At 43.9% G+C, this 72,089-nt stretch overlaps 3 protein-coding genes across 7 annotated transcripts; 1 reads left to right on the top strand and 2 right to left on the bottom strand.

Moving 5' to 3' along the window:
• Positions 1–26,862: 26,862 nt before the first annotated feature.
• Positions 26,863–42,656, bottom strand: LOC110496710 (transmembrane protein 200A). The gene is made up of 2 exons (XM_036953550.2): positions 42,197–42,656; positions 26,863–30,794 (listed from the first exon to the last, which is right to left on the bottom strand). The coding sequence occupies exon 2, from the start codon at positions 30,760–30,762 to the stop codon at positions 29,407–29,409; it is 1,356 nt and encodes a 451-aa protein (XP_036809445.1). The 5' UTR covers positions 30,763–30,794; positions 42,197–42,656; the 3' UTR covers positions 26,863–29,406.
• Positions 42,657–43,930: 1,274 nt separating this feature from the next.
• LOC110496708 (uncharacterized) lies at positions 43,931–62,344 on the bottom strand. 3 transcript variants are annotated; one of them, XM_036953552.2, is made up of 6 exons: positions 62,209–62,344; positions 49,991–50,193; positions 47,606–47,718; positions 45,979–46,190; positions 45,396–45,467; positions 43,931–44,953 (listed from the first exon to the last, which is right to left on the bottom strand). In XM_036953552.2, exons 4-6 carry the CDS (start codon positions 46,182–46,184, stop codon positions 44,419–44,421), a joined length of 813 nt encoding a protein of 270 aa, XP_036809447.2. In that variant the 5' UTR covers positions 46,185–46,190; positions 47,606–47,718; positions 49,991–50,193; positions 62,209–62,344; the 3' UTR covers positions 43,931–44,418. The 3 variants fall into 3 exon arrangements, with proteins under 3 accessions (XP_036809447.2, XP_036809446.2, XP_090065499.1); XM_036953551.2 differs by lacking the exon at positions 62,209–62,344 and adding an exon at positions 58,505–58,734; XM_090209373.1 differs by lacking the exons at positions 49,991–50,193; positions 62,209–62,344 and adding an exon at positions 48,218–49,562.
• Positions 57,312–71,549, top strand: xkr8.3 (XK related 8, tandem duplicate 3). Of its 3 annotated transcripts, none has more exons than XM_090209372.1 (3): positions 57,312–57,590; positions 63,624–63,811; positions 68,699–71,549. In XM_090209372.1, exons 2-3 carry the CDS (start codon positions 63,715–63,717, stop codon positions 69,445–69,447), a joined length of 846 nt encoding a protein of 281 aa, XP_090065498.1. In that variant the 5' UTR covers positions 57,312–57,590; positions 63,624–63,714; the 3' UTR covers positions 69,448–71,549. The 3 variants fall into 3 exon arrangements, with proteins under 3 accessions (XP_090065498.1, XP_090065497.1, XP_021428419.1); XM_090209371.1 differs by lacking the exon at positions 57,312–57,590 and adding an exon at positions 57,738–58,061; XM_021572744.3 differs by lacking the exon at positions 57,312–57,590 and adding an exon at positions 61,739–62,463.
• The last annotated feature ends 540 nt before the right edge of the window (positions 71,550–72,089 follow it).

Here is a 72,089-nt window from a genome sequence, read left to right as displayed (position 1 = left end):
CCAGATTAATGTGGAGCTATATACAGGGAGTACCAGATGAATGTGGAGCTATATACAGGGAGTACCAGTACAAGATCAATGTGAAGCTATATACAGGGAGTACCAGATGAATGTGGAGCTATATACAGGGAGTACCAGTACCAGATCAATGTGGAGCTATATACAGGGAGTACCAGTACCAGATTAATGTGGAGCTATATACAGGGAGTACCAGATGAATGTGGAGCTATATACAGGGAGTACCAGTACCAGATCAATGTGGAGCTATATACAGGGAGTACCAGATGAATGTGGAGCTATATACAGGGAGTACCAGACCAATGTGGAGCTATATACAGGGAGTACCAGACCAATGTGGAGCTATATACAGGGAGTACCAGTACCAGATTAATGTGGAGCTATATACAGGGAGTACCAGATGAATGTGGAGCTATATACAGGGAGTACCAGTACCAGATCAATGTGGAGCTATATACAGGGAGTACCAGTACCAGATGAATGTGGAGCTATATACAGGAAGTACCAGTACCAGATCAATGTGGAGCTATTTACAGGAAGTACCAGTACCAGACCAATGTGTAGCTATATACAGGGAGTACCAGTACCAGATCAATGTGGAGCTATATACAGGAAGTACCAGTACCAGATCAATGTGGAGCTATATACAGGGAGTACCAGTACCAGATCAATGTGGAGCTATATACAGGAAGTACCAGTAGCATTTCAATGTGGAGCTATATACAGGAAGTACCAGTACCAGATCAATGTGGAGCTATATACAGGAAGTACCAGTACCAGATCAATGTGGAGCTATAAACAGGGAGTACCAGTACCAGATCAATGTGGAGCTATATACAGGAAGTACCAGTACCAGATCAATGTGGAGCTATATACAGGGAGTACCAGTACCAGATCAATGTGGAGCTATATACAGGAAGTACCAGTACCAGATAAATGTGGAGCTATATACAGGGAGTACCAGTACCAGATCAATGTGGAGCTATATACAGGGAGTACCAGTACCAGATCAATGTGGAGCTATATACAGGGAGTACCAGATGAATGTGGAGCTATATACAGGGAGTACCAGTACCAGATCAATGTGGAGCTATATACAGGGAGTACCAGATGAATGTGGAGCTATATACAGGAAGTACCAGTACCAGATAAATGTGGAGCTATATACAGGGAGTACCAGTACCAGATCAATGTGGAGCTATATACAGGGAGTACCAGTACCAGATCAATGTGGAGCTATATACAGGGAGTACCAGTACCAGATCAATGTGGAGCTATATACAGGGAGTACCAGATGAATGTGGAGCTATATACAGGGAGTACCAGTACCAGATCAATGTGGAGCTATATACAGGAAGTACCAGTACCAGATCAATGTGAAGCTATATACAGGGAGTACCAGATGAATGTGGAGCTATATACAGGGAGTACCAGTACCAGATCAATGTGGAGCTATATACAGGGAGTACCAGTACCAGATTAATGTGGAGCTATATACAGGGAGTACCAGATGAATGTGGAGCTATATACAGGGAGTACCAGTACCAGATCAATGTGGAGCTATATACAGGGAGTGCCAGATGAATGTGGAGCTATATACAGGGAGTACCAGTACCAGATTAATGTGGAGCTATATACAGGGAGTACCAGTACCAGATGAATGTGGAGCTATATACAGGGAGTACCAGTACCAGATGAATGTGGAGCTATATACAGGGAGTACCAGATGAATGTGGAGCTATATACAGGGAGTACCAGACCAATGTGGAGCTATATACAGGGAGTACCAGACCAATGTGGAGCTATATACAGGGAGTACCAGTACCAGATTAATGTGGAGCTATATACAGGGAGTACCAGATGAATGTGGAGCTATATACAGGGAGTGCCAGATGAATGTGGAGCCACATACAGGGAGTACCAGATCAATGTGGAGCTATATACAGGGAGTACCAGTACCAGATTAATGTGGAGCTATATACAGGGAGTACCAGATGAATGTGGAGCTATATACAGGGAGTACCAGTACCAGATCAATGTGGAGCTATATACAGGGAGTACCAGTACCAGATGAATGTGGAGCTATATACAGGGAGTACCAGTACCAGATCAATGTGGAGCTATATACAGGGAGTACCAGTACCAGATGAATGTGGAGCTATATACAGGGAGTACCAGACCAATGTGGAGCTAAATACAGGGAGTACCAGTACCAGACCAATGTGGAGCTATATACAGGGAGTACCAGACCAATGTGGAGCTAAATACAGGGAGTACCAGTACCAGACCAATGTGGAGCTATATACAGGGAGTACCAGTACCAGACCAATGTGGAGCTATATACAGGGAGTACCAGACCAATGTGGAGCTATATACAGGGAGTACCAGACCAATGTGGAGCTAAATACAGGGAGTACCAGTACCAGACCAATGTGGAGCTAAATACAGGGAGTACCAGTACCACACCAATGTGGAGCTATATACAGGGAGTACCAGACCAATGTGGAGCTATATACAGGGAGTACCAGACCAATGTGGAGCTAAATACAGGGAGTACCAGTACCAGACCAATGTGGAGCTATATACAGGGAGTACCAGACCAATGTGGAGCTATATACAGGGAGTACCAGATCAATGTGGAGCTATATACAGGAAGTACCAGACCAATGTGGAGCTATATACAGGGAGTACCAGACCAATGTGGAGCTATATACAGGGAGTACCAGACCAATGTGGAGCTATATACAGGGAGTACCAGACCAATGTGGAGCTATATACAGGGAGTACCAGACCAATGTGGAGCTATATACAGGGAGTACCAGATCAATGTGGAGCTAAATACAGGGAGTACCAGTACCAGACCAATGTGGAGCTATATACAGGGAGTACCAGACCAATGTGGAGCTATATACAGGGAGTACCAGACCAATGTGGAGCTATATACAGGGAGTACCAGACCAATGTGGAGCTATATACAGGGAGTACCAGTAACAGATCAATGTGGAGCTATATACAGGGAATACCAGACCAATGTGGAGCTATATACAGGGAGTACCAGATCAATGTGGAGCTATATACAGGGAGTACCAGTACCAGATCAATGTGGAGCTATATACAGGGAGTACCAGTACCAGATCAATGTGGAGCTATATACAGGAAGTACCAGTACCAGATCAATGTGGAGCTATATACAGGGAGTACCAGTACCAGATCAATGTGGAGCTATATACAGGGAGTACCAGTACCAGATCAATGTGGAGCTATATACAGGGAGTACCAGTACCAGATCAATGTGGAGCTATATACAGGGAGTACCAGATGAATGTGGAGCTATATACAGGGAGTACCAGTACCAGATCAATGTGGAGCTATATACAGGGAGTACCAGTACCAGATCAATGTGGAGCTATATACAGGGAGTACCAGTACCAGATCAATGTGGAGCTATATACAGGGAGTACCAGTACCAGATCAATGTGGAGCTATATACAGGGAGTACCAGATCAATGTGGAGCTATATACAGGAAGTACCAGTACCAGATCAATGTGGAGCTATATACAGGGAGTACCAGTACCAGATAAATGTGGAGCTATATACAGGAAGTACCAGTACCAGATCAATGTGGAGCTATATACAGGGAGTACCAGATGAATGTGGAGCTATATACAGGGAGTACCAGTACCAGATCAATGTGGAGCTATATACAGGGAGTACCAGTACCAGATCAATGTGGAGCTATATACAGGGAGTACCAGTACCAGATCAATGTGGAGCTATATACAGGGAGTACCAGATCAATGTGGAGCTATATACAGGAAGTACCAGTACCAGATCAATGTGGAGCTATATACAGGGAGTACCAGTACCAGATAAATGTGGAGCTATATACAGGAAGTACCAGTACCAGATCAATGTGGAGCTATATACAGGGAGTACCAGATGAATGTGGAGCTATATACAGGGAGTACCAGTACCAGATCAATGTGGAGCTATATACAGGGAGTACCAGTACCAGATCAATGTGGAGCTATATACAGGGAGTACCAGTACCAGATCAATGTGGAGCTATATACAGGGAGTACCAGTTCCAGATCAATGTGGAGCTATATACAGGGAGTACCAGTACCAGATCAATGTGGAGCTATCTTCTAACTTCTTTAACTCAGTGACATTTGTAGGTTTTCAAGCATCAACTGCTTGTTTAAACTCCTACCCCACAACATCTCAATTGTGATCTGGACTTTGACATTCCAAAACTTCAAATGTGTTGCTTTTTAACCATTTTCATGTCGACTTGATTGTGGATTTTTCATCATTGTCTTGCTGCGTGACCCAGGTGTTCTTCAGCATCAGCTCACAGACGGATGGCCTGACATACTCCTGTAGAATTCTCTGATACAGAGCAGAATGATGAGGATAATTTAAAAAAAAATCAATTTTAGAACAAGGCTGTAACATCACAAAATGTGGAAAAAGTCAAGGGGTCTGAGTACCCTCCGTGTGTACTGTATATAGTGAGTGTGTATATGGTGTATATAGTCTAGTGCATGTGCCAATGATCAGTGCAAGATAGAGTCAGTGCAGATAGTTCTGGTACCATTAACTGGCTACTTAGCTGTCTTATGGCTTGGGGGGTAGAAGCTGTATCGGAGCCTGTTGGTCCGAGAGACAATTCTCCGGTCCGGCAAAACGGTAGCAGAGTGAACAGTCGATGGCTTGGGTGGCTGGAGTCTTGGAAACATTTTCGGGCCTTCATCTGACACCGCCTGATATAGAGGTCCTGGATGGCGGGGAGCTCGGCCCCAGTGATGTACTGGGCTGTCTGCGTCACCCTCTGTAGCGATTTGTGGTCAAAGCTGGTGCATTTGTCATACCAAGCAGAGATGTAGTCAGTTAAAATGCTCTTGATGGTGCAGCAGTATAACTTTTTGAGGATCCGAGGGCCCGTTCCCAAAAAATGTTCAGCCTCCTGAAGGGTAAGAGGTGCTCTTCACGACTGTGCGGGTGTGTGTGGACCACGTTAAATCCTTAGTGATGTGGACGCAAAGGAACTTGAAGCTCTTGGTCTGCTCCACAGAAAGCCCCGTTGTAATGGAACAACAGAGAACAGAAGAAACCCCCCCCCCCCCCCCACCCGCTTGTGCTATGTCATGATTTACCTAGACCACCTACTGAGATGTGCCTTTTGTTAAGTAAATCAGATGTTAAATGAGGTGAAAAGGAGACTGGAGTGCCACTTTTACAGCTCCCGTGGACGGGAACCTGGACAGAGTCCCGGAGTTTTACAGTCTTTTATGAGCTCATCACTTATTAAGGCACATTATATCTCCAGGACTCTCAAGACTGCTCCTCAAGACTACCCTAAATGCAAGACTGCTTCTCAAGACTACCCTAAATGCAAGACTGCTTCTCAAGACTACCCTAAATGCAAGACTGTCTCACGAGCTTTTTCCTTCTGGATCTTCATTTTGACTAAACTTTTGAGATTTTAGCTTCAGCATTAAACATTCCATTTGGCGTCAGCCTTTCTCCTTGCTGCACAATAGAGAGTCATGATGGGGGCAAAAACTGTCAGTGCTATTTAGCTCAAGGCCTTTGTTGTTGTTGCAGTGTTACTGCAGTTTTGGAATGGGGACCTGACTTCACCTATTGGCATGTTAAAACAGCTGTGTACTAAAAACATTTCTTATGCTGTACGGTGCTTAGTAGCGGTGACTTTCTGACCTCCAGGCTGGGTGTGTGTTGTGGTGTGTGTGGTGTGTGTGGTGTGCGTGGAGTGTGGGTGTGTGTGTGTTGTGTGTGTGGGTTGTGTGTTTGTGTGTGTGCATGCATGTGTGTGTTGTGTGTGTACGCATGTGTGTCTGTGTGTGTGTGTGTGGTGTGTGTGTGGTATGTGTGTGTGTGTGTATGCCTGCTCTTGGCTGTATTCATGTGACATATCATTCATTAAGAAACCAGGTCAGGTCCTGGGAGGGTCATCGGTTCAACGACAACGGGGATCACAAACGGAGAAGGAAGTTAGTTAGCGAGGTCCGTCTGAATGCAAATGGACGTCTTGCAGAAATGAACCTGAGAGAGAGAGAGAATAATAAAGAGAGAGATGTTACAGTAGGAATCTCTCTATAAAGCTGACAACTATTTAATCCCAAGCAGTGAGAACGAGCGCATGTGGGAATTACTGATGATGGCATGGTGTTTTAATTTTTATTTATTTTTTTAACCTTTATTTAACTAGGCAAGTCAGTTAAGAACAAATTCTTATTTTCAATGACGGCCTAGGAACAGTGGGTTAACCACCCCCCCCCCACCCCATTAGGATACAGCCAGTAGTCAGAGAAGGAAGGTCAGAACAGCATTGCAGTCAGGAGTCTGTGGTGGGCTTAGAGGGATTTAAAAAATATTCAACTTCACTTTAGCACCACCAATTAGTAGGAAGTGCCTACTCATAATTGGCTAAAATCACAGGATGCACGCCGAAGATGTCACTGGAAACATTTCTCTCCCTCAATTTTTTTTTACTACAAAACATAGAAAAGTGCAGTGGTGTAAAGTACTTAAGTAAAAATACTTTAAAGTACTAATTACGTTGTTTTCTGAGGTCGCTGTACTTTACTTTACTATTTATATTTTTGGAAACTTTTACTTCACAACATAAAAAAAAAAGGATGTACATTTTAATTCGTACATTTTAATCCGTACATTTTAATCTGTACATTTTAATCCGTACATTTTAATCCGTACATTTTAATCCGTACATTTTAATCTGTACATTTTAATCCGTACATTTTAATCCGTACATTTTAATTTGTACATTTTAATCCATACATTTTAATCCGTACATTTTAATCCGTACATTTTAATTCGTACATTTTAATCCGTACATTTTAATCTGTACATTTTAATCCGTACATTTTAATCTGTACATTTTAATCCGTACATTTTAATCTGTACATTTTAATCCGTACATTTTAATCCATACATTTTAATCCATACATTTTAATCCGTACATTTTAATCCGTACATTTTAATCCGTACATTTTAATCTGTACATTTTAATCCGTACATTTTAATCTGTACATTTTAATCCGTACATTTTAATCCGTACATTTTAATCCGTACATTTTAATCCATACATTTTAATCCGTACATTTTAATTCGTACATTTTAATCCGTACATTTTAATCTGTACATTTTAATCCGTACATTTTAATCTGTACATTTTAATCCGTACATTTTAATCTGTACATTTTAATCCGTACATTTTAATCCGTACATTTTAATCCGTACATTTTAATCCGTACATTTTCCCTGACAGCCAAAAGTAAATGTTACATTTTGACAGAAATGTTTTCAATTTCCAACTGCTTCTGATCTAAACACAAATACTTATTTTGTAAATTGAGTGTTGGAGTGTGACCCTGGCTATCCGTCAATAAAAAATCAAAATTATTGAAGCTTTAACTTTTGATACTTAAATTGAATTGCTAAAATGTACTTAAGTATCAAAGTTAAATTGAATTGCTAAAATGTACTTAAGTATCAAAGTTAAATTGAATTGCTAAAATGTACTTAACTTTGATACTTAAGTATATTTAAAACCAAATACTTTTAGACTTTTACTCAAGTAGTATTTTACTGGGTGACTTTCACTTTTACTTGAGTCATTTTCTATTAAGGTATCTTTACTTTTATTCAAGTATGACAATTTACAAATGAAGCATGTGCGTCTAGTGAGTCTGCCAGATCAGAGGCAGTAGGGATGACCGGGGATGCTCTCTTGATAAGTGTGTGAATTAGACAAGTTTCCTGCTATGCATTTAAAATGTAACGAGTATGTATGGAGTAAAAAGTACATTATTTTCTTTAGGAATGTAAGTGAAGGAAAAGTAAAACTTATCAAAAACATAAATAGTAAAGTACAGATATCCCCAAATGTATTTTTTACATAAATACTTCACACCACTGCCTTTCCTCACATTGCTTTTAAAATCAGAACAGAGGCCTGGTGTCAACTACATCTGCATAAATCACTGATGAAGAGAGTGAAGAAGAAAATACAGAAATGTATTTCAAGGCTCTCGTGCTATCCTCATTCTATATTTCAAGGCTCTCGTGCTATCCTCATTCTATATTTCAAGGCTCTCGTGCTATCCTCATTCTATATTTCAAGGCTCTCGTGCTATCCTCATTCTATATTTCAAGGCTCTCGTGCTATCCTCATTCTATATTTCAAGGCTCTCGTGCTATCCTCATTCTATATTTCAAGGCTCTCGTGCTATCCTCATTCTATATTTCAAGGCTCTCGTGCTATCCTCATTCTATATTTCAAGGCTCTCGTGCTATCCTCATTCTATATTTCAAGGCTCTCGTGCTATCCTCATTCTATATTTCAAGGCTCTCGTGCTATCCTCATTCTATATTTCAAGGCTCTCGTGCTATCCTCATTCTATATTTCAAGGCTCTCGTGCTATCCTCATTCTATATTTCAAGGCTCTCGTGCTATCCTCATTCTATATTTCAAGGCTCTCGTGCTATCCTCATTCTATATTTCAAGGCTCTCGTGCTATCCTCATTCTATATTTCAAGGCTCTCGTGCTATCCTCATTCTATATTTCAAGGCTCTCGTGCTATCCTCATTCTATATTTCAAGGCTCTCGTGCTATCCTCATTCTATATTTCAAGGCTCTCGTGCTATCCTCATTCTATATTTCAAGGCTCTCGTGCTATCCTCATTCTATATTTCAAGGCTCTCGTGCTATCCTCATTCTATATTTCAAGGCTCTCGTGCTATCCTCATTCTATATTTCAAGGCTCTCGTGCTATCCTCATTCTATATTTCAAGGCTCTCGTGCTATCCTCATTCTATATTTCAAGGCTCTCGTGCTATCCTCATTCTATATTTCAAGGCTCTCGTGCTATCCTCATTCTATATTTCAAGGCTCTCGTGCTATCCTCATTCTATATTTCAAGGCTCTCGTGCTATCCTCATTCTATATTTCAAGGCTCTCGTGCTATCCTCATTCTATATTTCAAGGCTCTCGTGCTATCCTCATTCTATATTTCAAGGCTCTCGTGCTATCCTCATTCTATATTTCAAGGCTCTCGTGCTATCCTCATTCTATATTTCAAGGCTCTCGTGCTATCCTCATTCTATATTTCAAGGCTCTCGTGCTATCCTCATTCTATATTTCAAGGCTCTCGTGCTATCCTCATTCTATATTTCAAGGCTCTCGTGCTATCCTCATTCTATATTTCAAGGCTCTCGTGCTATCCTCATTCTATATTTCAAGGCTCTCGTGCTATCCTCATTCTATATTTCAAGGCTCTCGTGCTATCCTCATTCTATATTTCAAGGCTCTCGTGCTATCCTCATTCTATATTTCAAGGCTCTCGTGCTATCCTCATTCTATATTTCAAGGCTCTCGTGCTATCCTCATTCTATATTTCAAGGCTCTCGTGCTATCCTCATTCTATATTTCAAGGCTCTCGTGCTATCCTCATTCTATATTTCAAGGCTCTCGTGCTATCCTCATTCTATATTTCAAGGCTCTCGTGCTATCCTCATTCTATATTTCAAGGCTCTCGTGCTATCCTCATTCTATATTTCAAGGCTCTCGTGCTATCCTCATTCTATATTTCAAGGCTCTCGTGCTATCCTCATTCTATATTTCAAGGCTCTCGTGCTATCCGCATTCTATATTTCAAGGCTCTCGTGCTATCCTCATTCTATATTTCAAGGCTCTCGTGCTATCCTCATTCTATATTTCAAGGCTCTCGTGCTATCCTCATTCTATATTTCAAGGCTCTCGTGCTATCCTCATTCTATATTTCAAGGCTCTCGTGCTATCCTCATTCTATATTTCAAGGCTCTCGTGCTATCCTCATTCTATATTTCAAGGCTCTCGTGCTATTCTCATTCTATATTTCAAGGCTCTCATGCTATCCTCATTCTATATTTCAAGGCTCTCGTGCTATCCTCATTCTATATTCCAAGGCTCTCGTGCTATCCTCATTCTATATTTCAAGGCTCTCGTGCTATCCTCATTCTATATTTCAAGGCTCTCGTGCTATCCTCATTCTATATTTCAAGGCTCTCGTGCTATCCTCATTCTATATTTCAAGGCTCTCGTGCTATCCTCATTCTATATTTCAAGGCTCTCGTGCTATCCTCATTCTATATTTCAAGGCTCTCGTGCTATCCTCATTCTATATTTCAAGGCTCTCGTGCTATCCTCATTCTATATTTCAAGGCTCTCGTGCTATCCTCATTCTATATTTCAAGGCTCTCGTGCTATCCTCATTCTATATTTGGTTAGGTTGGTTGGTTTGCTCTCGTGCTCTCGTGCTATCCTCATTCTATATTTCAAGGCTCTCGTGCTATCCTCATTCTATATTTCAAGGCTCTCGTGCTATCCTCATTCTATATTTCAAGGCTCTCGTGCTATCCTCATTCTATATTTCAAGGCTCTCGTGCTATCCTCATTCTATATTTCAAGGCTCTCGAAATAGGAGGGGTAGGGGTAGAGAGGTAGAGGGGAGAGACTGGAGTGTTGAGTATGGCTGGGAGGACAGACAGGGAAGGGGTGGGTTGGTTAGCCTGGATGATGGGGTTTGATTATTCTGTTTGAATTACGGAGGCGCTCACTTCGCCTCACCTCTCTTCTCTCCTCACGACACACACACACACACACACACACACACACACACACACACACACACACACACACACACACACACACACACACACACACACACACACACACACACACACACACACACACACACACACACACACACACACACACACACACACACACAAACTCCATAAAACGACCCAATATACCCAGATATAAACATAAACTCGAAGTCAATCCTCTGGAACATAAACATGAACAAGCACGGAAAGAAACACACCCATCCATAAAATCGAATGCCAAACACGCATGTTTCAAGAGGAAACCTCCCCACCACCCTGTAATCTGAGAGTGTCTCAGTCTCAGTGGTGGTGGTGATATGTTCATCGGCTCAGCGATGGTATGCTTCTCTAAACCGCCGCATTAGAGGCTCTACTCTAAATTAAATGAACTGTCCCTCAGGCTATGGAGAAGATGGACTCTCAGGCTATGTCACAAATATCACCATTTTCCCCATATGGTGCACTACTTTTGACAGGGATCTGGTCAAAAGTAGTGACGGATATAGAGACTACGGTGCCACTTGGGACGCACCCTCACTGTACTATCCTTGATTCCTTACACAGCTACAGTAGCATCTAAAATAATTGTCTCCCTCACTCCCTCCAACATCCTACTGTACAGCCTAGTCTCATAGACTAGACGTAACATACTAAATGTCATTTCGGGACATTCAAATAAGTATGATATGTTATGTTTGGTATGGTTACATAAGACAGAAGGTTGCTTAAGTTAATGCAAAAAAATGGAGGTGGGTGGATAGACGAAAAACGTGAACGTCTAGCAACCCAAAGGTTGTGTGTTCGAATCTCATCACGGACAACTTTAGCATTTAGCAACTACTTACTACTTTTTAGATACTTTGCCACAACTTAGCATGTTAGCTAACCCTTCCCATAACCCTTTAACCTATCTCCTAACCCTAACCTTAAGCCCTAACCTCTAGCCTAGCTAACGTTAGCCACCTAGCTAGCATTGCTAACTTTAGTGTTAGCCACCTAGCTAACATTAGCCACAACAATTTGGAATTCATAACACATCTTACATTTTGCAAATTCGTAATATATTGTACAAATTGACAATTTGTATAGTGTGCGACAAAGGCTTTGAGTCTTCTGCCGGTTGGGTGTCTTCCATCCTGATTGGACATTGAGGAGTTTCAGAAAATTGCTGAGCGTCAACACCCTCCTCTCTCGCCCCCTCACACACACTCTTATACATACACACAACCCATGGGCCCTCTCCAGTTGCTCTCTGTGGGGGTGTGTGATGCTCTGTGATAATGATGAAAAAAGACACTCGAGCTGTAGAGAGAGGAGAGAGAGGATAGAAAAGAGAGAGGAGAGAGAGAGGATAGAAAGGAGAGAGAAAGAGGAGAGAAAAGAGAGAGGAGAGAGAGAGGATAGAAAAGAGAGAGGAGAGAGAGAGGATAGAAAAGAGAGAGAGAGAAGATAGAAAAGAGAGAGGAGAGAGAGGAGAGAAAAGAGAGAAAGAGAGAGAGGATAGAAAAGAGAGAGAGAGGAGAAAAGAGAGAGAGAGAGAGAAGAGAGCGAGAGAGAAAGAGGAGAGAAGAGAGAGAGAGAAAAGAGAGAGAAAGAGAGAAGAGAGCGAGAGAGAGAGAGAAAGAGGAGAGAAAAGAGAGAGAGGATAGAAAAGAGAGCGAGAGAGAGGGAGCGACATACAGAGAGAGAGAGAGGAACTGAGCTGCACTTCCTAACCTCCTGCCAAATGTATGACCATATTAGAGACACATATTTCATCTCAGATTACACAGATCCACAAAGAATTTGGAAACAAACCCAATTTTTAATAAACTCCCAAATCTATTGGGTGTTATACAATGGGTGGGTCTAATCCTGAATACTGATTGGTTAAAAGCGCATTCCAGCCAGTGTCTATTCCACAAGTTACGGCTAAATTTATATTCAAATTTGATCTCCAACTTTCCCATAGTAGTGAACGTGTAGGGGTCGGGAGTCGGGACGAGTGAAAGAGAGAGGCAGGCAGCGTTTCTCAGCCAATCTAAATCATGAATCAGCTGGCATAATTTTTATGGATATACACAAAGAAATGTCAATTGAAAAAAGGTCAAACGAAACGAAGTGCAGCTAAATTTCAGTCTTTCCAGCTTCAGTTTGAAGTTATTGTGTTGGCTATGTTGTTGGCTAGCTCCTCTGTATCCTAACGAGACAGCACATTTTTTATGCCAGGCAAAATCGTGCCCCATTAGCTCATTTATCCAAATAAATGTCACTAGAAAACAGCTTAAACAAATGCAGCTACTGTTGTTATTCTTGTCACACTCTGATCTGTTTCACCTGTCTTGTGCCTGTCTCCACCCCCCTCTAGGTGTCTTCCATTTTCCCCATTATCCCTTGTGCATTTATACCTGCGATCTCTGTTTGTCTGTTGCCAGTTCGCCTTGTCTCGTCATGCCTACCAGCGTGTGTTTCCGTACACCTATTTCTCTAGTTCCTGTTTTCTAGTCCTCCTAGTTCCGACCATTTCTGCCTGCCCTGACCCCGATCCTGCCTGCCTTCCTGTAACTATCTGACTCTGACCTGGTTACGAATTTCTGCCTGCCCTGACCCCGAGACTGCCTGCCTCCCTATACCTGTCGAACGTGGACCTGGTTACAAACCTCTGCCTGTCCTCAACCTGCCCTTTCCCTGCCTCCTGTGGTTTAATAAACTACTCTGTGTATTGTACCTTCCGTCTCCTGTGTCTGTATATGGGTCATATCCTGAGTCGTGTTAATTCTGTCTGCACTGTTTGTAAGTTAGCCGTAGTTGGCTAGTTAGCAAGCAAGGGAGAAGAACGTTGGCAGCCAGTATGGCAATAGAACATTTAGAACGAACGTCCTTAGATACAGAACAGAAAGACTGAATGACTGGGTCATGTCTCTGCCAATCGAACCAACAGAACGAATGACCAGCCGGCTTGGGTAGCAACCCTATATTTGTGTCGGAGCTATATATTGTGGAAGGATGAAATAGTATGAATAAATTAGTCAAAATTAAGTTTTTAATTAAAATATGTCAATCATTATTTGAATATGTTGGTAACACAATGTATAAAAGTAATAATGCCGCCTACAGCTTCTCGGGCATTATCACTTACAATTCCCAGCATGCACCAAACACTCCCAGCATGCAGAGAGAGAGAGATAGTGAAATAGAGTGGGAAGGGAGTATACTGTAATATATTTCTGCCAAGGAAATCCATCTGTGTAAAACAAATAAAAGAGGTAAAATACTATGATAGAGCCATAATCTCTCCCGTCTCAAAGAACAGGAAAAATACCCCTGCGAGGGAACTTCTTACTATTGATCTTTGACACTAGGTTTTTCTTCAGAGGGTGAATCTCAAACCTCCTGTGTGCTTCAAGTGATGGGATTGACTGTTGACATAACCGAAGTTCTAGTAGGTTCTATTTGTTCTGTTTTTTTTTTGTCATGCCGTTATCTAAGGAGTCAGGAGTCACACTCCTCTCCGTGAGCCAAGTAAACGGCTGACAAGGCTCCCCTGCAACCCTACGCGTGGGCACGCATCATCAAAGAGCGCCAGCAGGCTGTCATACAAGTCAAATCATCAGTCAGAGCAGAGGGGAACAGCTGCATGGTGCATTATACTCATGGAGGATTGTCACTGCTGAAAGGTCACAGAGACTTGAGAAAGACTGCAACAAGAACGCCTAAATAAATTCAGAATGCCAACCAGGACAAAACATGAATAAAACATATATATATATATATATTTAACTAAATGGGAGTTGTGATGATATACGTTTACCAGTGGCTGTTTCATTAATGTCTTGGATAGGGTTAGGAAATCTTGGTTAAGGTTCATAACAGAACAACTACAAACACTGATGAACACAAATGAATACTGGTCATGGCTTTTTACCTTGTTGTAGTGCAGCATAGTAGAAGGGTGGGCGAAGGACATGTGTATAACTAATGGTACTATGACCTCTTAAGTCCTAAAAGCTACCCTTTTACTGAGGCATAATGATTGGTTCTTCCATGAACAGAGTGATCGACAGCTAGGGGAGGAAGGAGAAATGTGTTGTGGACAATCAACAATACCACAACCATTATTAGATAGAATCATTATTATTCCATTATCACCATTATCACATTGAATCATTATTATACCATTATTATCAGTAAACCATGCTCTATTTGTGAGCGTAAAGAATTACTCTGGAATCTACAACTCAATCATATTTAACCAATAAGTCCTTTACCTCAGTTGCATCCCCACATGCTGTTGTATAATTGGAAAATCACATTAAAATCGCATAATAGGAAATAAATAGCAGCATATCACCTAGGCTACCTTATAGACTGGGACAATGGCCCCACTGGGCTATATTAGAGACTGGGATAATGGCCGCACTGGGCAACCTTAGGGAATGGGATAATGGCCCTACTGGGCTACCTTAGAGACAGGGATAATGGCCCTACTGGGATACATTAGGGACTGGGAAAATGGCCTTACTGGGCTATATTAGAGACTGGGATAATGGCCCCACTGGGCTACCTCAGAGACTGGGATAATGGCCCCACTGGGATACATTAGGGACAGGGAAAATGGCCTTACTGGGCTACCTTAGAGACTGGGATAATGGCCCCAATGGGCTACCTCAGAGACTGGGATAATGGCCCCACTGGGCTACCTCAGAGACTGGGATAATGGCCCCACTGGGCTACCTTAGAGACTGGGATAATGGCCCCGCTGGGCTACCTTAGAGACTGGGATAATGGCCCTATTGGGCTACATTAGAGACTGGGATAATGTCTTTACTGGGCTATATTAGAGACTGGGATAATGGCCCCACTGGGCTACGTCAGAGACTGGGATAATGGCCCCACTGGGCTACCTCAGAGACTGGGATAATGGCCCCACTGGGATACATTAGGGACAGGGAAAATGGCCTTACTGGGCTACCTTAGAGACTGGGATAATGGCCCCAATGGGCTACCTCAGAGACTGGGATAATGGCCCCACTGGGCTACCTCAGAGACTGGGATAATGGCCCCACTGGGCTACCTTAGAGACTGGGATAATGGCCCCACTGGGCTACCTTAGAGACTGGGATAATGGACCTATTGGGCTACATTAGAGACTGGGATAATGTCTTTACTGGGCTATATTAGAGACTGGGATAATGGCCCCACTGGGCTACGTCAGAGACTGGGATAATGTCTTTACTGGGCTATATTAGAGACTGGGATAATGGCCCCACTGGGCTACCTCAGAGACTGGGATAATGGCCCCACTGGGCTACCTTAAAGACTGGGATAATGGCCGCACTGGGCTACCTTAGGGACTGGGATAATGGCCCTACTGGGCTACCTTAGAGACAGGGATAATGGCCCTACTGGGATGCATTAGGGACTGGGAAAAGGGCCTTACTGGGCTATATTAGAGACTGGGATAATGGCCCCACTGGGCTACCTCAGAGACTGGGATAATGGCCCCACTGGGCTACCTCAGAGACTGGGATAATGGCCCCACTGGGCTACCTCAGAGACTGGGATAATGGCCGCACTGGGCTACATTAGAGACTGGGATAATGGCCCCATTGGGCTACCTTAGAGACTGGGATAATGGCCCCACTGGGCTACATTAGATACTGGGATAATGGCCCCACTGGGCTACCTCAGAGACTGGGATAATGGCTCCACTGGGCTACCTTAGAGACTGGGATAATGGCCCCACTGGGCTACCTCAGAGACTGGGATAATGGCCCCACTGGGCTACCTTAGAGACTGGGATAATGGCCCTACTGCTCTACATTAGAGACTGGGATAATGTCTTTACTGGGCTATATTAGAGACTGGGATAATGGCCCCACTGGGCTACCTCAGAGACTGGGATAATGGCCCCACTGGGCTACCTTAAAGACTGGGATAATGGCCGCACTGGGCTACATTAGAGACTGGGATAATGGCCACATTGGGATACATGGCCGCACTGGGCTACATTAGAGACTGGGATAATGGCCCCATTGGGCTACCTTAGAGACTGGGATAATGGCCCCACTGGGCTACATTAGATACTGGGATAATGGCCCCACTGGGCTACCTCAGAGACTGGGATAATGGCTCCACTGGGCTACCTTAGAGACTGGGATAATGGCCCCACTGGGCTACCTTAGAGACTGGGATAATGGCCCCACTGGGCTACCTTAGAGACTGGGATAATGGCCCTACTGGGCTACATTAGAGACTGGGATAATGTCTTTACTGGGCTGTATTAGAGACTGGGATAATGGCCCCACTGGGCTACCTCAGAGACTAGGATAATGGCCCCACTGGGCTACCTTAAAGACTGGGATAATGGCCGCACTGGGCTACATTAGAGACTGGGATAATGGCCACATTGGGCTACATTAGAGACTTAGATAATGGCCCCACTGGGCTACCTTAGAGACTGGAATAATGGCCCCACTGGGCTTCATTAGAGACTGGGATAATGGACCCACTGGGCTACTTTAGCGACTGGGATAATGGCCCCAATGGGCTACATTAGAGACTGGGATAATGGCCCCACTGGGCTACCTTAAGAGACTGGGATAATGGCCCCACTGGGCTACTTTAGCGACTGGGATAATGGCCCCAATGGGCTACATTAGAGACTGGAGACAGGGATAATGGCCCTACTGGGATACATTAGGGACTGGGAAAAGGGCCTTACTGGGCTATATTAGAGACTGGGATAATGGCCCCACTGGGCTACCTCAGAGACTGGGATAATGGCCCCACTGGGCTACGTCAGAGACTGGGATAATGGCCCCACTGGGCTACCTCAGAGACTGGGATAATGGCCGCACTGGGCTACATTAGAGACTGGGATAATGGCCCCATTGGGCTACCTTAGAGACTGGGATAATGGCCCCACTGGGCTACCTTAGAGACTGGGATAATGGCCCTACTGGGCTACATTAGAGACTGGGATAATGTCTTTACTGGGCTATATTAGAGACTGGGATAATGGCCCCACTGGGCTACCTCAGAGACTGGGATAATGGCCCCACTGGGCTACCTTAAAGACTGGGATAATGGCCGCACTGGGCTACATTAGAGACTGGGATAATGGCCACATTGGGCTACCTTAGAGACTGGGATAATGGCCCTACTGGGCTACATTAGAGACTGGGATAATGTCTTTACTGGGCTATATTAGAGACTGGGATAATGGCCCCACTGGGCTACCTCAGAGACTGGGATAATGGCCCCACTGGGCTACCTTAAAGACTGGGATAATGGCCGCACTGGGCTACATTAGAGACTGGGATAATGGCCACATTGGGCTACATTAGAGACTTAGATAATGGCCCCACTGGGCTACCTTAGAGACTGGGATAATGGCCCCACTGGGCTACATTAGAGACTGGGATAATGGCCCCACTGGGCTACCTTAAGAGACTGGGATAATGGACCCACTGGGCTACTTTAGCGACTGGGATAATGGCCCCAATGGGCTACATTAGAGACTGGGATAATGGCCCCACTGGGCTACCTTAAGAGACTGGGATAATGGCCCCACTGGGCTACTTTAGCGACTGGGATAATGGCCCCAATGGGCTACATTAGAGACTGGGAAAATGGCCCCACTGGGCTACCTTAGAGACTGGGATAATGGCCCCACTGGGCTACCTTAGAGACTGGGATAATGGCCACACTGGGCTATATTAGAGACTGGGATAATGGCCCCACTGGGCTACTTTAGCGACTGGGATAATGGCCCCAATGGGCTACATTAGAGACTGGGAAAATGGCCCCACTGGGCAACCTTAGAGACTGGGATAATGGCCCTACTGGGCTACATTAGAGACTGGGATAATAACCTTACTGGGCTATATTAGAGACTGGGATAATGGCCCTACTCGGCTACATTAGAGACTGGGATAATGTCTTTACTGGGCTATATTAGAGACTGGGATAATGGCTCCACCGGGCTACCTTAGAGACTGGGATAATGGCCCCACTGGGCTACCTTAGAGACTGGGATAATGGCCCCACTGGGCTACCTTAGAGACTGGGATAATTGCCCCACTGGGCTACCTTAAAAACGGGGATAATGGCCGCACTGGGCTACATTAGAGACTGGGATAATGGCCCCACTGGGCTACCTTAGAGACTGGGATAATGGCCCCACTGGGCTACCTTAAAAACTGGGATAATGGCCGCACTGGGCTACATTAGAGACTGGGATAATGGCCCCATTGGGCTACATTAGAGACTGGGATAATGGCCCCACTGGGCTACCTTAGAGACTGGGATAATGGCCCCACTGGGCAACCTTAGAGACTGGGATAATGGCCCTACTGGGCTACATTAGAGACTGGGATAATAACCTGACTGGGCTATATAAGAGACTGGGATAATGGCCCTACTGGGCTACATTAGAGACTGGGATAATGTCTTTACTGGGCTATATTAGAGACTGGGATAATGGCTCCACTGGGCTACCTTAGAGACTGGGATAATGGCCCTACTGGGCTACATTAGAGACTGGGATCATGTCTTTACTGGGCTACATTAGAGACTGGGATAATGGCCCCACTGGGCTACCTTAAAAACTGGGATAATGGCCGCACTGGGCTACATTAGAGACTGGGATAATGGCCCCACTGGGCTACCTTAGAGACTGGGATAATGGCCCCACTGGGCTACCTTAAAAACTGGGATAATGGCCGCACTGGGCTACATTAGAGACTGGGATAATGACCTTACTAGGCTATATTAGAGACTGGGATAATGGCCCCACTGGGCTACCTTAGAGACTGGGATAATGGCCCCACTGGGCTACATTAGAGACTGGGATAATGGCCCTATTGGGCTACATTAGAGACTGGGATAATGGCCCTACTGGGCTACATTAGAGACTGGGATAATGACCTTACTGGGCTATATTAGAGACTGGGTTAATGGCCCCATTGGGCTACATTAGAGACTTAGATAATGGCCCCACTGGGCTACCTTAGAGACTGGGATAATGGCCCCACTGGGCTACATTAGAGACTGGGATAATGGCCCCACTTGGCTACCTTAAGAGACTGTGATAATGGCCCCACTGGGCTACTTTAGCGACTGGGATAATGGCCCCAATGGGCTACATTAGAGACTGGGATAATGGCCCCACTGGGCTACCTTAGAGACTGGGATAATGGCCCCACTGGGCTACCTTAGAGACTGGGATAATGGCCCTACTGGGCTACATTAGAGACTGGGATAATGACCTTACTGGGCTATATTAAAGACTGGGATAATGGCCCCACTGGGCTACATTAGAGACTGGGATAATGGCCCTACTGGGCTACATTAGAGACTGGGATAATGTCTTTACTGGGCTACATTAGAGACTGGGATAATAGCCCCACTGAGCTACCTTAGAGACTGGGATAATGGCCCTACTGGGCTACATTAGAGACTGGGATAATGACATTACTAGGCTATATTAGAGACTGGGATAATGGCCCCAGTGGGCTACATTAGAGACTGGGATAATGCCCCCACTGGGCTACCTTAGAGACTGGGATAATGGCCCCAATAGGCTACATCAGAGACTGGGATAATGGCCTTACTGGGCTATATTAGAGACTGGGATAATGGCCCCACTGGGCTACATTAGAGACTGGGATAATGGCCCCACTGGGCTACCTTAAGAGAACTGGATAATGGCCCCACTGGGCTACTTTAGCGACTGGGATAATGGCCCCATTGGGCTACATTAGAGACTTAGATAATGGCCCCACTGGGCTACCTTAGAGACTGGGATAATGGCCCCACTGGGCTACATTAGAGACTGGGATAATGGCCCCACTGGGCTACCTTAGAGACTGGGATAATGGCCCTACTGGGCTACATTAGAGACTGGGATAATGACCTTACTGGGCTATATTAGAGACTGGGATAATGGCCCCACTGGGCTATATTAGAGACTGAGATAATGGCCCTACTGGGTACATTAGAGACTGGGATCATGTCTTTACTGGGCTACATTAGAGACTGGGATAATGGCCCCACTGAGCTACCTTAGAGACTGGGATAATGGCCCTACTGGGCTACATTAGAGACTGGGATAATGACCTTACTGGGCTATATTAGAGACTGGGATAATGGCCCCACTGGGCTACATTAGAGACTGAGATAATGGCCCTACTGGGCTACATTAGAGACTGGGATCATGTCTTTACTGGGCTACATTAGAGACTGGGATAATGGCCCCACTGGGCTACCTTAGAGACTGGGATAATGGCCCCACTGGGCTACCTTAAATACTGGGATAATGGCCGCACTGGGCTACATTAGAGACTGGGATAATGGCCCCATTGGGCTACATTAGAGACTGGGATAATGGCCCCATTGGGCTACATTAGAGACTGGGATCATGTCTTTACTGGGCTACATTAGAGACTGGGATAATGGCCCCACTGAGCTACCTTAGAGACTGGGATAATGGCCCTACTGGGCTACATTAGAGACTGGGATAATGACCTTACTGGGCTATATTAGAGACTGGGATAATGGCCCCACTGGGCTACATTAGAGACTGAGATAATGGCCCTACTGGGCTACATTAGAGACTGGGATCATGTCTTTACTGGGCTACATTAGAGACTGGGATAATGGCCCCACTGGGCTACCTTAGAGACTGGGATAATGGCCCCACTGGGCTACCTTAAATACTGGGATAATGGCCGCACTGGGCTACATTAGAGACTGGGATAATGGCCCCATTGGGCTACATTAGAGACTGGGATAATGGCCCTACTGGGCTACATTAGAGACTGGGATAACGGCCCCACTGGGTGAGTAGTGCATTATATAGGGAATAGGGTGAGTAGTGCATTATATTGGGAATAGGGTGAGTAGTGCATTATATTGGGAATAGGGTGAGTAGTGCTTATATTGGGAATAGGGTGAGTAGTGCTTATATTGGGAATAGGGTGAGTAGTGCTTATATTGGGAATAGGGTGAGTAGTGCTTATATAGGGAATAGGGTGAGTAGTGCATTATATTGGGAATAGGGTGAGTAGTGCATTATATTGGGAATAGGGTGAGTAGTGCATTATATTGGTAATAGGGTGAGTAGTGCATTATATTGGTAATAGGGTGAGTAGTGCATTATATAGGGCCTTCAAACTCAACTCCGGATCTCCAAGACAGTTTCACTGCATTATTTCATTGTTCCCCTCTAATCAGGGACTGATTTAGACCTGGGACACTCTACCATGCACTCTGAAAGCTCCTTTTTAAATTAACCTCCCCTGGGACACACCACAGTGTCATTCTCATCCCTGACTGTTGCTTTTCTCCACTCCTTTGGTAAATTAGTATCCCTTGAAACCATTGTGTTGTGTTCACACCTGGATCCCATTGAGTCCTGCATGCAGGCCAACGAGGCTGTGCCTCTGGGAGTGACTGCAGTAAAACACAATTACAACCAGCTTTAAGCCGTTTACTCAGCTCCCTGCCTCCCTTACACACACACACAGACACACACACACACCACACTATACTACACTAATTGCGAGGATCTGTTGGGTTGAGTTGGGCGACATGTCCTCCCCACCCATCAGCATTTAATGTCTTAAAGTTAATACTGAGTTCTAACTGTAAGTTAATACTGAGTTCTAACTAAGTTAATACTGAGTTCTAACTGTAAGTTAATACTGAGTTCTAACTGTAAGTTAATACTGAGTTCTAACTGTAAGTTAATACTGAGTTCTAACTAAGTTAATTCTGAGTTCTAACTAAGTTAATTCTGAGTTCTAACTGTAAGTTAATACTGACTTCAAACTGTAAGTTAATACTGAGTTCTACCTAAGTTAATACTGAGTTCAAACTGTAAGTTAATACTGAGTTCTAACTGTAAGTTAATCCTGAGTTCTACCTAAGTTAATACTGAGTTCAAACTGTAAGTTAATACTGAGTTCTACCTAAGTTAATACTGAGTTCTACCTAAGTTAATACTGAGTTCTAACTGTAAGTTAATACTGAGTTCTACCTAAGTTAATACTGAGTTCTACCTAAGTTAATACTGAGTTCTAACTAAGTTAATACTGAGTTCTAACTGTAAGTTAATACTGAGTTCTAACTAAGTTAATACTGAGTTCTAACTGTAAGTTAATACTGAGTTCTAACTAAGTTAATTCTGAGTTCTAACTAAGTTAATTCTGAGTTCTAACTAAGTTAATTCTGAGTTCTAACTGTAAGTTAATACTGAGTTCTACCTAAGTTAATACTGAATACTGTAAGTTAATACTGAGTTCTAACTGTAAATTAATCCTGAGTTCTACCTAAGTTAATACTGAGTTCAAACTGTAAGTTAATACTGAGTTCTACCTAAGTTAATACTGAGTTCTAACTGTAAGTTAATACTGAGTTCTAACTGTAAGTTAATTCTGAGTTCTAACTGTAAGTTAATACTGAGTTCTAACTGTAACTTAATACTGAGTTCTAACTGTAAGTTAATACTGAGTTCTAACTAAGTTAAAACCTGCTGTGACTACCCATCCCGTGTCTGGGATCGTTGTCATCATCTGACACTAATTAGCATAACACAACGGACATAAATATTACTAGAAAATATTCCTATTTATGAAATCACAAGTGACCACAAATATATTGAAACACAGCTTAGCCTTTTGTTAATCACCCTGTCATCTCAGATGTTGAAAATATGCTTTACAGCCAAAGCAAGACAAGCATTTGTGTAAGTTTATTGATAGCCTAGCATAGCATTATGTCCAGCTAGCAGTAGGCACCTTGGTCACGAAAATCAGAAAAGCAATCAAATGAAATCGTTTACCTTTGATGAGCTTCGGATGTTTTCACTCACGAGAATCCCAGTTAGATATCAAATGTTCCTTTTTTCCAAAAATATTATTTTTGTAGGCGAAATAGCTCCCGTTTGGCTGAGAAATCGACCGGAAATTGGAAATTGCGGTCACGAAAACACCGAAAAATATTCCAAATTAGCTCCATAATACAGACAGAAACATGGCAAACGTTGTTTATAATCAATCCTCAAGGTGTTTTTCAAATATCTATTCGATAATATATCCAGTAGAACCGAGAGGAAAAATGGCTACCTCTGTATTTTACGCAAGAATCCCTCTGAGAGCCATCAGGTGACCACTTACCGCAATATAGTCGCTTACGCTCATTCTTCAACATAAATGCATGAAACTACGTCAAAATGCTGTAGACACCTTGGGGAATACATAGAAAAAGGAATCTGGTTGATAGCCCATTCACTGCTCAATAGGGACGCATCGGAACGCAGAGCTTTCAAAACATGAGTCACTTCCGGATTGGATTTTTCTCAGGCTTTCGCCTGCAATATCAGTTCTGTTATACTCACAGACAATATTCTTTACAGTTTTGAAAACTTTAGAGTGTTTTCTATCCTAAGCGGTCAATTATATGCATATTCTAGCATCTTGTCCTGACAAAATAGCCCGTTTACATTGGGAACTTTATTTTTCCAAAAATGAAAATACTGCCCCCTAGTTACAAGATTAATACTGAGTTCTAACTGTAGGTTAATAAAGTGACAATGCCTGAGAAGCCGGTGTTTGGAGGATATATTGGCACGGGTGTTATTAGGCCCGAGACGAAGTCAAGCCAATCTATCCTCCAAAGACTGGCTTCGCGGGCATTATCACTTGTATACAACGGGTTACCAACATATTCAAATAATGATTTATATATTTTCATTAAAAACGTAATTTTGATTCATTTATTCATACTATTTCATCCTTCCACAAGATCAAATCTAGTGTTTCTGCTCAAGCTGGCAAGTTGTTCGTTCTAGCGATTTGGTTGCCAGAGATGTGACCCAGTCATTAAGTCTTTTTGTTCTGTATCTATGGGCGCGACCATACTGCCATACTGCCTGGCAACGTTCTTATCCCTTGCTTGCTAGCTAGCCAACTACGGCTAATTTAGAAAGTGCAGCCAGAATAACAACAAAGTGGCTGCATTTGCGTTTGTTTAAGCTGTTTTCTAGTGACGTTTATTTGGATACATACATATCAATGAGCTAATGAGGCGCGATTTCACCTGGCATAGAAAATGTGCTCTCTCGTCAGGACACTGTTGTTCAGAGGAGCTAGTCAACAACACAGCTAACACAATCACTTCAAACTGAAGCTGGAAAGACTGCAAACTAGCTGCACTTCGTTTTGTTTGACCTGTTTTCTATTCATATTTCTTTGTGTATATCCATACAAATGATGCTGATTCATGATTTCGACTGGCTGAGAAAAGCTATCTGCCTGTCTGTCTCATCTCGACTGCTGACAATTTCATTACTATGCTACAGCTGGAGATCGAATTTGAATATAGAAACGATGTTGCAAATGTCGGAGAAACAGACAGCAAGGTTTATACAAATCTCCGCTGTTGAAAACTAAATGTTAGTCTAAAAGAAATGTGAGATAATGTCTAGATGCTTTTTATAGTGGAGATCAAGTTTATAAATTGCCTGGCTGGGCTGATGAGATAGTGGATTGTGTAGTCAGACGGAACAGAGTAAATAGGCATTTTAACGTCATAGATTTAGCCGGTGGTACCAAGTGGAATAGACACTGTCTGGAATGCGGTTTTAACCAATCAGCATTCAGGATTAGACCCACCGTTGTATAACACTGAGTTATAACTGTAGTACTTGAGTAACGATCGCTTTATTCTAAAAGACCTTAGAAAGTACTCAACAACACGATCGCATTATTCTAAAAGACCTTAGAAACTCCTACACACATTTCAGTGTTCTTTCTAAAATCACAAAACTCTGATCACCCACAGGGTTACATAAATTGCTGTAGTTTCCTCTAGCATGATAAATGGATAATACTAACGAGAGAAAGACTGAGGACTTTGGAGAGCATCGTCTGTGACTAATCAGCTGGAAAGGTGATAGACCGATGCCTCGGTTTGCTGTTGATCTTTAACCCCTAACATCATGCAGACAGCCAGAGAGACCTGGGTTACATCCAAATGGCACCCTAATCCCTACATAGTGCGCTACTTTTGATATAGGGATTAGGGAGTCATTTGGGACACAGCCTGGATAATCTCTGCTAGCCAGATGCTAATGCATCAGAGGTAGTACTTGGGCAGTACCTTGTGCCAATGGAAGACCATTTATATGCATTTTCACCGAACAAATCATATTATGGACGGTTTGCAATTTTCTCACTGGCATTGAACCGAATGTAAATTCTTCCAACTGGACTGACAGACAGTTTAGCAGATAGAAATGTGGAATGTGGCCTAGCACAATGTGGGCCAGCACAAAGTGGGCCAGCACAATGTGGGCCAGCACAATGTGGGCCAGCACAATGGCTTGTTGGTGGTGTAATCACCGTGCCCCCCTAACCCCTCCCACATTATGTCATCCTCCACCTAGTTGTGATTTTGGCAGGAGAAGGCCCTGGGTCTTGCCCGCTGGCTTTATGAGCTGTTAGAGTCGCAGAAGCCATCTTGTAAACAGCCAATTAAATGAGAAGAGATCACGAGAGACTGCATACCTACCCGGAAGAAACCATCAAATCTAATAAGGGGAGAAAAAGTTGGCCTGGGAGAGAGGCTCTGCTGAGGATAATTACAGCTGGGGAATTTCTCCTTCCTCCCCCCCTCAGGAGGACTGCTCCAATATGAGGCTGTGATGTGGGGACAGATCTGATCTACACAGACACAGAGGAACTTGTGGTTTTGTAGATGTACTGTAGGTGAGTGTTATCTAATTCAAGGTCATAGGATGTCCTCTGTCGAAGTCTTTAGCATAGATTAGAATAATAGTAGTGGAGAAAGTAGATAGGAAAGTGCTTGTGATACGAGAGATTCCAAAATTCTGTTCAGACTTCCATTTTGTTCCATTTGAATGCCTTGTGTCGTGGTAAACCCATGCTGATTGGCTCTGGTGACAACTAGGAGGCTCATTGGTTCACATCCCAGCAGAACGTCCTCAAGCTGGGAGGAACAATGAGACGCGAAGCCCCTGTCGAGTGAGGAATAGGGTCATCAGTTTGGCACACACAAATAATGATACCATATAAATACCCCATCGGAAGGTTGTAACCTTGCCAAGGTGAACCAATGAAACCACTGACAACACAAGGAAGGGTTTTTGTTGTTGCTTTGCCTTATATTTGTAACACAGGCATAGTATGTGGGTCTACGGGGTCAGACACAGACAATAATTGTTCTGTCAGACCTACTGATATTGCTTGGTAATACATTTAGAACACAAATTGTCACACTGACATGGCATACAAAACAGGCAACACTGACGAGAGAGAGAGAGAGAAAGAGAGAGAGAGAGAGAGACAGAGAGAGAGAGACACAGAGAGAGAGAGAGAGACAGAGAGCGAGAGAGACAGAGAGACAGAGAGACAGAGACAGAGAGAGAGAGACAGACAGAGAGAGACAGAGAGAGAGAGAGAGAGAGAGATAGAGAGACAGAGAGAGAGAGAGAGAGACTGTGGCATTGAAAATACAATGGAGCCTTCTCTCCACATCAGCCTGTGTGTGTGTGTGGTGTGTGTGTGTCTTGTCCTAAGGGAACCAGACATGTCTTAATCACGTAGCCCCACACACCCCAACTGCATGCTAAAACATTGATAATTTCATTCCACTAAATCAAACAGACTGAGACAGTGCTGTCCTCCATTCCCTCACCTCTATTGGACGAAGAAAGGGGTGACCCCCCTCCTCGTAAACATTAGGGTCCGCGTCCCAAATGGAACCCTAGTCCTTATATAGAACACTACATAGGGAATAGGGTGTCATTTGGGACGAACACAAGATGCACTCTGAGAAGGAAGCAGTGAGAGAATCAACAGGCCGGTAGACAGGAGGGAGGGCTTTCTCCTCACCGCTGATTCCCACTGGTGAATTACCTGGGGATGCATCTCAAACAGCACCCTATTCCCTATGCCAGGACTCCCCAACCCTGTTCCTGGAGAGTTACCGTCCAGTAGGTTTTAACTCCAACCCTGTTCCTGGAGAGTTACCATCCAGTAGGTTTTAACTCCAACCCTGTTCCTGGAGAGTTACCCTCCTGTAGGTTTTAACTCCAACCCTATTCCCTATGCCAGGACTCCCCAACCCTGTTCCTGGAGAGTTACCATCCAGTAGGTTCTAACTCCAACCCTGTTCCTGGAGAGATACCCTCTTGTAGTGAAATCCTACTGGATGGTAACTCTCCAGGAACAAGGTTGTAGTTAAAACCTACTGGATGGTAACTCTCCAGGAACAGGGTTGGAGTTAAAACCTACTGGATGGTAACTCTCCAGGAACAGGGTTGTAGTGAAATCCTACTGGATGGTAACTCTCCAGGAACAGGGTTGGGGAGTCCTGGTATAGGGAATAGGGTTGGAGTTAAAACCTACAGGAAGGAGGGTAACTCTCCAGGAACAGGGTTGGAGTTAAAACCTACTGGATGGTAACTCTCCAGGAACAGGGTTGGAGTTAAAACCTACTGGAGGGTATCTCTCCAGGAACAGGGTTGTAGTTAAAACCTACTGGATGGTAACTCTCTAGGAACAGGGTTGGAGAGCCCTGCCCTATACAGACCACTACTTTTGACCAGAGCCCTATGAGTGCAGGTCAAGAGTAGTGCACTATATAGGGAATAGGGTGTAATTTGGGACACAACCTTGGTAATAACCAGGAGAAGGACAGCAAACGGACAACATAGTACGTGAAGGGATTTATTACCCATTCATAAGCCCTACATTACCCATTCATAAGCCCTACATAACCCATTCATAAGCCCTACATAACCCATTCATAAGCCCTACATAACCCATTCATAAGCCCTACATAACCCATTAACAAGCACTACATAATACTTAATCAATGCTTATGTACTGTTTATGAATGTGTAATGAAGTCTTTATGTAGGTAACCTTCAAATAAAGTGTTATCAACCTATCATTAACTATGTGTTTATCTGCTCCACAGCCAATTAAAGCATTATTCTGCATAACTATGTAGATGTAGATTACACATGACATCTCTATCATCATGCACTTGTTTTGGTCTATGGAACATGTGTTTTATTTTACTAGCTGTTATCAGAAGCACATCTGAGGCTCGCCGACAGATTTGAGTAGTTTGGTTTTTAAATAGATTACACAGTGAAGACAGTCCCTCGTTAGAATGCGTTTTTCACCTCCCACATTCGGATGTGCTTGTTGTGTCCTGGAAACAAGCAACGCCTTGGCAATGAAAGACAAATTGATTCCTTCAGTGTTGCCAAGTGTCAAGGCCTAACTGCCACCCAGTAAACAGACTGGGAAATGTCTTTGACAGTATGGAGTATTGTTCCCCTCTTGAAACAGAACGTCTGCCAAGCCGATCCAATTGGTCTGCAGTCCTCCGACACTTGTGTTTATATATCCACGCCACGGGAAGTCCGAGTAACAAGGTTTCTAAAAGGTTTGTATCTTCAGATGTGGAAGCTGCTCGACGCCGTGGAGAGGAATTCGGTGTCGTACAATAAAAGAGTTTCTCGGTTTCAGGAGTCAGTGAAAACAGAGTTACAATCCAACGGAAAAAGCTCCTACTCCTGGTTGTCGATATATCAGCATCCGTGAGGATCTTTCTTCATAAGCTGCTTTTAACAAACAGACAGAGGACCCTGATATGGGGCCCTTACTGGGTCTCATTGGAAAGGCCCTGAGCCGAAACTCTTATCCCACTGAGAACACTGCTGCTCCAACTGGTCTAGCAGTCTGTCCACCGAGTCCTCCTTATTGTCCAGCTTCAGGTACCTGCGGGCACAGCCCAGGTCTAACCGGGGCCAGCTGCGATGCTTCTGTTCCTCTACGGGGGTGAGCTCCGGGGTCTCCACACATCCAACCATGTTCACACACACGTCCAAGCTGCGTTCCCTCCGCGGGGGCTTGTGCTGCACTATCTGTGGGTCCGCCCCAGGTCCCCCGGGTCGCATGGCCCCTTCCTGTAGACGTATTACAGTCTGGGGCCCGTGGGGGCCTGGGTTAGTCCTGTAGCTAAGACTGTAGGAGCGCCTGGGAAGCATGGCTGTGACCTCCGACCTCTCCCAGTCGTCCCCTCCCAGAGTGGACATGGAGCTGGCTGACACCAGACAGTTGTGGAGCTTAAAGAGGTGAGCGGGCTGGGGGTCTGGGCTGGAGCCCCCTACGCCTGGCTCACCACCGCCCCACAGCGTGTTGAAGTCCGTCTTGCTGGAGTTGCAGGAGTTGGAATGGGAGGAGTGGAGGGAAGGGGTGGAGGCTGACTCCTGGTGGTGTAGAGCCTCTGTCTGTACGGTGGCCTGCTGGTACGTATAGTCAGCCCTCTCCTCCTCCTCCCTGCTGTCTCTGGTCGTCTGCAGCAGGGGCTCTGAGCTGGCCAGCTGCTGCAGACAGAGGATGTTAAGGTGGGTGGCAGGCAGACTGCTCACCCACTGGTAGTGTTTGGCCATGGAGTTGGCTGCTGACATGTCTGAGAGGTCGGCCGAGGGCACGGCCGCCGACACCGAACAGATGACGCTCTGCATCTGGGCCAGCAGCATCTGGGTCTCCCTGTCGCGGTTCTCGTACAGCACCGTGTTGGCACAGATGAGGATGAACAGCCCCACGCCCATGATGACTGGTCCCAGGAGCTTCATCCGCTCACTGTGGATCAGACTGGCCGTGGTCAGGAGTCTCTTAGCCCCCAGGTTCCAACCGGATGACTGGGGCTCAGAGACACCCTTACCTCTACCTCCTGCTGCTCTGTCCACAGAACCAGAGCCTTGTTGTCCAAGTCCAAGGAGCTGTGATGATCGGTGGGACCGGTAGGGCCAGTACCCAGCCACTGCCAGAGCCGTGCCCACCACCACCACAATGACCCCCAGCACTAGGAAGGCTCCTGGCACAGAGCGGATCCGCAGCTTGCCTTGGATCAGGCCATCCTTCTTCTTCCGGCCCCGCAGGCTGAAACCAGACATCCGTTGGCGTGGGGAAGGAGAGCTTGGCGTTGGGCCCCCGGGGGCCCCGGCCTTCTGGGTCTTCATGGTGCGACTCGGTCCAGCGCCCTATCGGAACACTGTGGAAGAACAGCAGGTTAATAGAAGAGACTACTAACGTGGCTTCTGCTTCCTGTATAGTTTTATACTGTTGTTGATATTGTTCACCTCCCTCCCTCCCTCCCTCTCAGCCTCCCTCTCACCCACTCTCTCCCTCCCTCCCTCCCTCCCACCCACCCACGCACCCACACTCTCCCTTCCTCACACCCACCCACCCTCCCTCTCACCCACTCTCCCTCCCTCCCTCCCTCCCTCCCACCCACCCACCCACACTCTCCCTCCCTCCCTCCCACCCTCTCCCTCCCTCCCACCCACCCACCCTCTCCCTCCCACCCACCCTCCCTCCCTCCCACCCTCTCCCTCCCTCCCTCCCTCCCTCCCTCCCTCCCACCCAACCACCCTCTCCCTCCCACCCACCCTCCCTCTCACCCCCTCTCACCCCCTGCACTGTATCCTGTAAACAATGAACTCCTTATCCTCGTAGAGACGATGATCGTAGGTTCTGTTCTCACTTTCATACTGCGGAAACTGCACTGTATCCTGTAAACAATGAACTCCTTATCCTCGTAGAGACGAGGATCGTAGGTTCTGTTCTCACTTTCATACTGCGGAAGCTGCACTGTATCCTGTAAACAATGAACTCCTTATCCTCGTAGAGACGAGGATCGTAGGTTCTGTTCTCACTTTCATACTGCGGAAGCTGCACTGTATCCTGTAAACAATGAACTCCTTATCCTCGTAGAGACGAGGATCGTAGGTTCTGTTCTCACTTTCATACTGCGGAAGCTGCACTGTATCCTGTAAACAATGAACTCCTTATCCTCGTAGAGACGAGGATCGTAGGTTCTGTTCTCACTTTCATACTGCGGAAGCTGCACTGTATCCTGTAAACAATGAACTCCTTATCCTTGTAGAGACGAGGATCGTAGGTTCTGTTCTCACTTTCATACTGCGGAAGCTGCACTGTATCCTGTAAACAATGAACTCCTTATCCTCGTAGAGACGAGGATCGTAGGTTCTGTTCTCACTTTCATACTGCGGAAGCTGCACTGTATCCTGTAAACAATGAACTCCTTATCCTCGTAGAGACGAGGATCGTAGGTTCTGTTCTCACTTTCATACTGCGGAAGCTGCACTGTATCCTGTAAACAATGAACTCCTTATCCTCGTAGAGACGAGGATCGTAGGTTCTGTTCTCACTTTCATACTGCGGAAGCTGCACTGTATCCTGTAAACAATGAACTCCTTATCCTCGTAGAGACGAGGATCGTAGGTTCTGTTCTCACTTTCATACTGCGGAAGCTGCACTGTATCCTGTAAACAATGAACTCCTTATCCTCGTAGAGACGAGGATCGTAGGTTCTGTTCTCACTTTCATACTGCGGAAGCTGCACTGTATCCTGTAAACAATGAACTCCTTATCCTCGTAGAGACGAGGATCGTAGGTTCTGTTCTCACTTTCATACTGCGGAAGCTGCACTGTATCCTGTAAACAATGAACTCCTTATCCTCGTAGAGACGAGGATCGTAGGTTCTGTTCTCACTTTCATACTGCGGAAGCTGCACTGTATCCTGTAAACAATGAACTCCTTATCCTCGTAGAGACGATGATCGTAGGTTCTGTTCTCACTTTCATACTGCGGAAGCTGCACTGTATCCTGTAAACAATGAACTCCTTATCCTCGTAGAGACGATGATCGTAGGTTCTGTTCTCACTTTCATACTGCGGAAGCTGCACTGTATCCTGTAAACAATGAACTCCTTATCCTCGTAGAGACGATGATCGTAGGTTCTGTTCTCACTTTCATACTGCGGAAACTGCACTGTATCCTGTAAACAATGAACTCCTTATCCTCGTAGAGACGAGGATCGTAGGTTCTGTTCTCACTTTCATACTGCGGAAGCTGCACTGTATCCTGTAAACAATGAACTCCTTATCCTCGTAGAGACGAGGATCGTAGGTTCTGTTCTCACTTTCATACTGCGGAAGCTGCACTGTATCCTGTAAACAATGAACTCCTTATCCTCGTAGAGACGATGATCGTAGGTTCTGTTCTCACTTTCATACTGCGGAAGCTGCACTGTATCCTGTAAACAATGAACTCCTTATCCTCGTAGAGACGATGATCGTAGGTTCTGTTCTCACTTTCATACTGCGGAAGCTGCACTGTATCCTGTAAACAATGAACTCCTTATCCTCGTAGAGACGATGATCGTAGGTTCTGTTCTCACTTTCATACTGCGGAAGCTGCACTGTATCCTGTAAACAATGAACTCCTTATCCTCGTAGAGACGATGATCGTAGGTTCTGTTCTCACTTTCATACTGCGGAAACTGCACTGTATCCTGTAAACAATGAACTCCTTATCCTCGTAGAGACGAGGATCGTAGGTTCTGTTCTCACTTTCATACTGCGGAAGCTGCACTGTATCCTGTAAACAATGAACTCCTTATCCTCGTAGAGACGAGGATCGTAGGTTCTGTTCTCACTTTCATACTGCGGAAGCTGCACTGTATCCTGTAAACAATGAACTCCTTATCCTCGTAGAGACGATGATCGTAGGTTCTGTTCTCACTTTCATACTGCGGAAGCTGCACTGTATCCTGTAAACAATGAACTCCTTATCCTCGTAGAGACGAGGATCGTAGGTTCTGTTCTCACTTTCATACTGCGGAAGCTGCACTGTATCCTGTAAACAATGAACTCCTTATCCTCGTAGAGACGATGATCGTAGGTTCTGTTCTCACTTTCATACTGCGGAAGCTGCACTGTATCCTGTAAACAATGAACTCCTTATCCTCGTAGAGACGATGATCGTAGGTTCTGTTCTCACTTTCATACTGCGGAAGCTGCACTGTATCCTGTAAACAATGAACTCCTTATCCTCGTAGAGACGAGGATCGTAGGTTCTGTTCTCACTTTCATACTGCGGAAGCTGCACTGTATCCTGTAAACAATGAACTCCTTATCCTCGTAGAGACGAGGATCGTAGGTTCTGTTCTCACTTTCATACTGCGGAAGCTGCACTGTATCCTGTAAACAATGAACTCCTTATCCTCGTAGAGACGAGGATCGTAGGTTCTGTTCTCACTTTCATACTGCGGAAGCTGCACTGTATCCTGTAAACAATGAACTCCTTATCCTCGTAGAGACGAGGATCGTAGGTTCTGTTCTCACTTTCATACTGTGGAAGCTGCACTGTATCCTGTAAACAATGAACTCCTTATCCTCGTAGAGACGAGGATCGTAGGTTCTGTTCTCACTTTCATACTGCGGAAGCTGCACTGTATCCTGTAAACAATGAACTCCTTATCCTCGTAGAGACGAGGATCGTAGGTTCTGTTCTCACTTTCATACTGCGGAAGCTGCACTGTATCCTGTAAACAATGAACTCCTTATCCTCGTAGAGACGAGGATCGTAGGTTCTGTTCTCACTTTCATACTGCGGAAGCTGCACTGTATCCTGTAAACAATGAACTCCTTATCCTCGTAGAGACGAGGATCGTAGGTTCTGTTCTCACTTTCATACTGCGGAAGCTGCACTGTATCCTGTAAACAATGAACTCCTTATCCTCGTAGAGACGAGGATCGTAGGTTCTGTTCTCACTTTCATACTGCGGAAGCTGCACTGTATCCTGTAAACAATGAACTCCTTATCCTCGTAGAGACGAGGATCGTAGGTTCTGTTCTCACTTTCATACTGCGGAAGCTGCACTGTATCCTGTAAACAATGAACTCCTTATCCTCGTAGAGACGAGGATCGTAGGTTCTGTTCTCACTTTCATACTGCGGAAGCTGCACTGTATCCTGTAAACAATGAACTCCTTATCCTCGTAGAGACGATGATCGTAGGTTCTGTTCTCACTTTCATACTGCGGAAGCTGCACTGTATCCTGTAAACAATGAACTCCTTATCCTCGTAGAGACGAGGATCGTAGGTTCTGTTCTCACTTTCATACTGCGGAAGCTGCACTGTATCCTGTAAACAATGAACTCCTTATCCTCGTAGAGACGATGATCGTAGGTTCTGTTCTCACTTTCATACTGCGGAAGCTGCACTGTATCCTGTAAACAATGAACTCCTTATCCTCGTAGAGACGATGATCGTAGGTTCTGTTCTCACTTTCATACTGCGGAAACATTGTTGCTCTTTTGTTCGACTGTAAAAACAGCTTCTCAGGTTTTTCATATGTCACACAACCAAATGTTTCCCTGTTGAAACACTTTGTTCAAAATGTTTTATCTAAGAGGGAGATGATAAAAGGTATTTCGTTAATGTTTTTATTCCTTTGGAGATTGACAGATTTATTACCACGTTTTGCATCACAGCAACCTTATTTTTTTTCTCCATTTTAACCTTCACAGAAAATCATTAAAGTTAGATAACTATTTTGAAACAAACCATTCCAAACCTTTGTACAAACACAACCCAGGGAAAACACTCTCTCACGTGGCGTTCTACTTGAGTGCACACATGACCATAAACAAGGTGAAACAGCTTAAAACGCTTTAGCTGCAATTTAGCTGCTAAGCAACAATTATTTTAAAACCTAGTGTCTCTAGTACCAAGATGATCTGATAACACTCAAAACACATGAAAGTCAAGTACATTTTTTAAACATTGATTCCTTGGGCCTCCCGAGTGGAGCTGCGGTCTAAGGTACTGCATCACTGAGCTAGAGGAGTCACTACAGACCTTAGTGGGACAGCGGTCTAAGGTACTGCATCGCAGAGCTAGAGGAGTCACTACAGACCTGGGTTCGATCCCGGGCTGTATGACAACCAGATGTGATCGGGAGTCCCATAGGGCGGCACATAACTGGACCAGCGTTGTCCGGGTTAGGGGAGGGTTTGGCCCAGCATTGTCCGGGTTAGGGGAGGGTTTGGCCCAGCGTCGTCCGGGTTAGGGGAGGGTTTGGCCCAGCGTCGTCCGGGTTAGGGGAGGGTTTGGCCCAGCGTCGTCCGGGTTAGGGGAGGGTTTGGCCCAGCGTCGTCCGGGTTAGGGGAGGGTTTGGCTCAGCGTCGTCCGGGGTAGGGGAGGGTTTGGCCCAGCGTCGTCCGGGTTAGGGGAGGGTTTGGCCCAGCGTCGTCCGGGGTAGGGGAGGGTTTGGCCCAGCGTCGTCCGGGTTAGGGGAGGGTTTGGCCCAGCGTCGTCCGGGTTAGGGGAGGGTTTGGCTCAGCGTCGTCCGGGTTAGGGGAGGGTTTGGCCCAGCGTTGTCCGGGTTAGGGGAGGGTTTGGCCGGGGGGGCTTTACTTGGCTCTTCGTGCTCTAGCGACTCCTTGTGGCGAGCCAGGCGCCTGCAGGCTGACCTCAGTCCGTCAGGTGAACAGTGTTTCCTCCGACACATTGATGCGGCTGGCTTCCGGGTTAAGAGGGTGGGTGTTAAGAAGCATGATTTGGCGGGTCATGTTTCGGAGAACGCATGACTCGACCTTCGCATCCCGAGCCCGTTGGGGAGTTGCAGCGATGAGACCAGATCGAAATTGGAGAGAAAAAAGGGGGTAAAATACCAAAAAAATACAACAAAAATAAGAAAAACGTTAATTCCTTTGTCACATAATCAACATGTCCTGTTCATTTAACAAAAAATCTTCGGCATCCCAAATCTTACCGTATTCCATACAGTGTGTTTCTTTTGACCAGAGCCCTGTACAGTGAATAGAGAGCAATAGTAATGGCTCTTTTGTAGTAACTCCTTTTTGTAGGCACCAACTCCTTTATGTAGGCACCAACTCCTTATTGTAGGCACCAACTCCTTATTGTCGGCACCAACTCCTTATTGTCGGCACCAACTCCTTATTGTCGGCACCAACTCCTTATTGTCGGCACCAACTCCTTATTGTCGGCACCAACTCCTTATTGTCGGCACCAACTCCTTATTGTCGGCACCAACTCCTTATTGTCGGCACCAACTCCTTATTGTCGGCACCAACTCCTTTTTGTCGGCACCAACTCCTTTTTGTCGGCACCAACTCCTTTTTGTCGGCACCAACTCCTTATTGTAGGCACCAACTCCTTATTGTAGGCACCAACTCCATTTTGTAGGCACCAACTCCATTTTGTAGGCACCAACTCCTTATTGTAGGCACCAACTCCTTATTGTAGGCACCAACTCCATTTTGTAGGCACCAACTCCATTTTGTAGGCACCAACTCCTTTTTGTAGGCACCAACTCCTTTTTGTAGGCACCAACTCCATTTTGTAGGCACCAACTCCTTATTGTAGGCACCAACTCCTTTTTGTAGGCACCAACTCCTTATTGTAGGCACCAACTCCTTATTGTAGGCACCAACTCCTTATTGTAGGCACCAACTCCATTTTGTAGGCACCAACTCCTTATTGTAGGCACCAACTCCTTTTTGTAGGCACCAACTCCATTTTGTAGGCACCAACTCCTTATTGTAGGCACCAACTCCTTTTTGTAGGCACCAACTCCTTATTGTAGGCACCTAGGCACCAACTCCTTATTGTAGGCACCAACTCCTTATTGTAGGCACCAACTCCTTATTGTAGGCACCAACTCCTTATTGTAGGCACCAACTCCATGTTGTAGGCACCAACTCCTTATTGTAGGCACCAACTCCTTTTTGTAGGCACCAACTCCATTTTGTAGGCACCAACTCCTTATTGTAGGCACCAACTCCTTTTTGTAGGCACCAACTCCTTATTGTAGGCACCAACTCCTTATTGTAGGCACCAACTCCTTATTGTAGGCACCAACTCCTTATTGTAGGCACCAACTCCTTATTGTAGGCACCAACTCCTTATTGTAGGCACCAACTCCTTATTGTAGGCAACAACTCCTTTTTGTAGGCACCAACTCCTTCATGGTTCATTGGACAAAGCCTATGGGAAATGAAAATAGAGTCTTTGTGGGTTTTTTGGGATAAACGCCGAAAATTAGATCTTATTCGTTTTGTTTTATGAGATCATCTTCATCAGCTAACGTCACTTTTTGTGAATTTTGAGGCATTTTTGTCATTTTTGTCATGTTACGTGACTGATATGGTCTCATAGAACAAAACGTCTAAGATTTCCTAAGCCCGTGTTAATCTCAGACCTTATTTTCTAAGTTTATCCCAAAAACCCCATTCTTTCCTCATTCCTTTTCCCCATAGGAATGGCTAAACAAACCAGAGGTAACTCGTTTCCATTTTTTTTTTTTTTAGGACCGCAAGCAAACACGCTTTATAGGGTGTCGTTTGGACTCAGCCTCACTGTGGCCAGATAACACAGAGAAAAACAGCAACGCTGGACTGAAATGGTGGAACTGGCACATGGCGAAGACATGTCTTTTCCACTGTTAGGTAAATATTCATACACAGAGACAGACGGGGGCCACGGGGCCACATCCTTTGGCTTGAGTTCATCAAAGCACTTTAGATATGGTTTAGAATGAATGATGAAACCCGGCACAACTTCATAGGCTCCGTACTGGTCTCCCAAAGGACTTCTTTAGTCATAAACTATATGTAAATGAAGTGGCAGAGTCTGGTAACAGCAGTTGTGATGTGTGTGTGTGTGTAGCATGAATGTGTATGTGTGTGTGTGTAGCATGAATGTGTATGTGTGTGTGTCTGTGTATTTCCAGTTCAAGTGTTCAGCAGTCTGAAGGCTTGTAGATAGAAACTGTCTCTGAGCCTGTTGGTATGAGACATCATGCTCCGATACTGTCTGTCTGACAGTAATGGAGAGAACAGCTCGTGGCTGTGGTGTGAAGGGTCCTTGATGATGCTGTGGGACTTCCTCAGGCATCGTTATGATTAGATGTCCTGGGTGGGTGGGAGCACGGTCCCAGTGATGTCCTGGGTGGGTGGGAGCACGGTCCCAGTGATGTCCTGTGTGGGTGGGAGCACGGTCCCAGTGATGTCCTGGGTGGGTGGGAGCACGGTCCCAGTGATGTCCTGTATGGGTGGGAGCACGGTCCCAGTGATGTCCTGGGTGAGTGGGAGCACGGTCCCAGTGATGTCCTGGGTGGGTGGGAGCACGGTCCCAGTGATGTCCTGGGTGGGTGGGAGCACGGTCCCAGTGATGTCCTGGGTGGGTGGGAGCACAGTCCCAGTGATGTCCTGGGCTATCTTCACCACTCACTGGAGGGACTTGCGGTCGTGGAATTAATAATTCCCGTACCAGGCCGTGATGCAACCGGTCAGGAGACTCTCAATGGCGCAGTGGTAGTATTTGGAGAGGACCGGGGTGACATGCTGAATTTCTTCAGCCGCCTTAGGAAGTAGAGACGGTGTTGCGCCCTGTTGACAAGAGTGGTGGTATTGTCGGTACATGACAAGTCTTTTGTGATGTGGACACCGAGGAACTTAAAACTTGTGACTCTTTCTACTGCAGTCCCATTGATATGGAGTCTCAGAGCGGGGGTACTGGACTCTCAGAGCGAGGGTACTGGGCTCTCAGAGCGAGGGTACTGGACTCTCAGAGCGAGAGTACTGGACTCTCAGAGCGAGAGTACTGGACTCTCAGAGCGAGAGTACTGGACTCTCAGAGCGAGAGTACTGGAGTCTTCAGAGCGAGGGTAGTCCCTACTGTGGCATGTAATTTACAACACTACTTTGAATCCCATCCTCATTTAGTTTGGCTTATTTGACCTCAGTGGAGACGCAGGGCTGGTTTTGACAGCCACTACATCCTAAATGGCACCCTAATGCACTATAAATGGAATAGGGTGCAATTTGGGACACAACAAAACAGCAATTCAGTTCAGTCAGAGATGTGGATCAGAATTCAGTTTTCAATTATCAATTTAGGCCCTGTGCACACTCAGATTGTACAACTGATGCACAACACATTAAGGCCCTGTGCACACTCAGATTGTACAACTGATGCACAACACATTAAGGCCCTGTGCACACTCAGATTGTACAACTGATGCACAACACATTAAGGCCCTGTGCACACTCAGATTGTACAACTGATGCACAACACATTAAGGCCCTGTGCACACTCAGATTGTACAACTGATGCACAACACATTAAGGCCCTGTACACACTCAGGATGTGCAACACATTTGACACAATCATTGTGATGCAACGGAGACTTTGGTATGAACCAAGATGTCTACAAAATCATTGTTTCCACAATGTTTGTGTAGGGCCTAATATTTTTTTGTGCAGAAAAACAACCATTGTGTAAAATGAGTTGAACTTGTGTCCAGACCAGAGAGTTACAAGTTCAAATGCCATCTGGGTGATCTGGATAGTTAAAGATGCACTATGCAGAAATCGCTCCACCATTTCCTGGTTGTTAAAATTCTAATAGTTCACCTAATTTTAGTTTATGTGACAAAACAAGCAAGTATAGTTTAGAGCACCATTGTACCATCTAAAACTCTGTGAAATATATTTTCCAGAAGCAAAAATATTGTATTTTCAGCTGTTTGAAGCTGGTGTACAAAACCCAAAGTAAATGACGCAAAAACAAAACATTAGGACGGGAATTGTAGAAATAGAGCACATAGAATAGCTCTACCGCTTCTTAGACGTGCGTTCAATGAGAAGATCTATAACTAACATTTCTATGTGAATTTGGTCTGGTTGCCCAAAAGTGTACATATAGCAGCTTTAAAATCATGTACGGCTGCTAATTCCACTCTCACTGAGAATAGTTCCCTGGCTGCGTGGAGAAAGAACATTCACTATAGTTGCCTGGCTACCTGGAGCAAAATCATTCCCTCTAGTTGCCTGGCTACCTGGAGCAAGAACATTCCCTCTAGTTGCCTGGCTACCTGGAGCAAAAACATTCCCTCTAGTTGCCTGGCTACCTGGAGCAAAAACATTCACTCTAGTTGCCTGGCTACCTGGAGCAAAAACATTCCCTCTAGTTGCCTGGCTACCTGGAGCAAGAACATTCCCTCTAGTTGCCTGGCTACCAGGAGCAAGAACATTCCCTCTAGTTGCCTGGCTACCTGGAGCAAAAACATTCCCTCTAGTTGCCTGGCTACCTGGAGCAAGAATATGCCCTCTAGATGCCTGGCTACCTGGAGCAAAAACATTCCCTCTAGTTGCCTGGATACCTGGAGCAAGAACATTCCCTCTAGTTGCCTGGCTACCTGGAGCAAAAACATTCCCTCTAGTTGCCTGGCTGCCTGGAGCAAGAATATTCCCTCTAGTTGCCTGGCTACCTGGAGAAAAAACATTCCCTCTAGTTGCCTGGCTACCTGGAGCAAAAACATTCCCTCTTGTTGCCTGGTTGCCTGGAGCAAGAACATTCCCTCTAGTTGCCTGGCTACCTGGAGCAAAAACATTCCCTCTTGTTGCCTGGCTGCCTGGAGCAAGAACTATCCCTCTGCTCATATGGCCACTGATCATAAATGAGTGAGGCAAACCAGACCTCACCTTTCATTTGCTAGCTGTTTTTTCCACTCTCACTTTTAATGAGTCAGGAACAAGCAGTACCACATGACAGTGGAATAAACTTAATATTTTGTTTAAATTATATAAGAGATGTATTAAGTTATATAATTATCAGGTAAAGTGACTTTGGTCCCAAGACAGACAGTCTCTTATAGCAGGGAGAGAATAAGAACGTACCTTTGACAGTCCACTCTCAAAATGTAAGTCACGTGACCGTTTCTGCGTTTTTACTGTTTCTCTTAATTCCCCTCTTGGTATTCGACAAAACACTCAGGGCAATATTCTTCTACTGAATCCTGTTCCTAGGCATGTATGACGCACGGTAAATCATTATTTTGATGATTGCCAAGCTCATTGACTATGCAAAAGAGGTCCACATACTATTTAGGAGTAGGTCCATGCGTCGTGCTTGCAATATCTTTCCGTTATTATATTATTTTTTTATCTGCACTGATTAGCTTACAAATTTTGCGAGCAAAACGCTATTATGCGCACTCCAAATGAACTATATAATACTCGACTACTTTATCAATTAACTGTATAATAAATTGAGTACAATATACCTTGAAGACCCATATTGGGATCATGTTACAGATATCCAACCCCCTTGCAAATAACGGTTTTATATCGGTCGCGTCATAGCAGGCTACGGGGGAGAAAACGATGGAGCGCTGCTACATTCCTTCAGTCCATTGCCCAGTCTCATTGTGCACTGGTCAGGGTTTGCGGGGAAAAATGTAATCTTGTTTTTATTTCCTCTAAATTACAGATCAAATCTCCCAAATATCATACAGTTGAAATAGGCTAATGGGTGAGGGGAAACCAGACAGTGACAGTTTCACTGATTGTCTCGAACTTCAGTAGGTGCACGGTGTCAAAATATAATATTTTCCTTCTGACCTACCAGAAAAGTCTACATTTAACGTGAATTGTCTGAAGTTGGCGCTCTCCTCCAAAGATTCCGCAACACTGTAACAATAATCTTTCCACAACCAGTTGAGTGATGATAGCCTACTTTTGAATGTTTATACCGGGGAAAGTTATAGCCTACTTGCCTTTGACGCAGAATTCTTCGGTTATATTCATTGTCCCCCGACACATATCGATACAGTATCGTTTGGTTTGTTCTGTCATGTAGCCTTAGGATCTTGTCCGTGAAGAAGCAATTCAATTTGCCTATAATTTAAACCAAAACGGAAGGATCAAGGATGAGTGTGGTTCTGCTGCTCGCCGTCTCCTATAAACTCTATCTCTTATTCAATACGTTTTCTAGATATCCTTGTCGTTCGTTACTGGGGAGAAAAAAAAAATGCATTTTCAAAAGCATTAGCCAAAAATGACGCTACATGTGGCCGCCCTCCTCACAAGACAGACCGAACATTCCCACCTCTACTTTTCTTTCACGCTTCCATTCCTTCTCCAGCCGTGATGCTATGCGCACTGCACTTCCGTGGAAATGGAGCAGTGGAGCAGGCTGCTCTTGAAGGATTATTCCATATGCGCACTGTTGACTGACTGACCGACGATCTTAATCGTAGCCAACCATTAGAAGTGGTCTCAAAAATATTTAAATATGGAAGGCTAAACTCATTTATAAATTGGTGGTCAAGTTGTTGTGCCTGGTAATTCGATCAGATAAATATGCCAATTTAGTATGGCCCTACAACTTTTTGTAATTAACTTTAATTGCTGCAATTGATGTGATAATTGAAACCAAAACATTGGAAGGGAATATATTTTATTCCCATGGTTACTCATTGCTAATTACCATTGCTAGTGAGGGCGTTTATGTTAGCATGAATACAGGAGTCAAATTACTACTGCCATCTTGTGGATAAACAGGGGCACATACCCCAAACCTTTATGGTCCACCATAGAGCCCCACCGTGGAGATGTCATAATACCCATAAAACCGAGAGGTCAAACAGGGAAATGGTTCCAATCGTTTTCCCACCATTCCAGAGGATTTTTAGAAACACTTAAAATAAGGGCTGTGTTTCATGTAGGCTTACCCTGGCGTGATGTATTGATAACCATGTAAATCTCTCTCGGAGAAGGTGACTTTAATATATTAGTCTTTATTTACTCCGATTCAAAAATGCTAATTAGCATCAAAGTAGACCATGCAAAACTACAAATTCCTGCACATCAGTTCTGACAAATTTGCTAACAGGTATTTTGTCAATTTTAAAACTTGCACCAAACAGTTCACAGAATTGTCCACTTAAAGAAATTGAGCCTATTTATTCATTACTACATTTTAGATAATCAATCTCTGGATTAACTGAGTCGGCAGTGGCATCTATAATTTATTAATGATAGTCACATTAGTATTTCATTTTTTTTTTGGGGGGGGGGGGGTAAATACAGGCAAATATGTTGAAGTCAGCTCGTTCTAGAGAGATTTACACGGTTATAAAACCACCACGCCAAGTTAAACCTACATGAAACACAGCCCTTATTTAAAGTGTTTCTAAAATCCCCCATGGGAACAATGAATGGTGGAGAAACAATTGGAACCATTTCCCTTAATGACCGCTAGGTGTTATGGTATTATGACTCCCAACTGTGGGACTCTATAAACAGACATTCTTGTTGCCCCTATAGTGGTGTAGCGTTTCTCTGGTTCACGGTGTCATGTGCTGAGTGGAGGAACACGTACTCCGCCCTGGAGCAGAGAGAGGTTGGTTCCAACAGTACTAATCTCAGTACCCAGAACTGCACCAATTTGATCAGTATGACATGTTCATGCAACCCAACTTATATTTAGAAACCAAAAGACAACTCCATTTGAGATCAGGATTATTTTATTTTATTTTTTTTAAAAGTGGTAAAAAGGATTTTCCACAAAATGAGAAGATACAACAGAACAAAACAACCCCCATCCTTGCACAACATTGACAGCTCGGTATGCTTAAGTATGTCATTAAGGTTAACACACTTACTACAGCACTTGTAACTTAATTTCAACTTACAAAAAATCTATCCAAGCAAATACCCTCCAACTTAGGTCGCACATTTTCATATTATTATTTTTTTTTACAAACACCTCAATTAAGAGACAACACTACTGGGAAAAAGATGCTGAATGACCGACAAGCACTGTATATTTAAAAGAATTGGGGAAGACACCTTGAGCGTGAGTGTCTGGGTTTTTCATACAACCATTTATCAAAAATACTAAAAGAAAAGTGACCAAAAACGAAAGTGTGGGGGGGGGGGGGGCGAGAAGAAACAGAGGGGGAAAACGATGGATGAGAGCTGTTGGTATCCTAACTCAGGACTCTGATAGAGAGCGGGAGCGAGAACGAGATGCGGAGCGAGATTTGGAGCGGGACTCTGAGCGAGAGACGGAGGGGGAACGGGAGCGGGCTTTGGCCGGGGAGGGAGATGGAGATTTGGACTTTGACTTGGATTTAGGTTTGGATTCAGTGGGCGTATGGGAGCGAGAGCGGGGAGCACCCTTCTCTGCTGCAGCTGCCTCGTTGTCGCTCTTGGCCGGCTCACGGCTCTTGGAGCCCGACTTCCTGGAGCGATCCTTGGCTGCTGATCTAGAGCGAGAGCGGGAACGAGACCTGGACTCATCCTTCCTGCTCTTCTTCCCTTCTTTCTTGCTGGTCTTTTTGCTCTTACTGCGGCTCTTACTGCGGCTCTTACTGCGGCTCTTACTGCGGCTCTTACTGCGGCTCTTACTGCGGCCCACATCCTTGGCCTTGTGTGCACCGTTGGTGCGCTCCTCCTCTCTGCGGCCCTTGGTCTTGTCCTTGTCCTTCTTGCTGTGGGAGCGACTACGTGAGCGGGAGGCAGCACCCCTGGGGAACAGGAAGGAGCAGACAGACAACCAGTCAACTAAAATGTAATTGAACTACGGCCATGTAAAAATGGCCGACACCCCAAGCAATAGCTGGTCACGACATCTGCTAGGACATCTGGGTAGCAAGAAAAAAAAGGTGTGGGGGGGGGAGCAAAGTCCATATTGGAGTCAAGAGCTCTGGGTAAGTGGACATTTACTACACAGTGACTTGAGATACGGGTGATGTCCCTCAGAAAACGACTAAGTACAGTCGCAGTAGATAAGGGCAGAAGTAGAGAGTAATAAATGGCACCCTATTCCCTATATAGTGCACTAATTTTAACCTAAGCCCCAGTCAAAAGTAGTGCACTGCATAGGGAATATGGTTCTACTTGGGACACATTAAAAAGAGGTCAGGGGATCACCCACGAGTTAAACGTTGCCTGCCCTCTGGGACTCACCTGGAGCGGGAGCGACTGCTGCTCTCACTGCGGCTGCGGCTCTTACGGGACCTGCGGCTCCTGGAGCGAGACCTGGAGACAGAGGGGGGTGAACAGAAGTTGAAAAAGGTAAGCCATGTGCATGAAAGATGCTTGAGGGGTGAAGTGCAGTCAAATGGAAGTGTGAACCTTAAAATTTGTGAACTGATGGGAAAAGGGAGGGAGGGGGGGGGGGGCGCAACTGAAATAACTAGTCCTTTGTTTTAATGTATTTTGCTCAGTCGCTGATTAAAGATGGTCCCTTGAATAACTACTTGTTACGATTTGCAGATCGTTCTCATATACATTGGAAATCCCATCCTCTTCTAGAAGGCCTACTCCGTGTTGGACACGACCAATTAGGCTGTGTTTACACAGGCAGCCAATTCTGATATTTTGCCCAATTATGGGTAACAAGATCCGATTGGTCAAACGAGTAATTAGTGGCAAAAGAAAACACAAAAACAGAATTGTGAATTCAGCCTTAGCTTTAGTCACTGATCAGACTGATCACCTTGCATCAAAAATAACTGAGACTTGTAAATAATAATACTGATTTAGCTACCTGGAGCGGCTGCGAGAGTAAGAGCGCTTGCTGCGCTTGGCCCCGGGGCGGTCCTCAATCAGCCGGATCTTCCTGCCGTTCACCTCTGTGCCGTCCAGCTTCTCCAGGGCTCTCTTCATGTCAGAGTACAGCCTGAACTCTATCACTCCCTCGTTCCTGCGTCCTTTATTGGTGTCAGCATACGTCACCTCACCCGCCTGCCTCATGTAGTCCTGGTGAAGGAAGGGAAAGGGTTGGGATTTGGCCAGCAAACCACAAAGATATTAATGAATTAATAAATATAGGTCATTTTATATGGTATACATTATATACACGTTTCATGTTATATATGTATTTTGTGAACGGCTAGAAATGTAAATAAAGTTAGTTCAAGCATGACAATTATGGGCATTTAATTCAATGACGAAGGTGCACAAAGATGGCGGATTTCAGCTATGACGTCGTTGTTTAAGCACTACCCACAGAGTTAAAAAAAAATACGTCTCACGACATGGTAAAATGTCTACAATCTACTGTCGTTTCATGTTTTCCAAATTGCCGCCATCTTGGGTTCACGTATACCGTGACAATGAACATACAAAAACAAGCGTCACGGAGAGCAGTACGATAGGGAGAACACAGTAAACTAGGCGTGTGTGGTAAATGCATGGGGACCTCCATCTTTATACACCTCCGCTATTATAAAACCATTGGGTCTTATGACTAAATGTACATGTAATAAACATGAACATAGGATGCAGAAATCATAATGAAGAAGAGTTATTTTTTTAACCTTTATTTAACCTTTATTTAACTAGGCAAGTCAGTGTAGAGGCGGCAGGGTAGCCTAGTGGTTAGAGTGTAGAGGCGGCAGGGTAGCCTAGTGGTTAGAGTGTAGAGGGGGCAGGGTAGCCTAGTGGTTAGAGTGTAGAGGCGGCAGGGTAGCCTAGTGGTTAGAGTGTAGAGGCGGCAGGGTAGCCTAGTGGTTAGAGTGTAGAGGCGGCAGGGTAGCCTAGTGGTTAGAGTGTAGAGGCGGCAGGGTAGCCTAGTGGTTAGAGTGTAGAGGCGGCAGGGTAGCCTAGTGGTTAGAGTGTAGAGGGGGCAGGGTAGCCTAGTGGTTAGAGTGTAGAGGCGGCAGGGTAGCCTAGTGGTTAGAGTGTAGAGGCGGCAGGGTAGCCTAGTGGTTAGAGTGTAGAGGCGGCAGGGTAGCCTAGTGGTTAGAGTGTAGAGGCGGCAGGGTAGCCTAGTGGTTAGAGTGTAGAGGCGGCAGGGTAGCCTAGTGGTTAGAGTGTAGAGGCGGCAGGGTAGCCTAGTGGTTGGAGTGTAGAGGGGGCAGGGTAGCCTAGTGGTTAGAGTGTAGAGGGGGCAGGGTAGCCTAGTGGTTAGAGTGTAGAGGGGGCAGGGTAGCCTAGTGGTTGGAGTGTAGAGGCGGCAGGGTAGCCTAGTGGTTAGAGTGTAGGGGCGGTACCTTGTCAGCTCGGGGGATTTGAACTTGCAACCTTCCGGTTAGTAGTCCAACACTCTAACCACTAGGCTACCCTGCCCCCTCTACACTCCAACCACTCCAACCACCCTGCCGCCCCTCTACTCTAACCACTAGGCTACCCTGCCACCCCCAACATTCCTGAATAACCCGTCTCCACCATACCTTCAGGTCCTGCCAGCTGCAGCGACTGGACAGGTTCTCAACGATCAGCCGATAGTCTGTCCTTGCCGGTGGGCCATATCTGTCTCTGCCACCACGCCCATACCCGCCCCCGCCTTCAAAAGTAACAAGGATAGAGCAACAGCAATTAGGGCAAGGGGGCACACCGAGAGGACAGCCTCAACACTAATCTCCAAACTACATTATGTAAACAATGGCCACATAAACAATCTGGGAGAAATTTAAATAGATTACAGACGGGGGAAAGTAATGACAAAAACAAGCTAACCAAAAAGAAAGAAAAAAAGGAAATTAAATCCTGTGTGTAGGCTACATTAATTAACCTAGAAACCTGCACATTTCCATCAGGAACACTGACATAATCTATTCCTCATCTAAACTACTAAATCGTTAACTGATGAGTCACGCTTGGGTAGAACTGAATACAAAACTCTACATAAAAATTTAAAAAATGAAAACCTAAGATTAAAAATACTACATAAAACCTGACTGAAAACAGTACTTACGGTGACACTAATGTTTAAGTTAACTAAGCACATCTAAATATATAGACATTTCACATTTGTTTCAGGCACCTATAAGAGCTCAACCCACATCTGTTCCTAACCCAATGGCATCCTCACCACCCGGCCTGGGACTAATGGGACAAGCGGTCTTCATTCACATTGGCTCCCCTTTTTTGGTTCTGCCCAGGGGCCCAGAATGGTCAAACCACACTCTTGGTTGGAAAGGGGACACCATGGCCAGGCCAGCAATAGGGGCAGGCAGTCAGCAAAGGACTCTTTCAATTAAAACATTGGAGGTTCTTTGTTAAATCTTTACCTTTATTATTCAACATTCATTTAATTAATTAAAACAAAATAAAAAATAATCCTGAATAAAACAAGCAGATTACACGATTCTCAAATTACTCAAACAAAATGAGCTAGTTAATTTATTCTAGTCAAAAAAAATCACAGAATTTTATCAGCAAATGTTCTAAAATGGTAGTGAATCTCAAGCTAGATTCCCCCTGACAATTTGAATGAATTTGAGTGCATTTGTTTCTCCTGTGATAGTTTCAAATCAAGCACACCGTTTCCCCAAGATAACAGCATGTCATTTGGTGGTTGTGGTTCATGTCATTTTAATTCCAATCATCAACTCAAATATACAAAAAAAATCTGTTCTCTACACCCATTATTCAAACAATTACTGTTAAGTACCATAAAAGGGTTGAATTCAGTAGTACTAGCTCGTCCGTGATGTGACACCGTCTGCAATACAATACTGGTGTTGTCTTAAAAAAAAAAAAAAAGAGGATGGGCCCTCCCGGGTGGCGCAGTGGCTCTGGGTTCGCGCCCAGGCTCTGTCGTAACCGGCCGCGACCGGGAGGTCCATGGGGCGACGCACAATTGGCCTAGCGTCGTCCGGGTTAGGCCGGTAGGGAAATCCTTGTCTCATCGCGCACCAGCGACTCCTGTGGCGGGCCGGGCGCAGTGCGCGCTAACCAAGGTTGCCAGGTGCACGGTGTTTTCTCCGACACATTGGTGCGGCTGGCTTCCGGGTTGGACGCGCGCTGTGTTAAGAAGCAGCGCGGCTTGGTTGGGTTGTGTATCGGAGGACGCATGACTTTCAACCTTCCGTCTCTCCCGAACTCACGGATACCATTTTTCATGCCCGTGTTTCAGCAAGCCAATGCTAACTAGTGTTAGCGCAATGCCTGGAAGTCTATGGTTTCTGCGAGCATGCAACGTGTACGCTAACCTAATAGGCCGGATTTAGAACAGAACCCTGGGCAGCCACTCGTCCCAGAAACTAGGGGAAACTACAACAAATAAGTTAAATATGTCCTCTTAAAAAGTCACAGAAAAACAACTTGAGGTGCAATTAATCAAATCATAAAAAGGGATGGAATCAGTGCGGTGGGAGCATGGAGTGAACAGAGCCTGCGGTGACCATGGATACCAACATGGTACCATTTCTACAAGTTACCATCTCTACTATCCCCAAGAAAGCAACAATCATTTGAACAGAGGGTACTCCGATTAAACATAAAACCACCTGGTAAATGAAGGTAAAAAAAATCAGACATATCGTCACAGGCAGCACTAACAAATAGTTGAAACACAAAGTAGTTGTTTTATTAACTAAGATATGTGGTCGTCTTACCCAACGACATTAAGTTGAATGCACTGACTAAGTCACTCTGGATAAGAGCGTCTGCGAAATTACCAAAATGTAACGGAACACAATTATATGAACTACAACCACCAAGGACAAACTTGAGATGTTATGCAGTAGTCTCCTATCCTACATCCACTGCCATGTTGGCCTCCTCAATCACATTTCAAATCATGTTAAAACACCACTGCATAGTAAACTTACTTCTTCCACCACCACCACCTCCTCCTCCTCCCCCCCCTCCGCCGCCGCCTCCTCCTCCTCCTCCTCCTGAGCCGTAGCTGCCGTCCCGCCGCGGCCCCTTTGTGTGTTCCACAATAACCCTCTCCCCACACAGGTCTTTCCCATTCAGGTCATACACAGCATCATCTGCATCGCGGGGGTCATCAAATTCAACAAACCCATACCTTTACACAGAGGAGACAGAGCATGTTAGGCCAGAGACAAGGTACAGATTTGGGATCCAATTATTTGACTAAATCTACTGCCAGACTCAAATGTACACGATACTTTTCATAAATCACAAAGTAACATTTGAATCGGTCCCACTCAGACACATTTGATTTGATAAAAACAGAACATTTCCCCCCAATTCCAACGTTCCACCTGCAACTAGTGATGGGCGTTGAGAAGACTGGCAAGTTCCAAGTTGAGAATTAAGCAGGGGTGAAGTGTAAAAAAAAAAAAAAGTTAAAGTAGATTATATTTCTTCCCAGTACGGGAGCTCTTTGCAAAATATTATTAAAATCATAGAATCCCTATTAATTTTAACTTTTAAAAATGCATTACCTTTTATTAAGGTGGCATAAACTAGAGCTGACCCATTTAGTCGACAGGCTGTTCGTTGACCGAGATTTCTTTAGTCGAGCAGACAAATTCTCTCTCTTCTCTTTTTCAAACTCTCATGGTGTACAAGACACCCGTCTGATTCACACTGAGTGGACTGATCCATTGTGGAGGCCGTGGTGGGGGTGGCACAGTCCATCAGTCTAAGACATGTGCTACTGAAATTGTATATGGTTACATAAGAACAAATGGTGCAACACTAATAAAAATAATTTATATCAAATGCACTTTCTCCCTCGATGAATAGTGGTCTCTGTCCACGGATCTGAAACACTTCAGTGCGCCTGTTGAATTGGCGCCTTTTCCTAGACCATATTCCTATGTGCATAATAGCAAAGTTAACCAAGATATTGGCGTTGAGAACAATACAGTGGAGGTAGCAGCAGAATGAGATGAGAAAAACAGCCCTTTGCCTTATTGTCTAAGAAAAGTGAGAAGAGGGGAAACCAACTTAAGTGTATAAATCAATAGCCTAACTGTTAAAAATGTGCCTGGCTTTATAAATCACTATATCTACAGAAAAAAAGAAAGATCCTGCTTGTTATGTGTGTTTGTTTAAAAGCCTACTGATTCCGTGAGCACTAAGCCTCACGCAACGTCACGGCAAGTAAACAATTCCACAGCTGTTTTTACTTTTTTTTATTTTTTTGGCGTTTTGCTGTAGCAAATAAAAGGCGTTAGAATTCTTTGTGTTGGAACAGCCTCTGCGGTATTATCGATTTAGTTGTGTTCTTTAACGCGGTTCCAAATTGCCTGGAATATTCTATAACAATGCTACATTTTCTTGATCTCCTTCTTGCCGTTATTATGGTCATACGTAACAAACTAAAACAATTTGGCATGGGTCCTGAGATCCTCCAAAAAAAGGTTCTACAGCTGCAACATCGAGAGCATGTGGCTGGCTACTGGTTGCATCACTGCCTGGTACGGCAACTGCTCGGCCTCTGATCGCAAGGCACTACAGAGGGTAGTGCCATCCAGGACCTCTACACCAGGCGGTGTCAGAGGAAGGCTCCCCAAAAAATGGAAAGAAGACCCCAGACACCCCAGTCTAAGACTGTTCTCTCTACTACCGCATGGAAAGCGGTACCAGAGTGCCAAGTCTAGGACAAAAAGGCTCCTCAACAGTTTTTTACCTTCAAGACATAAGACTCCTGAACAGGTAAATCAAATGGCTACCCGGACTATTTGCATTGTGCATTTTAGTTTGAAAATAAAGCAAGCCTTGACTAATTAGCTTATACAATAAATAAAAAACGGTTCCATTTCAGAAATTGCATCCACAAATGAATGTTACTGTTAAGGTCTTTGCTGTAATAAACGCTTCATTAAAAAAAAAAGTGTTACAGACTCTCTGGTACATTTATACTTTAGTGTTGTTTATACAGCACCTGTTTGGCACAATATGTACGCAGAGCTGGCTCCTTACCTTCTTTTCCCCTTTACCTCCTGAGCAACCAGTAAACATACCCGTTTCTCGAGTTTGTAACGTCCTCTGCATCCATTTTGCTGTCACGTGTGTTACAGTGTTCAAAGTTAGTTTAAAACCAATTTATTGACGTGATGATGCTATAGGTCAGGGCCTATTCAGACAGGATAAGTTTTACAATGGGAGGTTGGGTAATGTAATTATGTGCACAAAACATAGGTCATTTTAGTCCCATCCGAAACTGCCACGTCAGTAATTTTTATATGGCAGGAGTGTAATAATCCCAGCCAGAATAACCTACTGTTTTTTTGGGGCAAACTCCAATTACTATCCCCGTGACAGTCGACATCCCTGTGTTTTAAGAGAAATATCTGAGTATGACCAGTGTTGATCAAGGTTTTCGCAAGAAAACAATAACAGATTTGATAAATTGACATAAGTGCTGCGAATAAGCTACACATACACACACACACACACACACAGAGTTGGAAGTCAGAAGTCTAAATACAGTTAGGTTGGAGTCAGTAAAACTCGTTTTTCAACCACTCCACAAATGTCTTGGTAAACTATAGTTTTGGCAAGTCTGTTAGGACATCTACTTTGTGCATGACAAGTAATTTTCCCAACAATTGTTTAGACAGATTATTTCACTGTATCACAATTCCAGTGGGCCAAGAAGTTTAATAAAACTAAGTTGACTGTGCCTTTAAACATCTTGGAAAATTCCAGAAAATGATGTCATGGCTTTAGAAGCTTCTGATAGGCTAATTAAGATAATTTGAGTCAATTGGAAGTGTAACTGTGGATGTATTTCAAGGCCTAACTTCAACACCAGTGCCTCTGCTTGACATCATGGGACAAAAATCATAAGAATCAGCCAAGTGGTAGACCTCCACAAGTCTGGTTCATCCTGGGGAGCAATTTCCAAACGGCTGAACGTACCACGTTCATCTGTACAAAACAATAGTACGCAAGTATAAACCCCATGGGACCACGAAGCCGCCATACTGCTCAGGAACGAGACGCGTTCTGTCTCCTAGAGATGAACGTACTTTGGTGTGAAAAGTGCACATCAATCCCAGAACAACAGCAAAGGACCTTGTGAAAATGCTGGAGGAAACGGGTACAAAGGTATCTATATCCACAGTAAAACGAGTCCTATATCGACGTAACCTGAAAGGACGCTCAGCAAGGATGAAGCCACCGCTCCAAAACCACCATAATAAAGCCAGACTGCGGTTTGCAACAGCACATGGGGACAAAGATCATACTTTTTGGAGAAATGTCCTCTGGTCTGATGAAAGAAAAATAGAACTGTTTGGCCATAATGACCATCGTTATGTTTGGAGGAAAAAGGGGGAGGCTTGCAAGCCAAAGAACACCATTCCAACCGTGAAGCACGGGGGTGGCAACATCATGTTGTGGGGGTGCTTTGCTGCAGGAGGGACTGGTGCACTTCACAAAATAGATGGCATCATGAGGTAGGATAATTATGTGGATATATTGAAGCAACATCTCAAGACATCCGTCACGAAGTTAAAGCTTGTTCACAAATGGGTCTTCCAAATGGACAATGACACCAAGCATACTTCCAAAGTTGTGGCACAATGGCTTAAGGACAACAAAGTCAAGGTATTGGAGTGGCCATCACAAAGCCCTAACCTCAATCCCATAGAACATTTGTGGGCAGAACTGAAAGAGTGTGTACGAGCAAGGAGGCCTACAAACCTGACTCAGTTACACCAGCTCTGTCAGGAGGAATGGGCCAAAATGCACCCAATTTATTGTGGGAAGCTTGTGGAAGGATACCAAAAACATTTGACCCAAGTTTAAATTGTTTAAGGCAATACTACCAAATTGGGTGTATGTAAACTTCTGACCCACTTGGGAATGTGATGAAAGAAATAAAAGCTGAAATAAACCATTCTCTCTACTATTATTCTGACATTTCACATTCTTGTGGTGATCCTAACTGACATAAGACAGGTAATTTTTACGAGTATTAAATGTCAGGAATTGTGAAAAACTGAGTTGAAATGTATTTGGCTAAGGTGCATGTAAACTTCCGACTTCAACTGTATGTATGTATGTATGTATGTATGTATGTATGTATGTATGCATGTATAAATAAATGGCCTACACGTAGCCCATTAATGCTTTTATTTTTATGTATTACGCCACCACTATAGGGAAGATGGTTCAGAAACCAAGCTGGAGTTCAGTGTGGCCCCATCACTCGGACATGTTGAATCTGTATCCTCACTCCACCAGGCTTCTGTCATAACAGTCAAATTTGTGTGTGAATATATATATATATATATAATTTTAGGGGGGAGTTCTGAAAAAAACGAATCCCGTCTAAACTGTTTTCTGGAATAATGGACATTCTGGAGTAATTAATACACAACTGTTCAAAAGTTTGGGGTCACTTAGAAATTCCCTCGTTTTCCATGAAAACATACATGAAGAGTTGCAAAATGAATAGGAAATATAGTCAAAACGTTGACAATGTTATGTATATTTTTTAATAAGTGGTCAAACTTTGCTTTCGTCAAATAATCAATTTGCAACAATTACAGGCTTGCAGACCTTTGGCATTCTAGTTGTCAATTTGTTGAGGTAAATCAAGAGATTTCACTCCATGCTTCCTGAAGCACCTCCCGCAAGTTGGATTGGCTTTTCTTACGTACCATACGGTCAAGCTGCTCCCACAACAGCTCCATAGAATTGAAATCTGATGAATGTTCTGGCCACTCCATTATAGACAGAATACCAGCTGACAGCTTCTTCCCTAAATAGTTCTTGCATAGTTTGGAGCTTTGCTTTGGGTCATTGTCCTGTTGTAGGAAGATATTGGCTCCAATGAAGTGCCGTCCACAGGGGCATGGCGTTGCAAAATGGAGTGAGCCTTCCTTGTTCAAGATCCTTTTTACAAATCTCCCACTTTACCACCAACAAAGCACCCCCAGACCATCACAATGCCTCCACCATGCTTGACAGATGGCATCAAGCACTCTTTCAGCATCTTTTCTGCCTCATACGAATATTCTTCTTTGTGATCCGAACACATCAAACTTAGATTCGTCTGTCCATAACACTTTTTTTCCAATCTTCCTCTGTCCAGTGTCTGTTATTTTAAGCCAATCTTAATATTATATTGGCCAGTCTGAGATATGTTTTTCTCTTTGCAACTCTGCCTAGAAGGCCAGCATCCCGGAATCACCTCTTCACTGTTGACGTAGAGACTGGTGTTTTGCGGGTACTATTTAATGAAGCTGCCAGTTGAAGACTTGTGAGGCGTCTGTTTCTCAAACTAGACACTAAAGAACTTGTCCTCTTGCTCAGTTGTGCACCAGGGCCTCCCAATCCTTTTTCTATTCTGGTTAGAGACAGTTTGCGCTGTTTGGTAAAGGGGGGTAGTACACAGCGTTTTACGAGATCTTCAGTTTCTTGGCAATTTCTCACCTGGAATAGCCATCATTTCTCAGCACAAGAATATACTGACGAGTTTCAGAAGAAAGTTCTTTGTATCTGGTCATTTTGAACCTGTAATCGAACCCACAAATGCTGATGCTCCAGATACTCAACAAGTCTAAAGGCGGCCAGTTTTATTGCTTCTTTAAATCAGAACGGTTTTCAGCTGTGCTAACATAATTGCAAAAGGGTTTTCTAATGATCAATTAGCCTTCTAAATTATAAACTTGGATTAGCTAACACAAAGTGCCACAAATGCTGATGCTCCAGATACTCAACAAGTCTAAAGGCGGCCAGTTTTATTGCTTCTTTAAATCAGAACGGTTTTCAGCTGTGCTAACATAATTGCAAAAGGGTTTTCTAATGATCAATTAGCCTTCTAAATTATAAACTTGGATTAGCTAACACAAAGTGCCATTGGAACACAGGAGTGATAGTTGCTGATAAATGTCGATATTCCATTAAAAACAGCCGTTTCCAGCTACAATAGTAATTTACAACATTAACAATGTCTACACTGCATTTCTGATCAATTTGATGTTATTTTAATGAGGGATTATTTTCTCTTTTAAAAAAAAAGTGTTTCTTTCAAAAACAAGAAAATTTCGAAGTGACCCCAAACTTTTGAATAGTAGTGTAGATAACCAGTGTAGTCTAGTAATACTAGTACCATGCGAATAGGTCTCAACTCTTGCTCACTTCACGTGACACGTTTGTAATGCAATGTCACGTGAAAAGAGCAAGGGTTAAAAGGAATAGGGAATGTTTTTCCTAAACAAAGGAGGGATTTCGGAAACATAACTTTTCAGTCAGATAAGGCTATAATTATGTTGCAGCTTCAGCAACACGGACAACGAGATACACACTGATTTTCTGTGGTCGCTGCAGCAGGGAGTCCAATTGCAGCAAGCTTTACACCACTCCAGCCGACACTTGGCATTGCGTATGGTTATTTTAGGATTGTGTGCGGCTGGATACCCATTTCATGAAGCTACCGACGAACAGTTCTTGTGCTGACATTGCTTCCAGATGCAGTTTGGAACTCGGTAGTGAGTGTTGCAACCGAGGACAGACGATTTTTACACCCTTCAGCACTCAGCGATCCCGTTCTGTGAGCTTGTGTGGCCTACCACTTTGCGAGTGAGCCATTGTTGCTCCTAGACATTTCCACTTGACAATAACAGCAGTTGACCGACCGGTGCAGCTCTAACAGGGCAGAAATTTGACGAACTGACTTGTTGGAAAGGCGGCATCCTATGACGGTGCCATGTTGAAAGTCACTGAGCTCTCCAGTAAGACCATTCTACTGGCAATGTTATGTTATGGAGATTGCATGGCGGTGTGTTTTTTTCTTTTCTTCACCCGTCAGCAACGGGTGAGCTGAAAAAAAATCTATCTACAAATTTGATGTCTCCACAAACACTATGCATACAAAAGTATGTAAATTATTACTGTTATTGTCGAACCACACCGTATTTTGGAGGGTATTTCCACATGTTTAAGTCCATTTGTACATTTTCCATGCAACTGACATGTGGCAATGATGTTTTAATTATTGTGATAAGCTAACATTTTACCAGTAGGTCATATCCCCACTATTTATTTTGCCGGTATGGCTTACTTTCCCCTCTGTAGTAATCAGCATGAAACGGTTAGTTGAAAAATTGCTGCCGTTGCTAAGGTGTACCGGCTGTATGGAAGCATGAACTTATCACCGTCACAATATATGGCTATGCTGCTGCTATAGTTGTGATACTTTGCGGTCCTGCCTATGTGTACTAGGGTTGAAGGGTGGGAACCCGGTTACTGAGATTTACCACCCAAAACCACTCCCTTTTCCCGGGATAAATAACAGTGAAATAATATAACTAGACTAGACAGTTAAGAACGAATTCTTATTTACAATGACGGCCTACCCCGGCCAAACCCGGACGACACTGGGCCAATTGTGCACCGCCCTATGGGACTCCCAATCACAGCCAGATGTGATACATTTCATTTAACAGTTGAACGTGAGGAAGGAAGCAACCATAGAGAAAGAGAGTAGAGAAAGAGGTAAGCGGCAGCCTACTAATTACACCAATAGGCCCTATTATATTTAACTAGGCATGTCAGTTAACAAATTCTTATTTACAATGACGACCTACCCCGGCCAAACACAAACGATGCTGGGCCAATTGTGCGCATCCCAATCACGGCCGGATGTGATTCAGCCTGGATTCGTACCAGGGACTGCAGTGCCTTAGACCGCTGCGCCACTCGGGGGCCCAGGTCTGAAATCAATGCAGGGTGCTAACTAAATTCCATCTGCAAGCATGGTGCAGTTTTGAGTACAGTTAACGTTAGACTGACTAGCCATGTCGAAATAGTGAGCATTTTGTTTGTATAAACCCATGTAATATTAGTAACTGGTTTTGCAAATGGGGTCTCATCTGATCCACCAGACACCAAATATCACCATTATGTTGGCTGTACAGCAAACTAAGTTACAGAAGAGAGAAAGTGTACACGTTGCCAGCTATGGGGGTAAGTTAACTATCATAACATCGTTAGCAGATAGCTAGCATGCCAAACGTCTTTCAAGGTGCCTGCTAACGTTACCTAATTAAGATTTTGGCTATAAAACGTGTAACTACCTCTTATTTTAAATAGGAAGCGTCTAGTACTCAAAACAATTAGACGCTAACGTTAGCTAGGTGCTAACGACAGCTAACGTTAGCTAAAACTCGTTAACCGAAATTGGTTAACAAACTTTGGTTGTCTAGCAAATATCTTATAAATTACAACCCATACAAATAAACAATACGTCAATCGGGTTGCCAAACTCAAACAATGTACGAGAATTGTCAATAAACGGCACTTCAACAGGCCTAGCAACTAGGCCACGAACTCAACGCGGTAAGCTAGCGGCTAGTTCGCGGTTAGCTAGCACAGAACAACGACACGGGGAGCGGCGTTCATTTTGTTACCCGTTTTTTAGGTCAACTTCAAGTATCTTCCCATAGCCTTTGAAGAACTTCTCGACGTCCTTTTCCCTTGCTCGATAGCTCAATCTTCCGATGTAAACTCTCGACATTTCCCCTGTGCTGATTTTGTGTCACAGGAACAAAGACACAGTTGCGCGGTAGTGGGAAAAGGCACATATATTATACACGCTATTCTGAACACTGTAGGACCAAGCGCAGAAGTGGGCGTACCATCAATAGTAGGTCCAAGGATCTTTATACTGCGTTAGTTCATTCACTTTCCAATGTTTAGTCCATATATAACAACATTCCATTTTTATTTATTTTTAGGCCAGATTGATTGCCATTGGGTCTTTTGTATGTCAATGGTGTCAACATGAATCCCAGTTTAATTCCAGAATGACCTTAACATGTAAATGCGATAACTGTGTGAATAAACAAGGTGAAGTTGACTTGTCTACCTAGTAGTGTCAATGATTTCTATATAATTGTGTAGTATAGATGATTATACAGTGGCTTGCGCAAGTATTCACCCTCTTGGCATTTTTCCTATTTTGTTGCCTTACAACCTGGAATTAAAATATATATATATTTTTTTTGGGGGGGGGGGGTTCCTATAATTTCATTTACAAAACATGCCTACCACTTTGAAGATGCAAATTTTTTTTTTGTGAAACAAACAAGAAATAAGAAAAAAAAATGATAACTTGAGCGTGCAAAACTATTCACCCCCCAAAGTCAATACTTTGTAGAGCCACCTTTTGCAGCAATTGCAGCTGTAAGTCTCTTGGGGCATGTCTCTATAAACTTGGCACATCTAGCCACTGGGATTTTTGCCCATTCTTCAAGGCAAAACTGCTCCAGCTCCTTCAAGTTGGTTGGGTTCCGCTGGTGAACAGCAATCTTTAAGTCACCCCACATATTCTCAATTGGATTGAGTTCTGGGCTTTGACTAGGCCTGTAGAAAAGGCCCATGGAGTTGGTGGAATAATCCTTTAATTCGTTGCCACTTACTCGGATGGGCCAGGGGCGCTTTAATTAGGTCAGGTGGAAATGTCCGACAGATCTCAACTCCATAAAAGGAGGAAATTGCCATCGCCTGATCTCGCTGCTTTCTCTTCCTTAACTCCGTCTGATCCAGAAGTTCTGTGCGTCCATGAATCCACATAAATCCACCGACTCTGTTACCTTTCATCTGAACTATCTGTGGCGATCGGGGGAGTGGGCCATCAGTTATTGCTTATAGTTATTACCGCAGAGCGCGGCTTGGAGCGCACGCTTCAAACATATTGCGTAATGTGAATTGTCAATGATCACGGATCCTCATAGGCCAATTATGCAATCGATATGGTTAATATGTAATGAAATGAATTATATGTACACATGAAGACAATGAAAGGGTGAAATGAGAAACGTCATTGTTTGCTAACTGATCGACTTTGATACCAAACTAATGGGGATTATAGATTGAATTACCATTCACTGTTTGTATTTTTTCATGATTTATGATAAATAGTTACAAGCCTAAATGACTCATGGATGATTACTATTGACTTCTTAATGAACTGGATTGTTGACTTCCCTAATTATGTTAATCATGAATTGTTATGATATGATCTTTGGGATGAGGAATTTGATCAGATACATGTTATTTGTTTCCTTTGTGATGCAGCACAGACTACTCAGTAAATATACCACTTTATGGTTAAAGGAATTCCTGCCTCAGTCTCATCCATTCCTCTGTCACCTGACCTGTTCACCTTCACTGTCAGTCATCCTACCTGTCCAGCTACCCACACAGATTCCACTAATCTTTCAAGGCCATTCCAATACATTTTAATGTCCCCCCCCCCCTTAAACCACTCAATTGTTGCTTTAGCAGTATGCTTAAGGTCATTGTCCTGCTGGAAGGTGAACCTCCGTCCCAATCTCAAATATGGAATTCAGTCTGGAAGACTGAATTTCCCTGTATTTAGTGCCATCCATCATTCCTTCAATTTTGACCAGTTTCCCTGTACCCTGCAGATGAAAAACATCCCCACAGCATGATGCTGCCACCCATGCTTCACTGTGGTGTTCTCAGGGTGATGAGAGGTGTTGGGTTTGCACCAGACATAGTGTTTTCCTTGATGACCAAAAAGCACAATTTTAGTCTCATCTGACCAGAGTACCTTCTTCCATATGTTTGGGGAGTCTCCCACATGCCTTTTGGCGAACACCAAACGTGGTTGCTTATTTTTTTCTTTAAGCAATGGCTTTTATCTGGCCTCTCTTCCATGAAGCCCAGCTCTGTGGAGTGTACGGCTTAATGTGGTCCTATGGACAGATACTCCAATCTCCGCTGTGGAGCTTTTGCAGCTCCTTCAGGGTTATCTTTGGTCTCTTTGTTGCCTCTCTGATTAATGCCCTCCTTGCCTGGTCTGTGAGTTTTGGTGGGCGGCCCTCTCTTGGCAGGTTTGTTGTGGTGCCATATTCTTTCCATTTTTTTTAAATAATGGATTTAATGGTGCTCTGTGGGATGTTCAAAGTTTCTGATATTTTTTTTATAACCCAACCCTGATCTGTAGTTATCCACAACTTTGTCCCTGATTGGTTTGGAGAGCTCCTTGGTTTTCGTGGTGCCACTTGCTTGGTGGTGTTTTTATTTTTTTATTTCACTTCACCAATTTGGACTATTTTGTTTTTGTCCATTACATGAAATCCAAATAAAAATCAATTTAAATTACAGATTGTAATGCAACAAAATAGGAAAAACGGCAAGGGGGATGAATACTTTTGCAAGGCACTGTATATGTTTGCTTAATGCATAGTTGTTCACACATGTGTATTTGTTCATAGCACATGGGAATAATCTGATATGGGATGGTCAATGCAAAGATAGTTTTCTTTCATTTGTACCCCTATAAAGTCATCCATCTTCTCTGGCCACCAGATTAGACTACAATCACCATTGTTGTCTAATCGGGTTGCACAGGCACTCCAGATGATTCCTACATGTTGTTGTGGGAGGGGCTTCTATACATTTGAATGCTGATCGTTGTGTGGGACACACGACACGGGCGTCAATTCAAACTGGGCTGCGTTCAGTACGAAGAAACGTACTGCAACATTCAATTCAACGGAAACGTTGCTGTTCAGAACGAACATTTCAAAAACGGGGAATGGCTGAATTGTGGGTTGGGGAACACTGTCAGCATGGCCGCTGCCCTTAAAACACGTCACACTTTGCTTCAAGCCACACCCACCAACCGGAGCAAACGTACCTCCAAGTCTGTTCAAGAACTTTGAACCTTTTGGGGAAACTTGTCGTTGAACCGTTAAGCTACGTAGCAAACGTTCAATCCAACTGAACTCACCTCTTGAGATCAACTTTACAATGGAGATGTGATCGTTAGCTACAATGCCTGTCCTCGCTTCATTGTTGCATTCAAATGTAACTACAAGTTGTGTTCCATGTTTACTTTTCCTAACGGATGCATTGGACAACATGCGAGAGTTGTCATTATTCTTTAGACTTGTAAAATTCGACAGCTCATGATATAGCGGATAGCTTTCGCTAAAGATGGTACAACAAATGCATGAAGCAAGACAAGCTAACGGAAAAACATTAGAGAGCGGCGGGACAGGGGGTATTTAGCTATGGATAGCCCAATGTTTTCGAAGTACTCATGGCTCGATTTTCTTTTCTCGGTAGTCGGTGTGTGTACCTTCTTGTTTGACGTGGGATCCGACATTTGGGTCGCTACGGAGTTGTACTCGCGTGGGGATTTCTTCTGGTTCGGGGTGTTGATCGGCCTTATGGTCCTGTCTTCGGTAGTGGTCCAGATGTTTAGCTGGTTCTGGTTCAAATACGACCGCGAACTGGAGGGCTTCGATGAGCAAACTGCCAAGAATGTCCTCTTTGGAGGCTGCGTCAAACTTTCATTCCTGCTACACGTACTTCAGCTCGGATTCTTTTGCAGGTACTGTAGATAGCTTTTTAGTTTGACACTTGATCGCATGCACGTCATTCTCACGTGGACCATCTTTGTTAACTACACCTCGTTTATCACAGTGTACTAGACACAGTCGTCTAAAAATACATCATCTACATTGATTGAGAAATACATAGTCATTTATTTGTTCTATGGCTACAGTGTAGTGCATCATTTTTTGGGCTTCATGAAACTATGCATTGTATAATCTTTTTATTATTTGGTCATATAATAATTTGGTCATATTATTATTATAATAATAATAATAATAATAATATATATATATATATATATATATATATATATATATATATATATATATATATATATATATATATATATATATATATATATATATAATTTCCTCAGAAGTTTTTTTTAATGTAGCCTATGAAATTGATTTCCTTAGTCTCGTTAATACTGAGAGGCTCGCTGAGCAGCTCATGTACAGCTAATAACATGCGACTTGTGTAGAAAACATCAAGTTACCCAACTCACAGGTGTGTCAGCGAGAAGAGCCAGTCACTTGGGATGGACATACAATGTAATAAGTGCACAGTAACACACATGATAGTTCATTGGGAATTCAAACTATTTGGGCGAAGTACAGCAATGATCCTACAGCTCACGGTGCACATATTTGTATACTTTTCTCATTGTGGTGTGAATACTGAAGCTCACAGAGCAGCTCATGCACCACTAATAACATGTGACTTGTGTAGAAACCAATCAAGTTACCACTCCGGTGTGTCAGGTATGTAACCATACCCAGTAGGCTCTGTCTTGACAACCTCACTCCCCACCTACACAGATGTTAAGTTCCTAAGTGGAAGACATTTTTTTGAATGACATAAATGTCATTCTGCGTGTGTCTGCGTCCTGTTCTCTGACAATGATAGGTGTTTTCTGGATTATTACCGCTTAGTAACACACAAGATGGCAATTCAAACCATTTAAGTGGTATAAGGACCCTACAGCTCATGATGGTGCTCTGTTTCGTCAACTTACTCCCCACCTACACAGAAGATAAGTTAGCTAAGTGGAATACAGCTTTTAGAATGATGCCCATGTGCGTATGTTCTATTGTCCCTGACAGGTGTTTCTGTTGGTTATTGCTGCTCACACTAACAGACAGTGTTTGTTCACAGACACATCTCAGCCATATGGCAGGGCTTCCGTGTGTGGTGGCGACAGGAGCAGGGCTCGGGGTACGTCGTGTACCTGACTCACGACCTGAGCATGCTGCGCCTCATCGAGACCTTCTGTGAGAGCGCCCCGCAGCTCACCCTCATGACCCACATCATGCTGCACACCAACAAGGCCAGGACGGTACAGTGTGAGTCGCTGTCACCACTACACAGTACACACACCTCTACACCTGGGGTTCGTTCCAATTGGCACCCTTCACTTTAATAAAAACAATAAAAACCTTAAAGGGTTCTTCGGCTGTCCCCATAGGAGAAACCTTTGAAGATCCCTTTTTAGTTGGAGGTAGAACCCTTTTGGGTAACATGTAGAACCCTTTCTACAGATAGTTCTACATGGAACCCAAAAGGATTCTCCTATTGGGACAACCAAAGAACCCTTTTTTTCTAAGAGTGTATTCCATTATTGTGCACTACATTTGAGCAGGGACCATAGAGCTCTGGTGGAAAGTAGTGGACTAAATAGGGAAGAGTGCCATTTGGGATACATCCCTGTTATTCTGGACACCAGACTGCAGGAAAAATCACCACTGATGCTGTAGGTCAGGGGTCCCCAGTTACATTCAGAGGATAGTTGAGGGTCAGAAAATAGTTGTAATTAATTTGTGCACAGCAAATTGACGACAAGAAGCCTAAACAGATAGGGAAATACAATCAGACGGAATGGCATAATCACATACTATGCCTCTCTATGTATATGTGTGGGAATACTTGGGAACATATTTCCTAAATTAAAATAATTTTAGATAATCCCCCCCCCCCCAAAAAAAAATAAATAAAATAAGTAATAATAATAACATATTTGCTCAGAATGTTTTTTGCGGAGGGGATGGGGATTCGGCAAATAAAATCACCCGTGAGCCGAATTAGGCCCGCAGGTCACCTTTTGGCGAACACTGCTGTAGGCTATTGAGAATAGAGGTCGACCGGTTAATCGGAATGGCCGATTAATTAGGGCTGATTTCAAGTTTTCATAACAATCGGAAATTAGTATTTTTGGACACCGATTTGGCAGATTTAAAAAATGTATTTACACCTTTATTTAATCTTTATTTTACTAGACAAGTCAGTTAAAGAACACATTCTTATTTTCAATGACGGCCTAGGAACGGTGGGTTAACTGCCTCGTTCAGGGGCAGAACGACAGATTTTCACCTTGTCAGCTCGGGGGATTCAATCTTGCAACCTTACAGTTAACTAGTCCAACGCTCTAACCACCTGATTACATTGCACTCCACGAGGAGCCTGCCTGTTACGCGAATGCAGTAAGCCAAGGTAAATTGCTAGCTAGCATTAAACTTATCTTATAAAAAACAATCAATCATAATCACTAGTTAACTACACATGGTTGATGATATTACTAGTTTATCCAGCGTGTCCTGCGTTGCATATAATCGATGCGGTGCGTATTGTTGCTCCAATGTGAAAGGATAAACGTCTTGTTTTCGAGATGATAGTTTCCGGATTCGACCATATTAATGACCTAAGGCTCATATTTCTGTGTGTTATTATGTTATAACTAAGTCTATGATTTGATAGAGCAGTCATTCAAACAGCACTTTCGTGCGTTTTGCCAGCAGCTCTTCGCAAGCACAGCGCTGTTTATGACTTCAAGCCTATCAACTCCCGAGATTAGGCTGGTGTAACCGATGTGAAATGGCTAGCTAGTTAGCGGGGTAAAACTTCTCACCTGGGAATATTGAAGACTCGTGTTAAAAGGAACCACCAGCTTTCATATGTTCTCATGTTCTGAGCAAGGAACTTAAACGTTAGCTTTCTTACATGGCACATATTGCACTTTTACTTTCTTCTCCAACACTTTGTTTTTGCAATATTTAGACCAAATTGAACATGTTTCATTATTTATTTGAGGTTAAATTGATTTTATTGATGTATTATATAAAGTTAAAATAAGTGTTCATTCAGTATTATTGTAATTGTCATTATTACAATTTTTTTTTTAAATCGTCCAATTAATCGGTATCGGCCTTTTTTGGTCCTCCAATAATCGGTATCGGCATTGAAAAATCATACTCGGTCGACCTCTAATTGAGAACAATCTGAATCCAAGGGCAACACTTAGGTTTGGGATTCTTTACTATACTGTAGTCCTGCTGTATGTCCTTATACCAGGGGACAGGTTCATTCACACTGTCACTGACACTCCGTACAGTGGTCCACATAATACATTTTTCAATTAGGAGGTATTTAGAGGAAGAAAAAGTGTATAAATTAATATAAGTTCCTCATACCTTCATTGTGTCCCTCAGTAAGTTTAGCAATAGTTTACACAATGACATAGCTACATATTGTGTTTACACAACTTCCTCTCTATATCCCCTTCCTCTCAGGTTTCAGTTTTGTTTTGACTGTATGCTAGTGTTGAGCGATTAACCGACATTTCTGTTATTTTTTTGTTTTTTAAACAACTAGTTGACCGACGTTGGTTCAGTTATTTGAATTCTATTTTTTCTGTCAGCTCTGTGTGCAATTTCTGTAGAGCTAAATCAGATGAAGCCTGAACTGTGCGATGTAGTAGGGAGTTGTAGTTTCCAACAGGCCAATATTCTACATAGTTTAGCACAGAAAAAGTGGTAATTAACTACAATGACCAATTTATCCATTGCGCGTCCGCTTAAACTTGTCTGGTCGGTGTGGAGCCGACACGGAGACTGAGAGAATAGAGAACCGCGATCGAGAGGGATAGAAAGCTGTTGCTTCGTGAGCCTGAAAGTACACGATCTAAGTGATTGACAGTTGGTATTCAGCAGTTTATAATAGTATGCCTTATTTACTTTGAAGAACTATTAAAATAGTGATTTTTGTCAGGCAACAGCTCTATAGAGATGAGATGACTTGGAATGAAATAATAGTCATCAAATTAAACAAATATTTTATTAAAGTAAAGTTTTTAAAAACATTTTTATTTAACCTTTATTTAACTTGGCAAGTCAGTTAAGAACAAATTCTTATTTACAATGACGGCCTAGGAACAGTGGGTTAACGGACTTGTTCAGGGGCAGAAGGACCGATTTTTACCTTGTCACCAAAAGGCCTCCTGCGGAGACAAAGTATTGTGATTAACTGTAATGCTCCGGGTGTCGTGGGTGTGGAGTCAGACGCAGGAGACAGAGAGTGCAATGCTGTGCTCTTTAATTGCACCAACGCACCACAGGGTGCTCACAATAATAACGGCCCCAAACACGGGGAATGAAAAATGTACAACTGAAAAATGCACGACCAGGAACAAACACGTTCCTCTACTACAGAGCCGAAGGTTACAATGAATAATCCCACACAACAAACAGGCGGGCCGGCTGTCTAAAGAAGCCCAACTAATCATCACAAACAGGTGCTACCAATAAACATACAAGGAGGGGGAGGAAAGACAATCAGTGGCAGCTAATAGGCCGGTGACGACGACCGCCGAGCGCCACCCGACCGGGAAGGGAAGCCACCCTCGGTCGGACTCGTGACATTAACTGATGGTTGATAAGCGATAAGTACTAACGGGCAGTCGCTACCATCGTGGGGCTTATTTTATTTTTTATTTTTTTCACCTTTTATTTAACCAGTTAGTCTAGTTGAGAACAAGTTCTCATTTACAACTGCGACCTGGCCAAGATAAAGCATAGCAATTCGACACATACAACAACACAGAGTTACACATGGAATAAACAAAACATATAGTCAATAATACAGTAGAACAAAAGAAAACAAAAAGTCTATATACAGTGAGTGCAAATGAGGTAAGATAAGGGAGTTAAGGCAATAAATAGGCCGACGTGGTGAACACTGGAATGGTAGATGTGCAGAAGATGAATGTGCAAGTAGCGGTACTGGGATGCAAAGGAGCAAGATAAATAAATACAGTATGGGGATGAGGTAGGTAGATAGATGGGCTGTTTACAGATGGGCTATGCACAGGTGCAGTGATCTGTGAGCTGCTCTGACAGCTGGTGCTTAAAGCTAGTGAGGGAGATATGGGTCCCCAGCTTCAGAGATTTTTGCAGTTTGTTCCAGTCATTGGCAGCAGAGAACTGGAAGGAAAGACGACCAAAGGAGAAATTCGCTTTGGGGGTGACCAGTGAGATATACCTGTTGGAGCACGTGCTACGAGTGGGTGCTGCTATGGTGACCAGTGAGCTGAGATATGGCGGGGCTTTACCTAGCAGAGACTTGTAGATGACCTGGAGCCAGTGGGTTTGGCGACGAGTATGAAGCGAGGGCCAACCAACGAGAGCGTACAGGTCGCAATGGTGGGTAGTGTATGGGGCTTTGGTGACAAAACGGATGGCACTGTGATAGATTGCATCCAGTTTGTTGAGTAGAGTGTAATAATTTTATAGATGGCATCACCGAAGTCGAGGATCAGTAGGATAGTCAGTTTTACGAGGGTATGTTTGGCAGCATGAGTGAAGGATGCTTTGTTGCTATATAGGAAGCCAATTCTAGATTTCATTTTGGATTGGAGATGCTTAATGTGAGTCTGGAAGGAGAGTTTACAGTCTAACCAGACACCTAGGTATTTGTAGTTGTCCACGTATTCTAAGTCAGAGCCATCCAGAGTAGTGATGCTGGACGGGTGAGCAGGTGCGGGCAGTGATCAGTTGAAGAGCATGCATTTAGTTTTACTTGCGTTTAAGAGCAGTTGGAGGCCACCGAAGGAGAGTGGTATGGCATTGAAGCTCGTCTGGAGGTTAGTTAACACAGTGTCCAAAGAGGGGCCAGAAGTATAGAGACTGGTGTCGTCTGCGTAAAGGTGTATCAGAGAATCACCAATTGTCTTATTCTGTGTTAGTGTTCAACCCACATAATGCATAGTGCATTTAAAAAAACAATAATCTAAAGTTTAGATTCTAAACCAAAATCGCATAGCCATGATTATTTTTGAATAATCAAATCAGTACCAAACCGAACTCAAAAAGCATCGCCCAGCACTACTATGTGATCAACTGTCTTTGGCCCATAAACTTCCTCTTTGTAATTTCTCTGATAGTTTTACGTCTCTTTTGTAGGTGTGAGTGTCGTGGCGTCAACTACCTCCATAGCCTGGATGGTGGTGGATTATCACCGCTCCCTGCGTTCCTTCCTCCCAGACAAGGCCAAGCAGGGCTGGGGCTCCGCCTTGGTCTACTTCCTGTGGAACCTGCTCCTCATCGCGCCGCGCGTGGCAGCAGTCGCCCTCTTCGCCACAATTCTGCCCTCCTACTTGGCTGCCCACTTCCTGCTTATCTGGCCAGTGCTGGTGTTCTGGGTGTGGCGGCAGGAGACAGACTTCATGGACAGCGCCGGCGGAGAATGGCTCTACCGGGCCACCGTAGGTCTCATCTGGTACTTCAGCTGGTTCAACGTGGCGGAGGGAGGGACCAGAAGGAGGAGCATCATCTATCACTCCTTCATGGCTACGGACGGAGGGATTCTGCTTGTCACATGGTGGTTCTACAGAGACCCGGTCCTGACGCAGTCCTACGCCCCCATCCTGCTGGCCACTCTGCCCCTCACCTACCTGATGGGAGTCCTGTTTAAAACACTCTACTACTACTGTTTCCACCCCACGCTGTGGATGCCCTCCGTCAGGGAGGCAGGGTTAGAAGAGGAGCTGCCTGATGGTCAGGAGATGGTGTTCAGATCCATCGCCCCACAAACTGGTACTCCCCGGTTCCATAACAAGAGGATGGCAAGCCATGCCACTCACTTCTACTCCGAGGAGGAAGCCAGGAAGCCCAGTAAGATAAACGGGCGCGAGGCCAACGCTGTTGTCTGACTGGATGTGCTTGAACGAAACTCTTATTTACATGCAATGATGGAGTGATGGAATGTCTGGTGTCTCTTTCTACACCATCCTGTTTTTCCATGCTGCATTTTTGTATAAATAAGATGCTGCACAACTTATTGTAAATCATATTCTGTGAAACAGTGATAAGGTCACTGAAGTTTTGTCCCAAATGGCACCATATTCCCTATATAGTGCACTACTTGTGGCCAGGGCCCATAGGGATATGGTCAAAAGTAGTGCACGATGTAGAGACTAGGGTTCCATTTGGGATACAAGTCTGAGCAGGTTCCATTGATCAATATTGGAGTTGTCATGAAACAGCTATTGGTTTATTCAACGAAATTAGTCATTTTTGGGTTCTGTAACTTAGTGGGAGAAAAACAATGTTTAATTTCACTTAATTGTAACATTCTGTCACAAAGAGCACATGTTCAACTTAATAAAAAACATATTTATTTATTTAGGTTAAATAACATTTAAAAAACTATATTAAGTGGCAAATAAAGTAACAGGGTTGACGACTTTATGTTAAATCAGCGATAGTTCCCCTTGTGACAGGGGGAATGGAAGCTTGTGTGCAACAGGGAGAGGCAATTGAATGCAAGCTTCACAAAACGCTTCACAAAACAAGTGAAACTGTAAAACATTACTAGCCTGCCTATCCATGGGTAACAGGGTTGACGTCTTATCCTCGAACCGCTCAGTTTTCCACCACAAAACACCAGAAAATGGCCAAAACAAGTAGATTCAGCTCACCTGCTCTTACACTATTAATGTTCAATGTAAAATATATATATATATATAAAAAAAAATGTTTTCATCATATTAAAACGAGAGTTCAGATCAAATAACAGTATTGACCTTAAAATGAGGGAAAGAAAAGTAAACAATCTTATTTGATGTCACAAAATGCTTTTGGATTTTCGCAAGTCTTCATTTATAATTAAAGCTCAGAGTTGATAGAATTTTCTATTCGGTCAATATTAAAGGTATACTTTGGGATTTTGGCAATGAGGCCCTTTATCTACTTCCCCACACTTAGATGTGGATACCATTTTTTTTTGTATGTCTCCATGTCCAGTATGAAGGAAGTTAGATGTAGTGTCGCCAGTCAATGCTAACTAGCGTTAGTGTAATGAATGGAAGTCTATGGGTATCTTAAGTTAGCATTTGCACTAGAGCTAGTTAGCAACTTCCTTTAAACTGCACACAGAGACATAAAAATGGTATCCCACGAGTTCATCCGACTCTGGGGAAGGCGATAGAGGGCCTCATTGCCAAAATCTTGAAGTATCCCTTTAAAGGACACTTAATTTAATATAACAGGCTTGTAAAATTCAATATTGGTGCACCGTTTCTACTTAAAATCTCAAAATACCTAATTGCGCGTGAAACACCCTGCTACCGTTCATGATGCCAAAGGTAATTAGAAGAATAAGTAATGGTACATTTGTATCCGTTATTATCATTGTGTGAAAAGTTTGTATTTTTATTTGGGAGATTGTTACCCATCTACAGCGTTCTGAAAGTTATTTGACATTTTTGTTATGTACGATGAATGTACGATGAACTATCACGTTCCTCGCTTTCCTGTTGTAACTGTTGTGTTATTTTTAAGTCTTTGTCAGTGTCTCTGCCGACAGTGCATCCACTAATGTCTGTGACGGTCACTCGTCCACCAGCTTCATTCGTCTTTTTTTCTATACACAGCATCAAATCTATGTAGGCCACACTGTACGTACACATGGATGGAACGTCAGTACAGTTTGATTAGAGTCCCAAATGACACCCTATTCCTGCTATAGTGCACTACTTTTGACATTATGTTGTGGACAATGTTCTGGATGTTCCGGCTCCTGAGTGGCGCAGCGGTCTAAAGGCACTGCATCTCAGTGCTAGAGGCGTCACTGCAGACCCTGGTTCGATTCCAGGCTGTATCACAACCGGCCGTGATTGGGAATCCCATAGGGCGGCAAACAATTGGCCCAGTGTCGTCCGGGTTTGGGTTTGGCCCAATGAAGGCCGTCATTGTAAATAAGAATTTGTTCTTAACTGACATGCCTAGTTAAATAAAAAAATGTATAGCCATACCTGTGGCCTTGTGAAGTTATGTTCCTAGAATGTTAAGATTTCTGTGTGAAACATTATTGGATACTGCAGAATGGAACCAAATATTCCATATTTTAACTGTCATCTCATTCGTTCTGCACATGATTGTTATTACAGTGTGTTGTGGGAACCTATTCCCCTGAAGGTCAACCATTCAGCCTTTCTCTTATCTCATCATTTAAAGGGCATGTAATGCTGGGCTATTAAAATCATAAGACCATCACAAAGTTATGTGGTTTCATGACTTATCTTTTGTGTTGTTTATGTCTGTGGTTTCAATGTTATTTTCTTAGAAGTTCCTCAAGTGCTCTTCCGGGGCTTCTCCTATTGACATCGTCAATACATGAGTATAATATAATCTCCTATGAGTAATGCTCACACGTATCTGTCTTCAAACAGGATGTAAGTGGAAGTGTACTAGATAGTATTGCATTGTTGTACTTTAACTTTTTATACCTGAAGACCCATAGTGATGTCAGTAACGTTATCTACCTGAGGACCCGTAGTGATGTCAGTAACGT

This window comes from Oncorhynchus mykiss, chromosome 18 (genome assembly GCF_057628025.1).
Source record: "Oncorhynchus mykiss isolate SJ-2025 chromosome 18, ASM5762802v1, whole genome shotgun sequence".
Lineage (NCBI taxonomy): Eukaryota > Metazoa > Chordata > Actinopteri > Salmoniformes > Salmonidae > Oncorhynchus > Oncorhynchus mykiss.
This window is presented reverse-complemented; position numbering and strand designations above follow the sequence as displayed.

Coding starts and splice junctions, on each gene's coding strand:
- LOC110496708 (XM_036953551.2), bottom strand. CDS start 58,611: ATGTCGAGAGTTTACATCGGAAGATTGAGCTATCGAGCAAGGGAAAAG. Junction 50,194..58,504: donor GAAGTTGACCTAAAAAACGG/GTAACAAAATGA, acceptor CTCTGTGTAAAG/GTATGGGTTTGTTGAATTTG. Junction 47,719..49,990: donor AGGTGGTGGTGGTGGAAGAA/GTAAGTTTACTA, acceptor TTACTTTTGAAG/GCGGGGGCGGGTATGGGCGT.
- xkr8.3 (XM_021572744.3), top strand. CDS start 62,141: ATGGATAGCCCAATGTTTTCGAAGTACTCATGGCTCGATTTTCTTTTC. Junction 62,464..63,623: donor CAGCTCGGATTCTTTTGCAG/GTACTGTAGATA, acceptor GTTTGTTCACAG/ACACATCTCAGCCATATGGC. Junction 63,812..68,698: donor CAAGGCCAGGACGGTACAGT/GTGAGTCGCTGT, acceptor TCTCTTTTGTAG/GTGTGAGTGTCGTGGCGTCA.
- LOC110496710 (XM_036953550.2), bottom strand. CDS start 30,762: ATGAAGACCCAGAAGGCCGGGGCCCCCGGGGGCCCAACGCCAAGCTCT.